Source organism: Lotus japonicus, chromosome 1 (genome assembly GCF_012489685.1).
Source record: "Lotus japonicus ecotype B-129 chromosome 1, LjGifu_v1.2".
NCBI classification, from domain to species: domain Eukaryota; kingdom Viridiplantae; phylum Streptophyta; class Magnoliopsida; order Fabales; family Fabaceae; genus Lotus; species Lotus japonicus.
This window is the reverse complement of record NC_080041.1, coordinates 37666977-37739065: the sequence shown is the minus strand read 5'-3', so window position 1 is coordinate 37739065 and position 72089 is coordinate 37666977. Positions and strand designations below refer to the sequence as shown.

At 39.4% G+C, this 72089-nt stretch overlaps 2 protein-coding genes and 1 non-coding gene across 5 annotated transcripts; 1 reads left to right on the top strand and 2 right to left on the bottom strand.

Moving 5' to 3' along the window:
* Positions 1–17005: 17005 nt before the first annotated feature.
* On the bottom strand, positions 17006–17112 carry LOC130734778 (small nucleolar RNA R71). The gene has a single exon (XR_009018122.1). It is a non-coding gene; the product is annotated as a small nucleolar RNA R71 (small nucleolar RNA).
* A 27064-nt stretch (positions 17113–44176) lies between these two features.
* Positions 44177–61826, top strand: LOC130734619 (uncharacterized). 3 transcript variants are annotated; one of them, XM_057587126.1, is made up of 23 exons: positions 44177–44939; positions 45181–45313; positions 47441–47616; positions 49296–49369; positions 49590–49625; positions 49722–49812; positions 50599–50658; positions 51265–51445; positions 52439–52584; positions 53650–53751; positions 55013–55123; positions 55914–55979; positions 56076–56174; positions 57362–57565; positions 57656–57772; positions 57884–57988; positions 58786–59100; positions 59230–59417; positions 59492–59594; positions 59735–59880; positions 60028–60107; positions 60557–60729; positions 61200–61826. In XM_057587126.1, the coding sequence occupies exons 1-23, from the start codon at positions 44256–44258 to the stop codon at positions 61290–61292; spliced, it is 3483 nt and encodes a 1160-aa protein (XP_057443109.1). In that variant the 5' UTR covers positions 44177–44255; the 3' UTR covers positions 61293–61826. The 3 variants fall into 3 exon arrangements, with proteins under 3 accessions (XP_057443109.1, XP_057443108.1, XP_057443110.1); XM_057587125.1 differs by having other exon boundaries at positions 57656–57781; XM_057587127.1 differs by having other exon boundaries at positions 44799–44939; positions 45181–45332; positions 57656–57781.
* Positions 61827–62192: 366 nt separating this feature from the next.
* On the bottom strand, positions 62193–63437 carry LOC130734903 (uncharacterized). The gene is made up of 3 exons (XM_057587211.1): positions 63338–63437; positions 62777–63144; positions 62193–62696 (listed from the first exon to the last, which is right to left on the bottom strand). The coding sequence occupies exons 2-3, from the start codon at positions 63137–63139 to the stop codon at positions 62193–62195; spliced, it is 867 nt and encodes a 288-aa protein (XP_057443194.1). The 5' UTR covers positions 63140–63144; positions 63338–63437.
* Between the last annotated feature and the right edge of the window lie 8652 nt (positions 63438–72089).

Below are 72089 nucleotides of genomic sequence, written 5' to 3'. Positions count from 1 at the left end.
ACAGTTAGGAGTATGCATGACATGTTTTGGAAATACTTCGAAAAGAAAAAAAATATACTCGTATTTATCCATTCTTTTGGAAAATATTGCATATTTACTTTAATAGGTTACTAAAGTGACACCCGAAATTCAGGGCGTTACAGTCAGAGTCTTTAACCGTTCTCTCAGAACTTCTAGTCTTCAGAGTCTTTAGCACATGGTCTTTTGAACCCCATCAGAGCTTTCTTCTTCAGAACTTCAGAAGCATTTTCTACCGTTCAAACATAACGTAGTGTGTATAGAAGCGGATATTGGATCACTCTTTGTTCTTTGACTTTTGATGAATATGGCTTTTAGTCAGAGTCAGAACCTGTTTGTCAAGCACTTAAAAAGACAAACGTTAGAGTACCAAAATTGTTCATCAAAACCTAGAGTTGTACAACAGAACCAAATCTTGGTCTTACACTCTTTGTTGCAATCTCTGAAATTCTTAGAGAGGAGCTTCTGGCTATTTTCTATGGGTTACGTCTCTGCTGGGAGCATGGTCTTCGTCATGTGGTTGTCTTCTCGGATTCTCAGCATGCCTTGTCCCTCTTGCAGCGTGGTGGTGGACAGTTTCACGTGTATGTTGCGGTGCTTGACATGATTCAGGAGCTGGTGGGGAGGGATTGGCAAGTGAGGTTTGAGCACATTCTCCATGAGGTAACGCTGTGGCTGATCTTCTCACGAAGGATGGTGCTACTGGTTCCAGTCGTATGAGCTTCTTGGCTAGTCCCCCGACGACAACAGTTCCTCTTTTGGCTGAACACTATCTGTTTACGGTGATATTTGATAAACAAACATCCTCCAAATTCGACTGGAATAAGTTTAAAAGTATGGGCTTCTTTTGGGAAAACGTCTTGCCAAAGTACTGTGTGCAAAGGGTGTTTTTCGACAAACACTAGTAGACAGTTAACTTGTAAGTAAAACAAAGAACTTATGGGAACTGGAGACTTGATTTCATTAAACAAAGGACAAAGTACAGAAAACGCGAATTGAAAGCAAAAGGAAATTACATCAAACAAGAAATCGACAGAAAATTGAAAGGAAACTTGAACAAAAGAACGAGCTTGAAAGCGTTAAATGCAAGAATTGTAAATGGCCGGTTCTGCAACATACTCCTTCATCATCATGTTAGGCTCTTGGAGTCTCTTTGATGCGGACATGTGAGCTTTCTAGTGAGTTTTTGGAGTTGAGTTGGGAACCCCCTCTTCTGACTGATCTTCACCTATTTATAGTGCTACATTGCCTCACATGTCCATGGCGGTTTCTTCATCTGCTGAATGGGTTAGTGGGCTTGATCCCCCACGATCTCTTACTTGCTCCAGAAGCTTCTTGCGTAGTGCGTACGTGCATGCACCTTAACCGTTTGCCTGCATCGTGGGTAGCCTACTTCGTGGGTGGAAGCACACGCTCATAACCGTTTCTCTTGCGTCGTGGGTATCTGCACGTGCTCATCACTGCCCGTTTTTCCCGTAACCGCTTCCAGTATAGTGTTTGTCGAATTTTGCGATCAACTTAACTTGTTCACTTTAAGTTGTGTTTTTCTGGCTCTTCCTTAACCAATTCTCGGCATGTGTCGATAATCCCTCTACAGCTTATTCAGTGTCGACAAACCTTAAGCCAAATTTTGGGTTAACAGATGCCCCCAAAAAATGTTGGTTTTTTACTACCATACCTTGGAGAAACCAAGCATTTTTTGAGCCTGAATATTATTTTAAATTTGGAAATTCAATCGTCTGGCGATCTCAGCCACTCATTTCTTGGTCCAATCGACAGCTTTGTCACTCTGACTGCTATACTTCCAGGTTTAGCCTTTTTTACTAGGGCCATGATTACACTTTCTCATAAAACGTGGGTGATGAGAATTTACTATTAAAATAACCGTTGGACCTCAAAATTTATTCACTATTGTACAATGTGGCTTCAAATCCGTCTCTTCCTGGGCCTTTAAATACTCCATTACTGCTCATTTCAAGCTTTACGTGCACCAGAACCTGACTTTTCTTCTTAAAATTCCTTGAGCTTCCTGCATCTTCTCCTTCCTTCAACCTCTTCCTGAGTGTTTTCCATGGCTTCTAACTCTGGTGATTTCGTTCCATTAGCTTCTGAGCTCAAGATGGACGAGGCCAAACGCGTGCCCATTCTAGAGCCACCAAATGAGGAGGAAAAGAGGGCTATCTGGAAATCCCAGGTACTCATCCTTTTTACTGTTAATGGTACTTTTCGCGCCATTTTAGACCCTTTGAAAGAAGCAAAACGGGGTAAACCTGACAGCTTGCCTGATGGGCATGAGTCTTTCCACCCTAGTACTCGAGGTAATGAACTTATCCTAGCTTTTCGACCTTCTTACCACATGCCCTTCTTCCCTGATCCTCGAAGAGCTTTCATTCTGCTCCTCCTAGCCCAACTGCGAATGATGGAGCCTACCTCAAATGGCTTGATCGGGAAGCCCAAAGGGGGCGGCAGTGGAAGAAAGCAGGAATTTTCGATTTGATTCAATTGTCGAGATCGTCTATCTCGTACAACCCAGCTATGTTACTTAGCTCATTCTATTTCTAGGAGAGGTCCACTAATTGCTTTCATGTCCCTTTTGGCATGATCACCCCAACTCTCCTCAATGTGGCTGCCATAACTGGTTTGTGGCCAATGGGTGACGACTATCACTCTTCTCCCGAGCCATCCAATCCAATTTCGATTCCGACTGCCAACATGGCCTTTAGTCGATTTGTCGAAAAGCATGGCGCCTCTAGTGGCGACGTATCTGATGCTGAATACGTCGCTTTCTTGTTGTATTGGCTTTCTGCCTATGTCTTCTGCACCAAGTCCCTGAGAATTCTGCCTCTCGCCAATTTGCTTCACCGGGGTCGAAATATTGCTATGGCTAGACTTTTCCTTGGCAACCTCTACCAACTCTTGAATGAATTTGTAGCAGATCTTCGAGATCCCAAGGTCTCATCTTTGAATGCGGCCGGCCCTTTGTGGCTGCTTCAACTTTGTCTAAATTCTGTATTTGGCTTTTACTTATTACCTCGAAAGGACGCCCCTACTACCTTCAGGACGAGGATTGACGCACACCGGCTTGAGACGCTGACTCCCCTCCATGATATAGACAATTTCGAGTCGGACTTCAGGAAATATTTTGCTATGTTCTGTGAGTTGGAACACTACCATTCTAGCTTTTCTCCTTACAGCAAGCCAGTCTATGGCCCTTCTTGGTTGAAGCACTCTTACCCTAATATCGAAGACCCTGAGCCACCTAAGGATCACCACATTTCTCTTTGGCAGACTCTTCTTTCTCCTCGAGTTCTGACTGTAGGCTTTGCCAGCAGTGATTACTCTTTGTGTGGCTACAACCCTCAGTTGGTTTCTCGACAGTTTGGGTTGAGCCAGGCTTTGCCCAACACTTTGTTTGACAAGAGCTTCATCCTTTATCCTGGTGTCATCACTAAGGCTCATGCCTTTGATAAAACTGTCACGTTTTACAACAAGAAACTACTTAACCTCAGTCCTTTCCCTTATACCGCTTCATATTATACTACTAAAGCTTTCAAGAAGTGGTGGTCTGGGTACTGGACTCAGATTGCATTGCCTCTTGTGGATTGCATCCAACATATGACTACTGCTTTTCTTTTGCAGACACAAACCTCGAAGAAGACCAAAGGTATGCACCTGGCTGAAATCAACGCTTTCAAAAAATTCTTTGGTGTGGTATATCTTCCGGGTCCTCGACTTCGAGAAACTGTTGCCAATGCAGCCCGGGTTCTTAGGCAAAAATGGGAATCTAAGGCCAAAAAATCGCGACTGGTCCTCCCTCTTGACGAGTCCGGTCTTTCTTTTGTTATTCGAAAAACTGGCTTTACGTTTCCATCTTTGCCTACCTGTAGGTTTGCTTTGGCCTTCCCGCCCTTTCTTCCCAATTGGGTTGATCATGTTAGCATTAGAAATATATATAACGAGGCATTGCCTCCTCGAAAATGAGTGACCTGGTCCAGATATTACATGGAGAATTTTCCATATTACGTGCCGGTCGAAATCATCAACCACATATCGCTGAAATACGCATAGTGGTCAAGGTGAGAATTTCGACTTGGTCTGAGTTAAACCATCGGTCACTTGACTTTTGCTTTGCTCTTGCAGTTGTGGCTATTTCTCAGCAGCCTCCTCGAGTTCTCCAAGTCTCACAAGCTTCCCCTACCGAAGTGGATGATGATGATGATGAGGTTGATTTTTCTGAAAAGCTTGTTGTCACCAAGGTTTTTTACTTAGGTTTTGCTTATCTTCCTTTGTCTACTTTGGCTTATATTCTTTCATTTGGCGCAGAGTCAAAAGAGGAAAGCCACTCCCGCCTCTTCGACTGGTTAGAGGAAGTCCAAGGAGATTGGTGGCTCAACCACAAGTAAAGCCTCACCCACTATGTCGATTACTCAAGGCGTTTATGAGGTCGTTGCTGAAGGGGAAGACTGTGTTGAGAAGACTCACCCTTCTGAGAAACTTGTGGTAAGTTTTAACTGACTCCTGACCGTTGATGAGGCGATAACTTTCTTACTTTGGTTTTCTTATTTCTCGCCTACCCTTCTAGATCAAAATTCAGGAATATTCTACCTCTAGTCCTCCACCACGATAAGACTCCCCTGCTCCTAAGTCCAAAAAATCCAAACGCCAGCCTGTCGAGAAACCTTCCCAGGCGGCTCCTCCTCCATCAATCGAGAAGAAGAAGAAGGCTGTGAAAAAGACCAGTCGTAGATCTGGTGACAAGGCTTCCCAACTCTCCAAAGATTCAGCTGATCCTAACCCTGCTAAGAACCCTGCTCGAAAAGTATCTATTTGAACATCATGGCTTTCTCAACACTTTTATTTTGCAATCTTTCTAACTTTAAGAGGGTTTTACTTTCCTTCTTCAGAGGACTGGCATGTTGATGACCCGGATTTAGTAGTGATTTTAGGGTCATTTCTTTGCTAGTTTTGAGTCTTTTCGTGTGTCTCATGTAGTGTTTCATGCATTTTTACTTTTATTTGTGCATTTGCATTAGTTTAGTAATTTCATAGCTTTTAGGGACTTTTATTGCATTTTAGGAAAGATTGGGAGTCTTAGGTAATTTCCACTTGTCTTGGAGCCTTTGTGCTAATAACCTTTTGAGTTTTTTGATATTTTTCCTTGAGCTTTGATGACAGTAAGCAGGTGAAAACTGAAGAAAAGGGAAGGTCAAGAGGCATGGAGTCATGAAGAAGGCATTAAAGTGGAGTTAAAATAAAGTTTAAGGGGTTTTTGGGCGAGCACGGGCGCTCAGGCGCCCCTGTCTGGCACCTGAGCGCCAGCTAAACAATAGGTGTTTTCTGCCAGCATCTGATGCTGGCGCTTGAGCGCCCTAGTCTGGCGCTTGAGCGCCCTGATGGCAGTAAACTCGCCCATTTTGCCTATAAATAGGTTTTTAGTGGTTTTCTTTTGTAATCTTTGATACCCATTCCATTTTTACATAAGTTTAGAAGGAGAGGAACATCTAGGAGAGTGAGAGAAGGCTTCCAAGCTTGTAATTCAGGTTCTTAGGGCAAGTGCCATGCTTGGCTAATCTCTCTTCTTATGCTTTGGTTTTCATGTAAGACTTTTCATATTTGAGTTATAATCTTAAGTTCTTTCCCACGTGATCTTCTTCTTTCCTTGAATCCCATTTTCTGAATATCAATATAAGCTTGTATGCATGCTTTCTTTATGCTTTTCAATAATCAGAACGGAAGTTTGTTATAGATTAGGGAACCGATTTAGGATTACCCCTTCTATCTTGGCTACTAGGAATAGAGGAAGGGTTGGGGTTTGTTGGCCTGAATTTGCATGATCTAAAACCTCATATAAATGACTAAGTACACAAGGAATTAGGCTTAGCTTTTAGTATGGGAGAATTGCTTATGTGAGGAATCAATAAGTGAGTAACTAGGCTATAGCATCAAGGAGAGATTCATGAGAACATGTGCTTAGAATGATGTGCTTAAATTGACTAGTTGAGCAAGAACTCAAAGCATGTTCTTTTCTGAGTTTTTGTTTATTTTATCTTTACTACATCGACATATCTCTATTTCAATAAAACAAACCTTCATACTCAAAACTTAAATTGAATTTAGTCACTCACAATCCCTGTGGTTCGATAATTAAAACCGGGTGGATTCGTACACTTGCGGATTTACCAACAAGTTTTTGGCGCCGTTGCCGGGGATTGTTTGTGATTTTTGGTTTATATTACGAGTTTTAAGTTTAGTCTACCTAGGACTATAACTTGGGGCTGAATGGGAGACAACCCATATTTTTTTTTCAAGTTTACGTTTTGGTTTCTTTTGTTAGTTTTTCAGGAAATAAAAGTGGAGAACACTTTGAGGCACTCAATCACTAGAAAGGAGGTTCTTTTCTTACTCTGAGTTTAGTCCATGCATTTTTGCATATTTTTCTTTTATAGATTTTGTTTATCTTTTTTATCATGCATTGTTATATAGAGTCTTTTATACCTTGGTCTTTATACCCTTTACTCAAATGACATGTTCCCAAGTCTTGCTCACTCACATGATGCTGGTTTTGAAAATGTTTTTAAGTGGATACTTTGTGCTTTCTTTTGGGGAGTGATTGTATGTTTGGGAAAGAGAGGGAGAGACTTCGGTCTTCTAAATGTTGTCTTGAGGATAGAGTTGAAGTGAGTCCACAAGGGTATATTTTTGACCCTTCACTATATAATTTCCCTGGAGAATCCTGACTCACTTGCACTTCTTGGTTCTGTGTTTCATTTCTCTCACCCTTGAGAGTAGCTTTATGAGACTTGCATCTTTGAGACTGGTAGGTTTTCTTGGACTTCAGAATTTGTTTTATAACATCTTTGTCCCTAGTTGACCCTCTTGAGCCTTATGGAGAATTCTTTGTTACCTTTGTCATATGGGCTGGTTGTTTGGTTGGATTAAATGGGGAGTTGTGGTCCTTAAATCTTAATGGAGCTAGTTTATGAAAAGTGCAATTGTCTCTTGTCCCAAAGAAAAAAAATTGTAAAAATTGAAAGGAGAAAATGAACTCCATGGGTTGGATAGAGTTCCAAAAAAAGAGAAAATGAGAAAATGAACTCCATGGTATAGATAGAGTTCCAAAAAAAAAAGAAAAAAAGTTCTAAAATAACAAGGGATTGAGAGACTTGTGTGCTAAGTATCAATTGATTTAAGCTCCGGTTTTCATGAAAGACCACACTCAGATTTTTGTGCAGCCATAGTCTTCCTTAGGGACCACCTACCATGTGCTTTACCTAGCCAACATTACAACACTTTTCAAGTCTCATTGAATAATGCATTGTCAACTTTAGTTGCTCTTGAGTGAATGATTCCCAGAACCTATGAACTTGCTTGTGTGCTTAGTGCACCAAATAATTTTCTCATGCTAGGATGTTAGCTCTAAATGCTTCTCATAGTGGACTCTAATTCTTCTTTGTCTAAGAGTTGCACAAGGTTGATTGTTGAATCTTTCTCTTGGAACTAACTGCATTTACTTGATCCCCCGGTTTTCTGAAAATGTATCCTTCTTTTGGCATGTGTGTTGGGAGTAATTCTTTGTGCTTGAGGGCAAGCTAATCTTAGTGATGCTCGAGGGCGAGCTGTCGTTGAGTATAGTGGTGTGATGACTCGGATTTAGTAGTGATTTTAGGGTCATTTCTTTGCTAGTTTTGAGTCTTTTCGTGTGTCTCATGTAGTGTTTCATGCATTCTCATGCATTTTTACTTTTATTTGTGCATTTGCATTAGTTTAGTAATTTCATAGCTTTTAGGGACTTTTATTGCATTTTAGGAAAGATTGGGAGTCTTAGATAATTTTCACTTGTCTTGGAGCCTTTGTGCTAATAACCCTTTGAGTTTCTTGATATTTTTCCTTGAGCTTTGATGAGAGTAAGCAGGTGAAAACTGAAGAAAAGGGAAGGTCAAGAGGCTTGGAGTCATGAAGAAGGCATTAAAGTGGAGTTAAAATGAAGTTTAAGGGGTTTTTGGGCGAGCACGGGCGCTCAGGCGCCCCTGTCTGGCGCCTGAGCGCCAGCTAAACAGTAGGTGTTTTCTACCAGCATCTGATGCTGGCGCTTGAGCGCCCTGGTCTGGCGCTTGAGCACCCTGATGGCAGTAAACTCGCCCCTTTTGCCTATAAATAGGTTTTTAGTGGTTTTCTTTTGTAATCTTTGATACCCATTCCATTTTTACATAAGTTTAGAAGGAGAGGAACATCTAGGAGAGTGATAGAAGGCTTCCAAGCTTGTAATTCAGGTTCTTAGCCAAGCATGGCAAGTGCCATGCTTGGCTAATCTCTCTTCTTATGCTTTGGTTTTCATGTAAGACTTTTCATATTTGAGTTATAATCATAAGTTCTTTCCCACATGATCTTCTTCTTTCCTTGAATCCCATTTTCTGAATATCAATATAAGCTTGTATGCATGCTTGCTTTATGCTTTTCAATAATCAGAACGGAAGTTTGTTATAGATTAGGGAACCGATTTGGGATTACCCCTTCTATCTTGGCTACTAGGAATAGAGGAAGGGTTGGGGTTTGTTGGCCTGAATTTGCATGATCTAAAACCTCATATAAATGACTAAGTACACAAGGAATTGGTCTTAGCTTTTAGTATGGGAGAATTGCTTATGTGAGGAATCAATAAATGAGTAACTAGGCTATAGCATCAAGGAGAGATTCATGAGAACATGTGCTTAGAATGATGTGCTTAAATTGACTAGTTGAGCAAGAACCCAAAGCATGTTCTTTTCTGAGTTTTTGTTTATTTTATCTTTACTACATCGACATATCTCTATTTCAATAAAACAAACCTTCATACTCAAAACTTAAACTGAATTCAGTCACTCACAATCCCTGTGGTTCGATAATTAAAACCGGGTGGATTCGTACACTTGCGGATTTACCAACACATGTCTAAATTGGTTGTGCCTAGAGCCATCTCAACACACTAAATCACCTATTATTGTGTTAAGCTCTCCCAGCAACCCAGATTCTTCGAGTAGTTTGGATTCCAATGAGATAGACTCTGTGTGGGGCATGTTGATGTCCCATTTGGACTCAAAACCAATTGCTTGGCAACGTCCTGGTTGTGAGCCTTATTTCACTAAAGAGGCTAGAGCTAACTTTACTGATTTTCTTCCACAGGAATCCCCGGATGCGACTTCATCCATCCCTGGAGGAGATGTGCCTCATGTCGACGTTCAGCATGATGGAGAGGAGGTGCCCCACACGATTTGTCCGGATCAGGTGGTCATCCCTATGCCTCCTCCCAAAATGGTTAATGTCCAGACTTCGACCCAAATCAGCCCCCTTCCAAAGGCCAAACAAGACTCCACTGCTGCTGGACCCTCGCCCTAAGCTAAAGGGGGTTCTGCTTCCTCGCCGACTGACTCTTTATCTCATGTGTCTAGTGAGAAACTTCAAACTTGACACCGTTTTCTACACAGACCCCCTTGCTGCTCTTCAAGGCTTCCTTGATGATACTCTGGAGATAGACTCTCCTCCTCACCAAGCTGATGTTACTGTTGAGACTGCTCAGTCTAGTGGAGTGGCCAACATCCAACAAATCGAGGCGAGTCTAGGTCAGCTCAAGGCCACTATTTTCAATGAGGGCTTTCTCAATCGAGTTCAAGCAGATTCTCAAGCTAGTCATGTTGTCAAGGAACTACTTACATTCTTGCTTGGCCAAAAACTTGATCAAGTTCAAGCTACTGCTCTTGCTGAACTGCAAACTTTCATGGTTGATGCCCTGGCTATTTTTTATCAGTACATGAGTGTGGATCAGGCTATAAAAACCAAGGAGGCTCAGATTTCTTCCGGCAAGGGACAAATTGCGATAGTGAAGGATGAGTTTGTCAGCCAGAGTGCTCGGAAGGCAGTTATAGCAGCTGACCTCTCTTACATTTATGTTAAGCTTGATGAGCTTAGGAGGGAGGTGACCAAGCTGGAGGAGAAGAAGGTTGTTTTGGTCGAGGAGGGTCCCCTAGTGAAAGCTCGTCTAGAGGAGCTTAGTCGCAATTCTAAAGCTGTGATTGTCTCGACAAGGGAACTCGCCAAGGAGGTCGAAGTTGATAAGCTGACTAAGAATGGCATTGAGACCAGAATTGCTGCTTTTGGAGACCAGCTCAACTCCTTCAAGTCTAAATTTTAAGGCCTTACTTTTCCTTTCATTAGCCATGTGTTGGCCTATTTTGTTGTGATGACTGTGAATGACCTTTTGTTGCCATCTCTTGTAACTAACACCTTTTCGTGCTGACAATGCTAATCTCGACATTATGGCTTTTGACATTATAATTTCTGCATTTCAATTTCGAATGGCTTACCTACTTATACATGACATATATTGCCAAGTTTTCGACATAATCGATCATCCTTGCACCGTCCAAAGCGCTCTAATGCTCCTTCTTCTGAGTTGTTGCTTGACACCTTGGAAATAGAGCACTTTATTGTTGCTTTTACCACGTTTTTTCAACGCTCATTAACAGTGGAACAACTCCCTATTCTTGCGGTGGTAGCTTACGTGGCTTGCGGCAACGGAATAAGATCTAGTAACTGATTGCCATGCATTAACTCCATTCTTTGTTACAATTGCTATAAATGGTTGTGCTTATTTCATGCTTCAACCATAACTCTTTCAAACCTTTTTTCTCTTCAGCGATCTTTGTTTACTCTCTTCTTCTCAGACTTTGCAACAATGGCCTCCACCTGTTCCATTCTCAACAGGATTCATTCCTTGTCCTTTGATCGAAACCTCTTCTTTTCCATGTCCTCCTCTCGGACCGAGGGAATCATGGGGCTGATCAACCAGTTGCTGCAGAGGCTGATCATAGCCCCTCTAAGAGCTCCGCTCCAACAATTCTTGGAGCTTTTGACTGAGGCGGCTCCTTTGTTCAACCGGCGCACGGAACTCGACCTACAGGCGTATTTCGCTAAACACCAAATCGAAGAGAAGATGGAGGAGCTCGATGTTGGGTCAGGTGGGCCAGCATCCTGCCTGCAGGTAGCATTCGAAACGGGGCGCTGTCTGCTACGCTATAAGAAATAACGTTGCGCCCTCACTAACACCAATTGGTTTTCGCGTAGTGGTAAGCGCGTGATCCTACAAGTGGTATCAGAGCCAGGTCCCGTGTTCGAATCCCACGGAAGGCATGCTGTGCAGCTAGTTTGGCTGGCAGGTGCTGGGGGGGATTGTTGGGTCAGGTGGGCCAGCATCCTGCCTGCAGGTAGCATTCGAAACGGGGCGCTGTCTGCTACGCTATAAGAAATAACGTTGCGCCCTCACTAACACCAATTGGTTTTGGCGTAGTGGTAAGCGCGTGATCCTACACTCGACACTCTGGAAGCCGCCTGGACCAGCTGGGTCCAGACGAGGAGGAAGAACGAAGACGCCTGGCTCAGAAGATCACAGCCACTTCTTTCGAGGAGTCTAACCTTCGACTGGAGAAGTTCTCCCTCGAAGACCAAAGAGAAGGCGTGGACAACCTCATAGCGCCTTTTAGGGTACGCTATAACTCGATCCGGGGAGCACCCCCTTTGTAAATCTTGTATCTTTTGTAATGCCTTATTAATAAAATGAATATTTAATTTGGCCTTCATTTGTCGAGTTTTTTGCTTATTGAACTTTGATTTCGTGCAACATTGGCTTATACTCTTTCAAGTATTTTCCATTTATCGTTACACGTCGACATTGACTCCTAACTCTTTAATCGAATAAGCGGTGTTAGAAAGTGTTTTCTCGACTTCAAAGGGGCCTTCCCAATTTGGGGCCCATTTGCCATAACTTTTGTCTTTTTTATCGACAGGCAATATGATTTTCCAAACGTAATCACCAATGGCAAAAGATCTAATTCTAACATTTTTATTATAAGCCTTTGAAATGCGACTTTCTGTGTGGTCAATATGTCTAAGGCCAATAACCTTTCTTCGTCGAGATTAACTAACTCATCGAGCATCATGTTCCAATAGTCTTCGCTGGGGATTTCTTCTTGCCTTTGAATCCTACAGGATTCCAGATACACTTCTGCTGGCAGCACTGCTTCTTGACCATATGCTAGTTGAAAAGGTGTTGCCCTCGTGGCTTCCCTAGGTGAGTTTCGATAAGCCCAAAGAATTTGGCCTAAGGTTTCATGCCAACTTTTAGGTTTTCGACCCACGTGTTTTTTGATTAAACTGATCAAGGTTTTGTTGGCTTCCTCCACTTGGCTGTTTGCTTGGGCATAGTAAGGGGTTGAAGTTAAGAGTTTTATGCCCCAAGACTCTGCAAAGGATGTCACTTTTCGACCCACAAATACCGTACCCTGATCTGTACGTTGTGAGTGATTCAGGTAAGCCAAAACGGTATACAATGTGATTTTGTATAAAATCGATCACTGTATCTTGAGTAACGTTTTGTAATGGAATGGCCTCCACCCACTTAGTAAAATAGTCTATAGCCACTATTATGTATTTGTGTTGCCTTGATGAAGATGGGTTAATTTCACCAATTAAATCTAAAGCCCACCTCTGAATGGCCATGGCTTGATTATTGAATGCAACTCGCTAGCTGGTACATGCTGGATCCCTGCGTGCCTTTGGCAATCTTGGCACCCTTTTGTGTATTCAATGCAGTCCTTCATGATAGTGGGCCAATACATCCCCTGTCGAAATAAGATCCACTTCATTTTGACTCTCGCTTGATGAGCGCCACATAAACCATCATGCACCGCTGAGATTACCACAAATGCGTCATTCTCGCTCAGGCATTTTAACAAAGTGCCATCTGCATTTTTCTTGAACAATTCATTGCCCATAATGACATAACTCAAAGCCCTATATTTGACTTTCCTTTCAGTTGTACCTATAGGGTTTTGTAAGTACTCGACAATTGACTTCCTCCAATCATTAGGTACCATATTATCAATGGTTAAAATGTCGAGATCTGATGGATTCAACTTTTCTTTGACTTTGATTAATTCTTCCAACCTATCCTTATCTACGATGTACCCAGAAGCGATCTGTGCCAATTCATTGGCTTCTTGATTGTTTATCCTAGGTACGTGGTTGACCCCTGCTTAGTCGAATTTGGCTAATAAGCTTATCGCTTTCACGTAATATTTCGCTAGGTTCTCGCTAACGCACTTAAATTCCTTGGTAAGTTGTTTTATTACCAATTCAGAGTCGCCTTTTATAACGACGTTTCTGGCCCCTAAAGCCAATAAAATCTTTGAGGCAAGAGATCAAAGCCTCATATTCAGTCTCGCTATCTGAGTGATTTTCTCGAATCCTGAACATGAACTTAGTGGGGATGCCTCGCAGGGATATGATAAGCATCCCAATTCCTGATCCTTTTTTATGGCTTGAGCCGTCGAAGAACAACTTCCAAGGTTGAATTCCTACGTAAGTTATAACCTCTTTGGGCAGAGTGTGCTCTACCAAGAAGTCCGCTACTACTTGTCCCTTGATTGCTTTCAAAGGGACATACGTGAGTGAATATTCGATTAAGGCTAAAGCCCATTTACGAATTCGACTATGCAAGATGGGTTTGGACAACATGTGCTTTATTATGTCATAATGAGAAAAAACCATTACATCAATTGGCTTTATATAATACTTCAACTTCGTACAAGAGAAATATAAACATAAACACAGTTTCTTGATGATAGTGTATCGAGGTTCTGCATCATTCAATACGCGACTTAAATAAAATATGGCTCTTTCGATGCCATTTTCATCCTCTTGAGCTAGCATGCTTCCAATGGTCTCATCTGTCACCGAGATGTACAGCTTCATTGGTTTTCCTTTTATGGGTGGAATCATCACTTGAGGGCTTGACAAGTATTCCTTGAGCTCGTCGAAGGCTTTCTGCTGCTCCGTTTCCCACCGGAACGTTTCTTCCTTCTTAAGTCGAAGAAGCGGGGGAAAGGTCTTGGTCTTCTCACTAAGGTTGGCAATGAATCTTCTAAGAAAGTTGATTTTCCCCTGTAATGACTACACCTGCTTCTTACTAGTTGGCGGGCTTGTGTCGAGAATGGCCTTGGCTTTGTTCTTATTTATTTCGATGCCCTTTTTGTGCACCACAAAGCCCAAAAAATCACCTGCAATTACACCAAAAGCGCACTTGAGGGGGTTCATTTTTAAACCATGTTTCCTCATTCTTTCAAACGATTTTCTTAGATGCAACAGGTGGTCATCCCTTGATGGAGATTTTACCACTATGTCATCAATATAAACTTGCATAAAAGTTTCAATGAAGTCATGGAAAATGGTATTCATTACCCTTTGGTAGGTCGCGCCAGCATTTTTCAACCCAAATGGCATGACCACCCACTCATATGTCCCCAAGGCACCAGGACATCGAAAATTCGTCTTCGAAACGTCTTCTTTTGCAATGAAAATCTGTTTGTAGCCAGAATAACCATCTAATAAACTCAAATACTCATGGCCAGCTGCTGAAACGACCATCATCTCAGCAATAGGCATGTGATACCCATCCTTTGGTGTAGCAGCGTTCAGATCACGAAAGTCAATACAAACTCTCATTTTACCATTCTTCTTAATCACTGGGACCACGTTGGCCAACCAATCGACATATCTGGTTGTTCTGATGAACTTGCACCTTAAGAACCTTTCGATTTCTTCTTTGATCTTCACTAGGACATCTGGGTGAAATCTCCTGGGCATCTGCTTTACTGGTTTCTTATCTTCTTTGATTGGTAGTTGCAACTCCACCAATTCTCGACTGAGTCCGGGCATTTCATTGTAATCTCAAGCGAAACAATCTTTGAACTCCTTTAGCAAATCCACCATCTTGTCTTTGAGCTCTGGATCAATGAGAGCACTAATGTAGGTTGGCCTCTTCTTCGACCCATCACCCAAATCTATTTCCTCCAAAGGATCTTGAGCCTCCATCTTTTGGGCGGCATCTACTAGAGGTTTTTCGAAACCTAAAGAACCATCATCGTAGATGCAATCTGATGACCCTGTTTTAGTAGTGTTTTTAGGGTCATTTCTTTGGTTGTTTTGAGTCTTTTTGTTGAGTCTCATGTAGTGTTTCATGCATTCTCATGCACTTTTATTCTTTTCTTTAGTCTTTATTTTGTTTTGGTAATTTAGTAGTTTTATAGGTAGTTTTCTTGCATTTTAAGTAAAGTTTAGGACTTGCATGGTTTTGTTGTGTTTTATGAAGGACCTCTTGTGCTAATGAGCTCTTGGAGCTTCTAGAATCTTCCTTGTCTTGTTGGTTAGGTTTGGAGTGTAGAAACTGAAGGAGAAAGAAGGCCAAGAAGCATGGAATTGATGAAGAACATAAAGAGGATTGAAAAGAGGAGTTTCAAAAGCCAAATAGTCCTTTTCAGGCGAGCTTGAGCGCCTAGGCGCTGGGAATGGGCGCCTAGGCGCCAATAGGGTCAGAGGCATGTTTTTTCAACAAGCAATTGGCGCTCCGGCGCTCTGAATTGGCGTCTGAGCGCCCAGTTTCGTTCATTTTTCCTATAAACAAGGCTTAGGCCAATTTCTTTGATACATTTGGACATTTTACTCATTTTTTATCAAGTTTGAGAGCTGAGGAGAACTTTGGGGCCAAGGGAGGCTTCCAACTTGTATTTCTTCTCAGGTTTTCTTTACATTTCCTTTATGAATTCCCTAGCCATGAGTGGCTAGTTTACTTTTTGCTTTGGGTTAAGAGATTCTATGAAATTTTAGTTTGTTAAATCCTATCTCTATGCATGAGTCTTGATTCAATCTTGTATTTCAATTCCTTATTGCATGTTTAGCTTTGGTGCACCTTTGTTATAGGCTAGATTATAATCAAATGGAAATTTGTTATGATTTAGGGACATGAATTGGAATAGGTCCTTCTATACTTGCTTCTAGGAATAGAGTGAGGGTAGGGTTTTGTTGGCCTGATTATACATGATATTATACCTTTTATGAATGTTTAAGTACACAAGGAATTGGGCTTAACTTTCAATTTGAGAGAATTACTTTTGTGAGGAATCAACTAGTAAGTACATAGGCTATAACAACAAGAGTTAAATCAAGGTTTCACATGCATAGGATAGGTGGACTAAAATGGATTAGATGATCAACAACCCAAGGCAATTTTCCATCATTTGTTTTTCACAACTTATTCATCATTGCTCTTTTGCAAAACTTTTGTCACAAACAACCAAAACCAATCTTTGAAATTTACTGTTTTAAGAACTTGCAAACTTTAGGCTTAAATCAACAATTCTCACTCACAATCCCTGTGGTTCGATATTTTAAAACCCGGAGGTATTCGTACACTTGCGAATTGACCAACAAGTTTTTGGCGCCGTTGCCGGGGATTGTTTGTGGTTTTCGGTTAAAGTTAAAGAGTTTGTTTGTTTGTTTTACTAAGCATTGCATTGAATAGGTGTTACTAACCTTTTCTCTGTTTTTGTGATTTCAGTTTATGCACAGTAGGCTTGGCACGGATCCATTGTTGTTTGATCCGGAGCCTGGACGTACTCTTCGCCGTCGTCGAGCTCAACAAAGGCTTGAAGCCATGGCTGCTCAAATGACGGAAGAGGAGATGCAAGCCCACATTGAAGAAAGAGTGAATGAGGCTCTTGCTCAAAGACTTCAAGAGCAAGAATTGGAGAATGCCAATCGTTCTCTCAGAGACCTCACCTCGGCTACCATGAGCTACGATTATCCGGGCAGCATAGTTTCCCCCGATGGCACGGGAAACTTTGAGCTGAGGCCGGCATTCATCAACTTGGTGAGCCAAAATCAGTATGGTGGAGGTGCTCTTGAAGATCCTCATGCACACATGGAGCGGTTTATCCGCAATTGCAACACCTACAGAGTTCAGAATGTTTCAGCGGACACCATCCGCTTGAGTTTATTCCCTTTTTCATTGAGGGATACTGCTGAAGAGTGGTTGAATTCACAGCCCCAAGGTAGCATTACATCTTGGGAAGACTTGGCTGAGAAGTTCACCACAAGGTTTGTTCCAAGAGCCCTCTTGAGGAAGCTCAAGAATGACATCATGACTTTTGCTCAATCCACTGACGAGAATCTCTATGAAGCTTGGGAGAGGTTCAAGAAGCTCTTGAGGAGGTGTCCTCAACATAACCTTACTCAAGCTGAGCAAGTAGCAAAGTTCTATGATGGTCTCCAATATTCTTCGAGGTTTGGCTTGGATGCGGCTTCAAGTGGAGAGTTCGATGCCTTACTTCCACAAGTGGGGTATGAGTTGATTGAAAAGATGGCTATAAGAGCCATGAACTCTAGTAATGATCGCCAAGCCCGAAGAGGAGTCCTTGAGGTTGAAGCTTATGATCAACTTATGGCCTCCAACAAGCAACTCTCCAAGCAAATGAATGAGATTCAAAATCAAATGAAGACCACTAAGATTGGTGGTCGAGTTGCCAAGGTGGAGTGTGTGACTTGTGGAGGGCCACATGACAGCGAAGAATGCGCAGAGACTAGACCGGAGGAGGAAGTGAAGGCTATGGGTCAAGCTCGGAATGACCCATTTTCAAATACTTACAATCCAGGATGGAGGAATCACCCTAATTTTTCTTGGAGGCAAGGTAATAATGGGCAAGGAAGTGGTTTTCAAAGACAATTTCCTAGCCAAGGATTTCAAGGCCAAAGCTCAAGACAACCTCAAGAGCGAGGAGAAGGTGAAGGTGGTGGTTCCAAGAAGAGCTTAGAAGACTTGGTGGAAACTTTCATCATCCGGACGGAGAATAATTACAAGAATCAAGAGGCGGCTATCAAGAATCTTGAGAATCAATTTGGCCAGCTTGCCAAGCAAACAGCCGAGAGACCTCAAGGTAAATTTCCTTCCGACACTATCCCCAATCCTAAGCAAGAAAATGCCTCTGTTGTAGCCACTAGAAGTAGGAGAGTGATGAATGAATTGAAGAAAAAAACAGAGGGAGAAAAGAGAGAGGAGATAGTGGGATGAGAAGTAGTTGTACCTATTAAGGTGAGAGAGGAAGTTGATCTTACTCCTGAAACTAGCAAGGTTTCGTTCCCTAAAGCATTGGCTAAGAAGAGCTTAGATAAAAAGTTTTCAAAATTTGTTGATGTTTTCAAAAAGCTCCACATTAGTATTCCTTTTGCCGATGCTTTGGAACAAATGCCTATATATGCTAAGTTTATGAAGGATATTCTGCATAAGAGAAGAAGATTGAAGGGAGTAGATGAGATGGTGTTGATGACGGAGGAATGTAGTGCCATTTTGCAGCGGAAGATGCCAAAGAAAATAAGGGACCCCGGAAGTTTCACTATTCCGGTGGAAATTGAAGGCATGGCGGATGTGGAGGCCTTGTGTGATCTTGGAGCGAGCATCAATTTGATGCCGCTCACCATGTTTGAGAGGCTTAACCTAGGAGAGGTTACTCCAACCATGCTCTCCTTGCAAATGGCGGATCGATCCCTTAAGACTCCATATGGGATTGTGGAGGATGTAATGGTGCGGGTGGACAAGTATGTGTTCCCCGTAGACTTTGTTGTGCTTGATATGGAGGAGGATGAGAAGATTCCTCTCATTCTTGGTCGACCTTTCTTAGCTACTGGTAGAGCTAAGATTGACGTTGACAAGGGTCACCTCATTCTCCGTGTTGGTAAGGAAAAGGTACGGTTTTCTGTTTTTAATCCTATGATTGAGACTAACCATGACAATGACTTTGTCTGTGATGTGATTAGAAGCAGGTCGAAGGTTCCGGAAGAGATCCCCGAAGTTAATGCCCAAAGTGATGAGTTCCATCCGGCTCTCATCAAGCTTGTTAATGGTAACAAGTATGGGGGGTCCAAGTATGAGAACTTGCATGCTCATTGGGTGAAGTTTACCCAAGCTAGCACCCTTGCTAAGATTGAGGGTGTTTCAACTGATGAAGTGAAGATTAAACTCTTCCCTCATTCTTTGACGAGGGAGGCGAGAGCTTGGTTTGATGAGCAAGAGGACATAGCCTCATGGGAGGATTTACTCCAGAGGTTTTGTGCAAGGTTTCTTCCTTGCACTTGTGGTAAGTTAATCAATGGAAAGGAATTTCCTTCCTAACGCCATCGGAAGGAGAGTCCACCTAGGACTATAACCTAGGGCTAAATGGGAGACAACCCATTCTTTTTATTTTATTATTTTCTATCTTTTAATTTTGTAGTATTTTAGGTGTTTAATTGCAAAAAAAAAAAGTAAAAAGTAAAAATTTTTGTGGAAAAACTGGGTTGAGCGCCTAGGCGCCAATTCATGGGCGCCTAGGCGCCAATTAGTGGCAGAGGCACTGCCTCTGTATCTGGCATGAGCGCCTGAGCGTTCCCCATGAGCGCTCGAGCGCTCCTATACGTTTTTTCTGCCAGATTTTGGGTTTTAAAACCCCAACCTTTCATTTTCCCACTCTTAACTCTCATTTTTCTCATATAACCGCACCCCACTCTCTCCAAACCCCATTTCCACTACTCATTTCTCACTTGCACACACATTGGCTCTTCCTTTTACTTCAAAGTTCTGCATTGCATCAAGTCTATTCCACTTGCACCCACTCACTCTCAAGTCAAGGTAAGTTCCATTTTCCACTTTCCTTCATCATAGTTCATGAGTTTTGCAATGCATGCTTCTTGTGGGTAAGGGTGAGTGAATTTGTGTTAGTGCAAGTTGGGTTTGGGTTGTATTTGTTCATTATGAGTTGATTTTGTGCTTAATTAGAAAGGGGTTGTGAATTTGTGAGGAATGGGTAGTTAGGATTTTGTGGATTAGTTTAGTTTAGCTTTTGCTTATAAGGTGTTTGATAGAATGCCTCAATGGGTTCTCTTAGTCGATTTTTGGCAGGTGCTTGTGGTTGTTTTTCTCTCTTTGCCAAAATCACTAAGAAACTTGTTGGGTGCTCTTAGGTTGTTCTATTTTTGTTTTTGTACAGAGTTTCTCCTCTCATTTCTTTTTATTTTTTTTGAACTAACATTTCTAACGTTTGTGGCTTGTGTATGTGCTAACAACTTTGCAGATGCCTGTAAAAAGAGCAAGAACCAACACAAGAGCTGCAGCTTCTTCCTCCACCTCCAGGAGTTTTGATCGCTCCCGCTTCCTATCAGCAATTAAGGAGGAGTTTAACCGAGCTCACCTAGCACACAAGGAGTGTGTGAAGGAGCGGGGAGTTTTGTCTCGGGAGGGAAGGAGAGACCTCTTGGGCATGCAAGAAGCCATGGAGATTAGGAGGTGGAAGAATTGGGTCAACCCCATTCCGTTCGCTTGTGAGGTCATGGTTAGGGAGTTCTACGCGAACACCTACTGTGACAATCAAGAGGACAGGTCCAGGCCACCGGTGAACTCATCCTGGTTCAGGGGAGATGTGATTGATTACAATCCAGCAGTCATTCGCAGGCATCTTGGTCTCCTCACGGAGGACCAAGAGAAGGAGTTTTTCCCCGAGAAGGCCACTTATCATGAGCTCTTAGAGGAGAAGTCACCGGAGATCTTGGACGACATGAAGGCAGTGATTGTTAGGCCTGGGCGGGACTGGGAAGCAGTTGAAGATGAAATCATTTTTGTGAGAAGGAAGGATATGACGCCGCTGGCTAGAGTTTGGGCTGAATTTTTGCAGGATTCCCTCATTCCTAGCTCTAACAAGTCTGAAGTTAGAGAGGTTACATTGGTTGTTATCTTTTGCATCGTGAGAGGTCATCCTATGGATGTGGCCACCATCATTGCTGGTCGGATTTATTCCCTTTACAACAGGAGTAAAGACAAACATCGGCCCATCTTTCCTCACTTGATTTGCTCTTTGATTCATGCGGTGAGGGACAGAGCTAGGAGGCCAGTCCATGTTATTGAGAAGAGGTTGTCTGTGGCACCTCTGCTCAGTAAGGAGAGGATCGCTCAACTTTATAAGGAATGGACGGTGAGGATGCCTCAAGAGGAGGAAGAGGAAGAGGATCCTGAGGAGCCAGCGGAAGAAGATGAAGAAGAAGAAGAAGAAGAAGAAGAAGAAGAAGAAGAGGAGGAAGAAGAAAATGTTGAGGTGGTGAATGAGGTGGTTACTCCACCACGTGCTGACCCTTCTCCTGCTTGGATGGAGGCCGCTTTCGGGCGGATGTTTTTGAGGCAAGATCGCCTACACAGGGATCTTGACCTCCATTGGAGGGGGAGGTAGCACATCAGACCCCATGGATTTTAATACCTTGGAGCAGGGGATGATAGACTTGAGCTTGATGCATGATGCCGGTGTTCATCCGGATTATGGCGATGGAAGGGGTGACCATGACCCCATGGAGTGACTATGTTGAGGTATCTCTACTCTTAGTTTAGGTCATGCATTTTTAGCATATTTTCAAGTTGTAGATTTTGTTTTCTTTTGATCATGCATTGTTTTAGCTGGTTTTGTTTTTGTTTTTTGGGTCTTTACTTCCCTATACTCACATGCTTTTAGCTATAGATTTGCTTCCCTACTAGTGCTGTTTTTGAAAATGCTTTTGTGAATACTTGTTGTTGTTTCGGGGATGAGTGATTGCATGTTGGGGAAGAGAGGAGGAGACTTCGGTCTTCCGAGTGTGTCTTGAGAAGGGAGTCGAGGTGAGTCCATTAAGGGTCTAACTTTGACCCTTTACCATAAAAATTCCCTGGAGGATCCTGACTCATTTGCAATTCTTGGTTCTGCGTTAATTTCACTCATAGCATGCTTAGTGATTTCTGTTTTATTCTTGAGACTTATAGGATTTCTTGAGATTCTGAGTTTGTGGTTGAACATTACCTTTAGTTGCCCCATTTGAGCTTAATTGGAGAATCTATTTGTAGCCAAAAGTTTGGGACGGATGTTTGGTTGGAATATTGGGGGAGTGATGGTCCTTGTTGTGTTGTATGGAGCTGGAAAAATGAGAAATAGTCTCTTGCCCCAAGGAAAAAAAACAGTAAAAAAAAAAGAAAGAAAAAGAACTCCTAAACAAAAGTTGGAGTTGGAAAAAAAGAAAAGAAGAGTTTGAAAAGGGGGTGCAAGAGACTTGTGCTAAAGTGTTTGTTGTGAAAAGCTCCGGGGTTAACAAAAGAGGACCACACTCAATGTGCTTGAAAGCCTAGTTTTCCCTTAGGGACCAACCACCATCATGCTTTACCTAGCCAATGTTTCAACCCTTTTGGGAAGTCTCTTTGAATATTTGCATGTTTGATCTTTGTTGCTATTGAGTGAATGACATTCAAGACCTATGAACTTGTTTGTGTGCTCAGTGCACTAAATGAACATCTTGTCCTAGGATTTTTAGTTCTATATGCTTCTCATGAATGGACTCTGCACTCTTCTCTTTTCAAAAGATGCATGAAGTAGGTTGTCGGGTCTTTCTCTTGGAACTAGCTGTGATTACTTTGCCCCCCTGTTTTTGTGAAGTATTCCTTGTTGAGAGCATTTGTGTGGGAGCATTTCTTGCGCTTGAGGGCAAGCGAGTGTTATTCACGCTCGAGGACGAGCTGTCGTTGAGTATAGTGGTGTGATGACCCTGTTTTAGTAGTGTTTTTAGGGTCATTTCTTTGGTTGTTTTGAGTCTTTTTGTTGAGTCTCATGTAGTGTTTCATGCATTCTCATGCATTTTTATTCTTTTCTTTAGTCTTTATTTTGTTTTGGTAATTTAGTAGTTTTATAGGTAGTTTTCTTGCATTTTAAGTAAAGTTTAGGACTTGCATTTTAAGTAAAGTTTAGGACTTGCATGGTTTTGTTGTGTTTTATGAAGGACCTCTTGTGCTAATGAGCTCTTGGAGCTTCTAGAATCTTCCTTGTCTTGTTGGTTAGGTTTGGAGTGCAGAAACTGAAGGAGAAAGAAGGCCAAGAAGCATGGAATTGATGAAGAACATAAAGAGGATTGAAAAGAGGAGTTTCAGAAGCCAAAAAGTCCTTTTCAGGCGAGCTTGAGCGCCTAGGCGCTGGGAATGGGCGCCTAGGCGCCAATAGGGTCAGAGGCATGTTTTTTCAACATGCAATTGGCGCTCAGGCGCTCTGAATTGGCGTCTGAGCGCCCAGTTTCGTTCATTTTGCCTATAAACAAGGCTTAGGCCAATTTCTTTGATACATTTGGACATTTTACTCATTTTTTATCAAGTTTGAGAGCTGAGGAGAACTTTGGGGCCAAGGGAGGCTTCCAACTTGTATTTCTTCTCAGGTTTTCTTTACATTTCCTTTATGAATTCCCTAGCCATGAGTGGCTAGTTTACTTTTTGCTTTGGGTTAAGAGATTCTATGAAATTTTAGTTTGTTAAATCCTATCTCTATGCATGAGTCTTGATTCAATCTTGTATTTCAATTCCTTATTGCATGTTTAGCTTTGGTGCACCTTTGTTATAGGCTAGATTATAATCAAATAGAAATTTGTTATGATTTAGGGACATGAATTGGAATAGGTCCTTCTATACTTGCTTCTAGGAATAGAGTGAGGGTAGGGTTTTGTTGGCCTGATTATACATGATATTATACCTCTTATGAATGTTTAAGTACACAAGGAATTGGGCTTAACTTTCAATTTGAGAGAATTACTTTTGTGAGGAATCAACTAGTAAGTACATAGGCTATAACAACAAGAGTTAAATCAAGGTTTCACATGCATAGGATAGGTGGACTAAAATGGATTAGATGATCAACAACCCAAGGCAATTTTCCATCATTTGTTTTTCACAACTTATTCATCATTGCTCTTTTGCAAAACTTTTGTCACAAACAACCAAAACCAATCTTTGAAATTTACTGTTTTAAGAACTTGCAAACTTTAGGCTTAAATCAACAATTCTCACTCACAATCCCTGTGGTTCGATATTTTAAAACCCGGAGGTATTCGCACACTTGCGAATTGACCAACACAATCTAGCCTTAGATTGCGCAAATCAGTTATGTCTTCATCACCTGGCTTATCTTCCAAGCACAAGTTATCTTTTATCGTTGTTGCCTCATCTTGAACCAACATCTCGACAGGAAAACTTGCATCAATTTTTGCTTTTATGGCTACATTCTCAGCCATTCTGTCGGCCTCCAGGGACGTTTTCACCTTGTTTTCGGTTGCGTAAGCCGAAATTCGAGCTAGGCTCGAATTAATCATCATTATGTGATTTTGCCACTTCCTTAGTGGCATCTTCATCTTCCTCACTCTGTCATCCATTCATCGTATCTTCCTTGCAGGCCTCATTGAGGTACAAACCTCGAATAGGGTCTAAGGTCACAGAGTACTCTGAGTAAGGGTTAAAGTATTTGTTGGCCACTGTGTCCAAAGGAGCAATTGTAGCCAAATTCTTCTTGAAGTTCTTCTTGTCAACGTAACCTGCCTCTGCCAGGTAGTAGCTTTGGAGACTTGGAGGCAATTGCTTGGTGGAGAGGAAGGCTAGGCCCTTGAGGGCCGATGTTAGGGCCATGGAGGAGGTGACAGCTTCTCCGGACGTCTATGGCTCCGTTCTCTTTTGGGTTTTGCTTTTCTCTTTACCTATTTTTGTGTTGACTCTCTTTTGGTATTTTAGAGATTAACTAGAAGATAGAATAAGATAACGAATTCAAATAACTCGATTAAATCATAATGAAATCTATAAAAATAACATAAAAAATATAGAAAAATACTAAAACTAAATGAAAACATTAAAATGCATGAACTAAGCCCAAAGTGTCCTAAAATGACCGAAATATCCTGAAAACTATATTAAACTACATGAAAATAAACCAGGAAAATAGCCTTAAATCCCGGGTCATCACACTCCTATACTCAACGGCAGCTTGTCCTCAAGCGGAAACGTAGGAAAGCTTGTCCTCAAGCACAGAATAAATCAATTCCAAATCAATTGCCAGCACTTTTAAAACACAAGATACACCTCCAACAAATAAAGATCAATTCATGAGCATACTAGTTAAAAGAAAGAAGGAATCAAGTCTAGAGAAAATGAAATCAATAGGACAATGAGACTCAAAGTTCACATCAAAACTCACAATTGTAATCATCAATTATTTAGTGCATCTGACAGTACAAACACTATGCTTCGGTTCTGATAATCAATCAAATCAAGGTTGGACAGTGTCATGCTATGCAACGAGAAAGAGATTCACATAGGTTGTAACTTGGCCAAGGTGTAACTTCTGGTAGGACAAGAAAAAGATAATACAAGGCTACACACATAGACAGTTAAATGATCCATTTCTTCTTTCAATCCAGAGCATTCATTTAAAGCACTCAAGGTTCTTTCTCTCTTCTCTCCTCTTTACATTTGCAAACTTTGCTCTTTTTTTTTCATTCTCATTATTTTTTTCAAGCACTTTGCTTCCTTTTCATGCACATTAGGAGAGAGAGAGAACCTATACACAATTTTTTTATTTTCTTAATTCACAATTCATATCACTTAACAGGTCACGAATATTTTCAAAGTTAGGGACCAAGAAAATTCGCATTTAGGCTCAACTTGAGCAACTAAGGAATAACTGAAACAAAGTCTGAAGGTCATCAAGAATGCCTTATAATCTCTTAACAAATCACAAGCATAACAATATCAAACCGACTTGCATCTCAAAGCAGAACCAAATAAGTGCAAGCAAATCAAGAATCATTAGAGATCACTCATCACTCAGCAACAAACAAGGGGTAAAGAGATGAACCCCAATGAACTCCTATCAAGACTATCCATTGAAAACACCCCTCAGTCCCCAAATTCACTCACTTCGCTCAATAGCATGCCATGTCCCAATACATTAATAGCACATGTGTATCACAATTTCATAAAAAAAAAAACAAGGCATATATTAAGAATTGAAACCACTTGAGTAGTCAAATACGAAGGCAGATAACTCGGGGTAAAAGCATGTGCAAAACTAAATAACTAAATGTCAAATGTATAATCATGCAATTAAATGAGAAACGAGTGGTTCAGTAAAACTCCCTGTACTCAATATGGGTGCAAAAAGTGACTCTGTAAGCTGGGCCCTCCAGCTCATATTAATTCCTGTAAATCACTTAGTCCTTATAAAAATGAGCACACAAATTAAAATACCACAATATAACTCAAATAATTCAATGAGACAATATGACTCAAAATAAAAAGGAAAATCTTTTCTATTAGTTTTTAATTATTTTCCTTTATTACTTGTACATTCTCGACCACCCCATTGATTTCCAAATGGGGATCCTCTGATGCAGGGTAGAAGGCACTGCCCCTACTCCATGGATCCATTCTCTTCCCAGCAACAAGTTGTAGTTGGCCTTTGAGGGCACAACAATGAAAAGGGTAGATCTGCCTACTATTCCCACAGTTATGTTCAGCATAATCGCACCCATGGAAGTGCTTGTTTTTCCTTCATAGTCTGACAAGACCATGTCGTGAGGAATCAAGTCCGCCTCAGTCTTGCCCAGTTTCTTTAGCATGAATTTGGGCATCAGGTTAATCGCAGCTCCTCTGTCGACTAGGACCTTGTTGACTTCTTTGTCCTCGACCTTGGCCCATACAAACAAGGGCTTCAAGTGACTCTTCATGTGCTTTGAGGGCCTTTGGAAGATGGCCCTCTCGTCCTCGACTGCTCCCCTCTGCATTACATAGTAGCATAGGGGATTGTCATCAGTTTCTTCCTCAACATAGTAATCCTCATCGCTTTCAGTGACTTCTGATATTCTGTCGAAGTCAGCGGGCAAGATGGACACCACGCAAATGATGTTGAGGTCTTCTCCATCACTGTCGTTAAAGTCTTCTAGCATATCTTCATCTTCATCCTCAGCTACCACCTTTGCTTTTTCCTTGACAGGGTTTGGCAAGGTCGTTCCCTGCTTGATGGCATGGTCAAGTTGATTGATGATCGACGCCACACTTGGCTTGTCATCTGGAGTGTCTTCCGGCTTTATATCCCACAGCGAACGAAATTTGCCACCCCTTTCTCTTTCGGCCTTTCTTTTCCTCAAGAAACGTCGAAACTGGGTCCTAGTCATCTGCTCCGGTGCATAATAGTTCCTAGAGACATAGGAATAGTTCCGCGAAACCTGTGAATTGTTAACATAGGATGTAAGGTCCTATTTCATTTTGTATTGTCTTTGAGGAAAATCAAATAAAAATGAGGTTTTTGTTCAAGTTTGGAAATTGGCAGATTTCAACTGTCAACTTGTGTGACTTTTTAGAGGGTCTTAACGACCTCATTTGGGAAAACTTCCTTCATGAGAGTTGTAGCCCTTTAAGTGTAGAAAATTCTCGAAGTGGAATCAGGTCATTCCTACCCCTGTAGCTCAAGCTATTCGAATTTTACCGAGTGTGGTTCTGGCAGTAAAGTGCCAGCGAATTAATTTGTGCATTTTTATTTTAATTCCGAATTTGGTTAGGTTATTTAATTAAAAAGAGTAGGTTTTTAAGTAAATAAGACCTGGTTAGGGTTTTTTTTAATTAATTGGGTCAAAGGTGATGAGATTTGGGCTTGAAAAGGGAAAACCAAACCCTAGCCCACTTGTGGTTTGCATGGGATTTAAGCCAAGGGGGGAAACCCTATTCTTTCACAATCAGAAAACAGAGATACACTACAGCACCTTCACGTGAAAAACAAAGAGAGAGCAGAAGAGAGAAAAGAGAGAACGTGTGAGAGAAGAGAAAGGAGCCGCCGCCCAAGCCGCCACCATCGTCGCCGGTTACGCGCGCGAGCAAGGGAGAGAGCGCGAAGAGAGAGGGATTCGCGAGGGAGAGGAAAGAGAGAACAGGGACAGCAACTTTTGAACCTTCTTTTCATCTCCAAACTTCTGTTTTTCCATCACCAAACAAGGTAAGGGCTGGTCCTAGGTTTGGATAGTATATTAGGGTCTTGCTATGGAAATTTCATGAAAAAAAGATGTGATCATGAATGTTTTTGCATGAGTTCTATGAACATGTTTATTGCTGGACTTCCATGCTTGAAATACCATGTCTAGTAATCCTTATTTGATGATGTTGATTTGGATCTATGATTTTATGTGAAAATCTTATAAATACATGCTATGTTTGGCTTGTACTTCACATGTTACAATGTGAATGGTGTGGGATGTTAAATCTGAAATTTTTGAGTGATTGTATGGTTGTTTGAGGGCTAGACTAAGGCCTATGAGGTTGAAAAGGAGGGAATGAAATTGTTTTCAAAACCCTAGAGCCCCATTGAGGTTCGGCCGAACCCTATTTCCAAGGGTTCGGGGGACTTTTTCCTTTCTTTTCATGCATGGGTCATTAGTCAAGTTTTTAAAGAATTTTCCATGCTATGTCATGCATGATTTGCCATCTTTGCTAATGCAAACTTACTTGTAATGACTTGAAATCCTTATGTGATGAGTTCTGAAATTTTGGGATGATCAATGTGTTGTTTGGGGCTGTACTAGGGCTTGGGTGATCAAAGAGAAAGAAAAGAAAAATTTTTGGAAACCCTAAGGGCCTTTTGAGGCTCGGTCGAACCCTACTTTTGGGGGTTCGGTGAATTCTTTTCTTTCATTTTAATATGCAAGCCTTAGGATACCTTACTCGATAATTTTATCATGATATATTATGCATGAGAGTATGTTTATGCCATACCTCAAGGGAATTGTATTGTTATTGGAGAATTGTTCAAGGGTCGCTCATCCAGCTGTAATTTCCTTGGGCGCTTGGATTGTTGTTTTATTTCTGCGACATGAAATTAAGACTCTAGGTTTGACTTTAGAGCCTTAAGAACAAAGAGAAAGAGAATTAATAATGTTGTGACTCGCTTTTAAGTGAAATTAATTAGCGGGCATAGGTCAGGTAGACTATGGTCCATGAGAACGATGGGCTTGCACGCGAGGGTGTTTTTGTGGATGAGCCGGTTAGGTCTCCACGTGATAACCATGATTTAGTCATGGGATAGGGATTGACTGTGTGGGTCTTCCTGAGTGATTTGTGGATGAGCCGGTTAGGTCTCCACGTGATTGAGGGTTGTACTGTGGTCCCCTCCGAGAATTGTTCATCTGCGGATGATCGAGATTGGCCAAAGAGTTTTGGTGGGTTATGCGATGTGAGGATCCGTTAGTACTGACTAACTGACTATATATCCATAAACGACATATAACGTTTATATTGTGATACTGTTGCTCTTGTGATTGTTATTTTTCTGTTGGACCTGACCCTGTTTTGTGTTTACTTGTTTATTTGGGGGGGGTAGATGCCGCTCTCGATGGATATGGAGGATATCACGAGGGTGGAGATTGTTCTGGATAGTCCAAATGAAGACCGACTCTGGGAGGCCGACAATTTCGGAGTGCAGAGGATTTCTCGATGGATATGTCTCTAAGGATAACAACTTTGGTACCAAAGACAGGTTTGGGTCGCTCATTGCAAGTCAGGTTCTCAGAGACGGATCAGTCATGTTTCTGCATCCTCCACCTAGGTTTCAGGAGGCTGTGGAAGAAGATACTTCGGAGGATACAGAAGAAGACCCTTCGGAGGACGCGACAGTAGAGTCACGCTTACAAGAGGAGGAGGCAGTGGAGTCTCCGCCACCTGAAGTCAAGCCGGAAGTCCGGGCGCAGCGCGTTCCTGGTCGTCCCAAGTGCTTCAGAGTGGGACCTCGAAAAAGTGTGATCATGCTGGAACGGGCCAAGAAGAGGGTGCGTGAAGCAGAAGCTTGTATTCCGAAGCAGGATCAGGACTAAGAGTTCTTTGCAGTGGGACTGAGAGTTTTGCACCGGACTATTATTTATTTTATTTTACTGTCGAGATTTTTTTTTTTTTGATGTAGGGCTCTAGCCCAAGGATTTATTATTGCACTCTTGGAGTTATGGTTTACTTTCATTAAGAAGTTATTTCTATTTCAGAAGTATATGTTTTAATTATTCCGCATTGAATTTTTCGTAAGGGTTAAGTTTTGCAATAATTGAATCTTTTATCATTAATTAAAGGTTAATTAATTAATCGGCGAAAATTCTTTGTGAAAATGCACGTGATTAGTTACTGTGTGACACTCGAGAAATCGGGGCGTAACATAGGAAGATCCTTGGCCTATGTCGATCTTTTGCCACTTTTGTCGTGGCTTTGGTTTGGGAGGTGCTAGCCTGAACCATTGGTTCTTGGGCACCCCAACATTAGGGACACAAGACTTGTCCTTTCCCTTCGAATCCTAGCCCTTCTGGCCATGATGCTCCTGGGAAGTTTCCACCAGCTCTTCATGAGGGTACTTGAGCCTCCTAGCAACAGGTACCTTCTTCTGGTAGTGCTTCTTCATCTCGGAATCCTGATAAGCCTTAGTTGCTGACTTATCGAACACAACGCTGCATCTGGGACACAACATAACCTCTTTCTCCCCATCTTTGCTTCGAGATAGGAATTCGACGAGGGTCTCTCCGGCTTGAGGGTAAACATCATCTAAGCTTACATCTTCTTCGATTGGTTCCTCGATTGCCACATCCTTGGCTTCCGGTTCCCCAAGCGTTAAACCCAAGTCAAGCTTTTCAGCAATATCCGCCATGCATATGTGGAGTGGCTCCACATAATTGGCTTCAACTTTCTGCAACAGGTCAGAATCGATCTTCATCTGGCCTTTAGCTTTTTCGCCGTACTTGAGCCTTCCAGAATCCAGCGCTCCCTGAACAAGGTCCCTGAAACGAACACATTGTGAGGTCCAATGACAAAAAAAGTTGTGATATTTACAATAGTTTTTTCCCTTTCTCTGTTCGAGAGAAGGAAGTTTTTGGTCTTTAGGGACCACAATTAAACCATCAGACACAAGTATATCGTAAATTGCATCACATTTGGTCACATCAAAAGTATAAGTTTTCACAGCAGGAGTATTCTCCTTAGGAGATTCCTCTCCAACCTTATTTTCATAAGGTTTTAATGCTTTGCAAACATAGGGATCTCCTGGCTGAAGTTCAGCCAAGTTGATATCATTAATATCGACATCAGGAGAGATTTCCTGATAAACACATGGACTTCGACAAACTGATTCAGTATCTATGTAAGCTATTTTCTCCTTCTTGGGCCATTTGTGGGTAGTTTTGGCCTTTTCGTCCGTCTTCTCAGCTTTCAGTAACTCGACGTGTCTCACCCTATCTACGAGCTGTGACATATCTCGAACGTAATGCGTATCGAGTTTTTTCCTGATCGAATATTCTAAACCACATGCGGCCAAGATGACCAACTCATGTTCTGGAACATGAGTGAAACATCGAGATTTCAACATCCTGAACCTGTTCAAATAATCATCTATGGATTCAGCTGTTTTCCTCTTGACGCTTCAAGCTCACCTTACACTGTCCCCTAAAGAATTGCTCATGGAAAATTCTTTCCAATTGGGTCCAAGTATGAACGGACCTTGGGGCAAGGGTTGCGAACCATGTAAATGCGTTCTTAGTCAGAGAACTAGGGAAATATTTCATCTTAAAGTTTTCATTGATGGCTAAGTCTCCTGCTTCGATTTGATACCTAGCTACATGCTCAACAGTGGACTCTCCAGAGTCTCCTGAGAACTTAGTGAATTTTGGGACTTTCCATCCTCGAGGAAGCTCTGTTTCAAGAACTTCTTCAGTAAAGGCTGAGACAAAATGGGGTCTATTCGCAAAACCCACATTGAAACCATGTTGGTTCAATAAATGTTCGACAACAGCAGCAACGTTTTGCTGCCCCCAGCGTTCTGGTGTCGAATTCTCTCCAAAACTCCATCAGCGTGCTCATTCCTGTTCACCATGTACAGGTTCTGAGGTTGTTGTTGCACTCCGTCATTTTCTCCAAACAAAGGGTGCACCATGTTTGGTGTAACACCCCATTTTCCTATTAGTAGAATATTTATTAATTTATTTTAATTATTATTAGATTATATAATGTTTGAATAAATAGGTGATTTTACTATATAATAAAGTGATTAAGTGATTTTATTAGTGTAACACCCCGATTTCCGGGTGTCACTTTAGTAACCAAAGATAAACTTTACGCGGAAAACAGGTAATTTTTTTTCGTTTGAAACCTTTTGATTAAAGCGATAAAGAAATAAAGACATAACCCAATAACTAAACTAACCGATATACACCCAAATATAAACATGTACAGCCTCAGCTGCACTCCCACGTCACGCGCATTCGCAGTGACTCCAAAGTAGTGTGCCTGTAGGCAAATATATACAAATCCAGAAGTGTGAGTGAGAAAATTATAAGTACAATCCACTAAGAGAAAGTCGGCCTCAAAATGGCCTAAGCAAAGACCCCTACAGTCCGACTGACTCACTGTGATCCCTCAATAAGAGAACCACACGAAAAGCCATGCATCGGGAACCTACCCTGTCCCAAAAGTAAGACGAATCAGAGCTCTACACAAAATATGACGCCTGCCTAAACCTACCCTCCCATTACTGCTCACATAACCGAGTCCACAGCGAACTGAAAACGGCAAGTTGAAGCCCAGCTCCATGCGTCGTAGAACTCCCTCCGTCAGACGTCCACACTCGTTAGTACGGTCCTCCAACTCAAACCTGATCCCCCCCGAGGGAGAGACCGTCGAATCCCAATCCACCGTCGACATCTGGCAGCAGGCCGACCGCCCAAACACAAACATGAAACCAAAGCCAAGGCGCTAGGGTCAACTCACAGAAATAAGTAGATATACACTCAACATGTGATATGGGGTATAGATATATATGTTGATATATATATATATATAAGCAATCCTAGCATGTTATTGGCTCTAACAATGCTTCAATAAATCAAACAACACACAATTCCAGTCAGAGTGAATGTATGCGTGAAATGCAATCAATGTGATCCGGATATTAGTGACGCGTTCCCGTTCGCCACTAGTGAAGCATTCCCGTTCTTCACTCTTGGTGAACCATTCCCGTTATTCACCGCATGATGAAGCATTCCCGTTCCTCATCGAATAATGCATCGGTGAACCATTCCCGTTATTCACCAAATGATGCATTGGTGAACCATTCCCGTTATTCACCAAATGATGCAATGGTGAGCCATTCCCGTTATTCACCATATGATGCATGATGCAATATGGTTAGTCAAACATCGAATCGTCCTCACAACACAAGTGTTTAGCTCAAAACCCAATCTCAAAGGCCCAAGAGTTAGTGTCGGTCAATACAACACAACTCGGAGTTAGTGTCGGTCAATACAACACAACTCCAACAACAAGAATACTAGAGTAAGAGTTTAGTGTCGGTCAATACAACACAACTCCAACAACAAGAGTACTGGAATAAGAGTTTAGTGTCGGTCAATACAACACAACTCCAAAGAAAGAGTACTAGAGTACTCGGTGACTTTCAATCATCATCGTAGCTCACCTCAGTGACTTTCCCCAATTCCCCAAAACCCATGACAAAGTCGACTTTTCCCCGTCTTTCGCAATCATTTTCCCATTGAGACTCCCTATGGTTTATTCGTTAATGAAAACGTTTCGAATTGAATTAGTCAGGTTATGAGCTTATTTCTCGAAGTCTAAGTTTCCCAAATCTCTAGTTTTCAAAATCTATTTCATTCGAAGTTTTTCCAAAAACCCACCAAAAGCAATTTCCCGGGGAAAGTCTAAGTATACAAGCAAATGGCTAAGTCTCAAACCCTTGATTTTGGACTTGCCTAGGGTTGTTCATCCAACCCGAAATATCAAATAACACCAAATCAATGAATCCCCACTCCGAAGTCGCGTCAAAACGCAAAATTCAATAACATCTCAACATCATCAATTATAGAAAACATCATAACATCAGTTCATCAACATAATCAACGTCAAAGTAAAGCATAAGTCGAATTTATCGACACCTATCATGCAGTCATAGCTAATAGTAAGTTGCCCTAACCTCGAGCTGCTCCAGTCTCGTGGTTAAAATATCCTTCACACAATTGCTCTGAAATATCCAAAGTCCCTTCAACTGAACCTCGGAGAAAACAAAGCGGAATCCAAACAAAATCGATTAGTTCGATCGCAATACAACTCATAAACGATAGACAAAGCATTAAAGCTTCAGAATACAACAATCGGATACGAAAAGACAAGTTTTCGAAAACGAAAAACTCCCCCCCCTTACTACATAACTCTCGGCCAAAAAGGAAAAAGAGCTCCGGCTCTTTTTCTTCGATCTAATCTGTTTACAAGGTAGTTTTAGGGTAAAACTAAGGCAAAGAAACTGTCGGAAAAATTTTCGGACGATCGGATCGAAATACGGCTGTTCAGGGGCGTTTTGGTCCAAAATAAAAGCTCAAAACCTCAAAGTTATCACTTCGGAAAACAAATTTGACAGCAATGATCCTAACGACATTCGTAACAACAAATCCTAAAGGCACGAAGTCAGATTACGACTTTTCGACAGTAAAGTTTCGAAATGTATGCAAAAAAGGGTTTTGAAACAGTTTTTCAGATCTTGGACAACTCGATCCAAATCGGCGAATACCGACGAAGGTTCTAGGCTCTTGGGCACGTAGAGAACATACCCCAACAGAGAAATCAGGAAAAACGGTCAGTTTTACAAAAAGCTCGAAACTTTGAGCACATAAACGACTACAGAAAAGCAGTAGAAACGATGATCAGAGGTAAGAATCAAGCTAGTTACCTCGATACCTTGAAGTAGGAACGAACTGCGCGAAGATCGGTCGAGTTTCGGCGAAAATCTTCCTCTCCCTTGCTCTCCACAATCCGCGGCCCCAAATGGAAGGAAAATGAAGATATATTGATTTTTCAGCTATTTATAGGAAGGTGAAATCGCGGGAAAATGAAAATTTCGCGATTCCGATTTTTGCAGCACGTTCACCGATGAATTCTAAGAGAGATTCTGGCGTCAGAATTCCAGAACTCAAAACAAATCTCTGACATTTGGGAAAAACGATATCTAAAATCCCAAAAGCGGTGTAAGTTAATCTGTCCCGAAAAACTACTTTTTGCTGTGATGGTCAGACGATAAAACTTTTTTCTGAAGAAAGATTAGAAATGTCGAAACAAATCTGGCAACACGGACGGAAACTTCGTTAGAAGTCCCGAATAGAAAAAGTCTTCATCTAGCGCTTGAATTTAGGGTTTCGAAGCAAAGAAATTAGCGTCGTCGGACTTCCGAAAAGTGAATACTATTGTGCGTACAGTCCAGGGTTCCGAAATGAAACACTGGTCGAAGGAAAAATAAAGAGAACCTTTAAATTTTCCAAGGATTTGAAATCTCACTTAATCCGTTGCTCTAAAAGCGAAATTAGCCTATTCTGGACACGCTCGCCATAAGGCAGGTGTGCAGACGACTCGCACTAATTCCTAAAACGACTACGCAACATTCCTCAAGCAATTCCTGAACTTTCTTCTTCATTAATCTTTCTCAAACATCAAACTCCTGTCACGCTTACACTGATTCTACGCGTGAGTCGGAAATGAACTTGTCTGTAAATCTAGGTCTTACAATTAGATAATTAAGTGAGTAGTTGAGAGTGGGGCCCATTATAAGACTATTTTAAAGTTAGGAGTGAAATAGAAAGAGAGAAATCAGAATTTGAGAATTGGAGGAGTTAGCAGAGCAGAAGAAAAGAAGCGTGAAAGAGAGAAGGGGAGAAAAGAGAAGAAAACCTAGAATTTGATCTTCAAGACGTAAGGGTTTGAATTCATGTTCTCTGAATTGGTATGATAGTGGATAATGATAGAAAGTCTGAATTAGGAACCCTAGAATGCAATTTTTTCTAAACTGAAGGTGGATATTTGAATTTAGGGTTATGAATTGTGGGTGGAAGAGAGGGGGTAGCGCGTCGTGCATGAATCTGTAGAAATTTACGAGCTCTTGAACCCTATTTCGAGCTGTGCTAATGATCGAATTAAAAGAAGTAGTCTTCATAAAAGTTGTAGCCCTTTTTGTTATAAAACCTTTGCCGCTGATTTCATGTCATTCCTACGTCTATAGCTCGATTTATATGCGTTTTAGTGAGGATAGGTTAAGCTGTCTCGTTTCTCACGAACTACTGTTAGTGCTAGATTTTTCCTGAATTTTGTACTTTGAATTTCGACTTGAAACTTTTCAAGGATTTACAAAACGTGTATAGGGAACCATGATAAAAATATTGGATTTTTCTGAGTGTATTTGAGGCAATTAAAAATTCGGCTAGGTTGTTGTACAGTTTATAACCGTTTTGAATAAAATGAGTCATTTTAGGTGCAAATGTTGTTTTCAAAAATGATGTGGTGCGCGTGCGTGGTGATGCGCAAGGCGCGGTGGCTTGCGGCTGGGGCGAGGGAGGTGGCGCATGTAGGTAGTGGTGCGCGCGGTAGTGCGCGCATGAGGGAGATGGCGAGTTTTGGGGAAAAATTAGGAAGAATCCAGTTTTTGTATAATAGTTGCAGAACCTGTTATATATGAATTATATTTAATTTATATATGTTTAATAGATCATTATAGGCTAAAAAGCACTTTTGGCCCCTGATGTTTTAAGTTTGTGCAAATTCTGCCCCTACTCTATTTTTGTCAATATTTCAAGTTTGTGAATTATATTTGATGTTATGTGTTATGTTGTTAAGTTACTGTGATTGCAAGTTGTGTGATTGATAACATGTAAGTGTGTGTTTTGTGAAATTGGAGATGATTTGAATTGTTGAGCTGGTGATGAATATACTAAAATAATTAAGACTTGGAGATTGTCTGAATATGCATATGTTAGTTGAGTTTTGCACAATACACTACATAGTTGTCAAGAGACAATGTTTGCTAGTTCTCGTGGAGGCTGGTGACTTGTCCCAAAACTGGAGTGGTTTTGAAAGCCTAGAGCGAGGGTTTTATTGGTGGTTATATGTCTGGAGTGGACGCGGTGATACCGCTAAGGATAATAACTTTGGTACCAAAGACATTTGCACGGGTCTCACTTGAGTCATATGTGTTAGAGAGTTGTTGATACTAATTAATGATAATTGTGATATTTTTTTTGAGATTTTGATGTTGTGGTAATTAGAGACAATAAAATCTGCTTACTTGATGCTATGAATTATGGAGTATTGTCATAACTGTGAGATTGATTGATTACATTAAATTACATAATTTATTATTTGTTAGTGGAGTGTGAAGAATTTATGTGGAACATAGATAAGCTTTTACATTATTTATTATTATGCTTATCCATATGATATGAGTTCTCACCCTTCTGTTGTAATGATGTTCTATGCGACATCGCTCAGGGGCCGAGGATAGTGGAGCTTCTCGCAAGGGTTAGTAGGAGGAGCTAGTCTTTTATAGGTGGTTTAGTTATGGGAGTCATGCTCTGTTATGTAACACGGGGAAACGTTTAGTATTTTACATGGATGTTAAGAGTTATTTCATGTACTCTCTTTATTTATTCTTGAATTATGTTTTATTTTGGATTTGAAAAATAAATCCGCTGTGCTATGCATAAGATGTTATGACACTAAAGTTGGAAATTTATATATTTATTTTGAGCATGACAAGTGTTTTGATTTATGGTTTTGGAGAATAAGTGTGACACCCTATGTGTTATGCATTTTACTCTGATTTAAGCTATAATATTTATGCGGGGTTTAGAGGGTGTTACATTTGGAGGCGGTGGCGCTGGACCACGCGCGAGAATTGCGACAGGCGGGATTAGGTTAATCCCTGGCAAAGGCGCAATTTCGACTTAGGCCCCTAGCACCGTAGCCAAACGCCCCATTTGCTGGGCTAACTGTTGGTTATTGGCATTAGTATTTTGGATCAGAGGATTGATAATTTCCCCCATTTGTCGAGATAGCATATTAACCATCTCGTGGTTGCTATCGTCAACTTGTTGTCTGATGGCTTGAAGTGACCTTGAGTTCAAGCCTGTAGGCAAGTAAGTCTGTGAACTAGGCCCCGTAGTAAAGCCAGGAGGGCTCACGCGACTTCCTAAGTTCAGCATTGTCTCATTTGCCCCAAAAGGGGGTACCCTAAAGGGAAGGACATTTTTAGAGAACGTTGAATAATTGCCTTGCAGGCCCTGCATCAAGGATGTGGGCATGCCAAAAGGCATGTCTCTCGCGGGTAGGGAGACATTTGGCATGAACGAGGTTTGAGGCACGTTGGCCACTCCTCTTGTCACCGTTGGGGGTGCCACTGCCTGAACTGACGTTGAAATGGGCATTTCTGCCACAGCCGATACTGCTATGCTCTGAGTCGGCATGGTGGTGCCAGAACTCATTCCAGAGGGCATTTCGTCATTGTTGTTACGACTGCTTCCACCAGGACTACCTTGATTGACCACTTTAGATCCCTGGGGGGAGGTTCTGCCTCGATTGCTCACCATACTTACAATCTTACCACTTCTCAAGTGCATATAAGAAACAACTTACGCAAGCCAATAGTAGGTAACAAGTAGCATGCAATTAATCAAAACACACACAAAACACTTCTGTAAAACTTAGTTTTCAGAAAAATGGTCCCACTGGGCGTGCCAATTTGTTCACGATGATATTTGGTAAACAAACATCCTCCAAATTCGATTGGAAGAAGTTTAAAAGTATGAGGTTCTTTTGAGAAAACGTCTTGCCAAAGTGTTGTGTGCAAAGAGTGTTTTTCGACAAACACTAGTAGACAGTTAACTTGTAAGTAAAACAAAGAACTTATGGGAACTAGAGACTTGATTTCATTAAACAAAGTACAAAGTACAGAAAACGCGAATTGAAAGCAAAAGGAAATTACATCAAACAAGAAATCGACAGGAAATTGAAAGGAAACTTGAACAAAACAACGAGCTTGAGAGCGTTAAATGCAAGAATTGTAAATGACCGGTTCTGCAACATACTCATTCATCATCACGTTAGGCTCTTGGAGTCTCTTTGATGCGGACATGTGAGCTTTCTAGTGAGTTTTTGGAGTTGAGTTGGGAACCCCCTCTTCTGATTGATCTTCACCTATTTATAGTGCTCCATTTCCTCACATGTCCATGGTGGTTTCTTTATCTGCTGAATGGGTTAGTGGGCTTGATCCCCCATGATCTCTTACTTGCTCCAAAAGCTTCTTGCGTAGTGGGTACGGGCATGCACCTTAACCGTTTGCCTGCATCGTGGGTAGCCTACTTCGTGGGTGGAAGCACCACTCATAACCGTTTCTCTTGTGTCCCGGGTACCTGCATGTGCTCATCACTGCCCGCTTTTCCCGTAACCGCTTCCAGTATAGTGTTTGTCGAATTTTGCGATCAACTTAACTTGTTCACTTTAACTTGTGTTTTTCTGGCTCTTGTAAGGCCCGAGTTTTTAAGTTTATGATAAGTGAATAAACTTCTTATTCACGATTAGGGTTGATGTAATGTGAAGGGAAACCTGAACGAAAGTTTATTAAATTAAATATATTTATGAAGGAGAAAGTTCAGGAAAAGTCAAAGGATTGTATCGAAGTCGATTTAAGTTATAGCACGACTAATATTCGCATTTAAAACCTAGGACAAGAACCTTAGGAAACAAAACTATGTTCCAGCTTTGGAACACTATAGGAATATAATTTCCAACAAACTTCCAGCTTTGGAACACTGTAGGAATTTAGTCCCAAAATCTTTAGAGAAATATTAGAACTTCTCTTTTTCCATATATCACAATCATTTCGAGGCGAAACTCTAGGATCTACGAACGTCCGATTCCAATCATCGGAAGTTTGCCGAAACCGAATCCCTGGTTTTTCAAAACCCTAGAATCAACCGTCAATGAAGACTTTTTCTATTCAGAGCTTCAAATGAAGATTCTACACGCGTACACCCATTTCTCTTGATGATTTCAATCTTTCTTCAGAAGGAAGTTTTCCATTCCGACATTCGATGCAAAAAGTAACTTATCGGGTAAAATAGTTTTACACCGACTTTGCATTAGTCACCTAAAATATAAGGAGACCTCATTTTAGTTTTGGAATTCTTTCGCCAAAACCTATCTTAGAATTCATGGAGAATGAAGCCGGAAAAATCAGATTCGCGAAACTTTCATTTTACCGCGTTTTGCCAACCTCTATATATAGCCAAGAAATAAGAAAATATCACAAATTTCCACCATTTCTCTCCAAAACCTGCGAATTTGCTAAGAGGAAGAAGGAAGAAGAGCTTTTGTTCATTTCTTGCTTGATCGTCGATCAATCAGTTGCTACTTCAAGGCTTCGAGGTATAGTCGCTAATCCTCACCTCTGATCGCTTTTTCCATAGCTTTTCTGTAGAGTTTTCTGAGCGGATAGTTTATGGGTTTTTGCAAAACTATCCTGAATCTTTCATTTCTGATTCTAAACCTCTTCCTTATGCGCCCAAGATCACTTCTGCCGGGTTAGATTTTCCGTTATGTCGCCGGAATTCCGCCGGAATCAATTTGAACCTAAAATACCCATTTTTGGAGTTTTTGGTGTAAAGCTTCAACCTTTAGGCTGAAAACTATCGCCTTAGCTTAGTGCTAGTAGGATTAGTTGTCATAAACGTCGTTGGTGACGTCCCTGCAAAATTTTATTTTTGGGATTTCAATTTTGAAAATCCTAAGTTAAAAATCATGACCAAAATACCCCTGCGACAGTTTTTGATCCGATAATTTTTCCGAGTTCAGAATACCCTTAGTTACGGCTTATGAAAGCATAGGAACCAAGTTTGATCGAAGAAAAATCGAGCCCCATAATTGCACAAAGTGGCCGAGCCCTATTAGGGGGGAGGAGGAAAATTTCCTTTTCCGAAAACTTGTCTTTCGCGCTAGATTATCGTACCTCGGAGTATGTATTGCTTCGTGTAACCTTAGTAAGTATTGATAGTTTAGTTTCCGATAGATTCTGATAGTATTTCTGTGGTTTTGCTCTAAAGGTGATTTTGAGGAATTCCCTGAGGAACAAGGCTTTGTTGGTGAGGAAGCGTTAGACGATCATTCTGGAGAACCTTCAGGTGAGGGCTTCTCACTGAATCTCTAGTTAATGCTTAGGGTCGATGTATCGACATTGTTTACTGTTTATGCACTGGAATTGTGTGTGATTGGAAAATGTTTTCTGAGGCTTCAGCTGACAATGTAGATGATTCATCTACTGAATGTTTTTGAGATTGTCTTACATGCTATGTGCTATGTGGGTAATCTAGGATGTGTGGTGCATGCTTTATATGCTAAGTGCTAAGTGTTTATGATGCGATTTATTGATATATGACATGTTGTTGATTGTGATGATTTAAATATGCTCTGTACTGGAATCTGAGATTCTGAATGGTGAGAATAGCGGGCAGGTCATGCCGATTTTATTTTGAGAGTTTTGAGAAAGTTTGATAGGACGAACGAGGTTCGGGCCTTAATTTTGTTTAGTGGATCGAGACATCCTCTGGAAGCGACTTGGGATTGGGAGATCCTGAAAATGTATAAGACTTGCGATAAGACAAAATGGAATCTATTTTATAAAGAAAATTCATAAGACCTTAAATAACCTCAAAATCTTTAAGTAATGATAACAACCTCGAAGGAAGGCATTGGAAGTCAAATCATAGTTTTGGAAAAACGAGGAGTGTCGTCGGATCCAAGTGTAGCGTTTGTTGTTGTGCTGTTGGAGCAGCGTTTGTTTGTTGTGCTGTTGGAGCAGCGTTTGTTGTCGTGCTGTTGGAGCAGCGTTTGTTGTTGTGCTGTTGGAGCAGCGTTTGTTGTTGTGCTGTTGGAGCAGCTATGTGTTGTTGTGAAGTGTGTCTTTTGGTCGCAGAATCGACTTTACCTTAGGGTAAGCTTTTAGAGACTTTAACTTCCCTAGAACACGTGGCGACGTGTCGAGTGAGGACGGAGACGTTGTTTGACTAATCATTTTGCATACATGCAACATTAATGAGGTATTAACACAGGACGTACTCTGGACCTCGTCGGTTTCCAAAATGGTCATAAGACCCGGAATGCCGTGTAAGAGCGTTTATAGACGTCTCTTGTAGCAGACCGAAATGGCAGACCTACGGGTTTACTGTTGATCTGGCTACCTTTGTGTGGTGTAAGAGGCACGCGGGCCGAAATGGTTCCACCGTGGCTGGTGTTAGGGCTGATCCGTTTGATGTCCATCCCTTTCCGGAATGCATGTGGTTAACTGGGTTAACCTGCATATCATTTCATGCAACATGCATACTGACTTAGTGATGAGTGTGTTTGATACTTGTTAATTCTATTTGAGGCATGTTAACTGTGATTTATCGTCGTTTATATTCTTCATGAGATATGAAACCCTAGGATGTTATCCCTAGCTAAAAGCCTAAGTGGCTATCCTATTATCTATATCTATACTTGCTATTATTTACATAATTCTTTGGAGTTGACCCTCGCGTCTTCTGTGTGTGCTTTGGCGAACAAACGCCCTTTGTCAGATGTCTTTGGCGGACTAGTTCACGACGGTTCACCCTTCGGGGGAAACTAGAGTTGGGATGCTGGAACAGGAGCGCATCGCGATAGCGAGCGGAGGACGGAGGATGTACCTAGACTTAGTCGTTCTGGATTCAGATTCGGACGACGATCACGCTAGCATGTAGGATTGAGTGTTAGTGTGAGCTCCTCGAGATGGGATTAGTGTAGGAGTAGAGTCTTAGCTCTGAACATCATTTGTTTCATTCGGGACAGGGTAGTTTCCCACCTATAGCTTTTTGTGTGGTTTCGTTACGGGAATCACAGAGAGTTGGTTGGACTTAGGAAGTCTTGTTTCAGGCCGATGGGCCAGCTTATTCTCATTTTGAGGGATAGTGTTGCGGACACTTAACCTTTTCTTTTGGTTTGTACTTTTGCCTACGGGCGCTACTCTTCTATTACCCGTCACTGGAGGTTCACTCGTGACGAGGTTGCTACTTACAGCGGGGGCTGTTTATATATTGTATATTAGTTTTATTACTTTTCGCACTTGGGTTTTATTTATTTCAGTCTTGTCTTAGTTATTATCGAAAAAAAAATATATTCACGTTTTTCCGCATTAAGTTTATTTTGGTTACTAAAGTGACGCCACCGAAATCGGGGTGTTACAGCTCTTCCTTAACCAATTCTCGACACGTGTCGATAATCCCTCTACAGCTTATTCTGTGTCGACAAACCTTAAGCCAAATTTTGGGTTAACACTATTGTAGCAAATCACTTCTTGAGACGCTAGTTTTCTTTTTTCTTTCTTTTAGTGACTATGTACCAAAATAGGCTTAAAAGCACATTTAGTCCCCCACGAATGACTTTAGTGCAAAATAAGTCCCTAAACTATTTTTTTAGCATTTTTGGTCCCCCACGTTATCTCCCGTTACTAGTTTTGGTCCTCATCGTTTTACGGTTGAAAATCTAACGATTTCTGGAAAATCCCAGAAATCCTTATCTTCTTCATACATCCTTTCATCATATGCTTCAAATTTTTTCCCAAAAAATCCACAAAAAACCAGAATTTCTCTCTTCCTCAATCTTTATCAAATTTCTTCCACCATGTTCATATTCTTCCCCATATTTTATCATCATCATCATCTTTCCCAAATTTCTTCAAATTAAACCCACCCCAACCCAAAAAAAAAATAGATCTGAAGAGTTACAAAGACGATGCAAACAATTAGTTTATTTAAACTCGACATAGCATTATACCATATATGAAAATTAGCTTAATTGATGAACTAAACAGGACGCTCCTAAATGGAAAATTTAAAAACAATGAAAAAGCCATGATGGAGAGAAACCCACAAACTCTAACCCAAAACCTCAATTTGGAAAACCTAGATTTCAATCCTCTTTTTTCCCCTCAAACCACGTCTGCTAATCGAGAAACATACTCAGGTTCCGACCCCAATGTAGAAACAAATTGAGGGAAACTGGGATAGAGCAGCGAGAGATTGGGAGAAGGGGCGAGATCGAGAGAGGGTGGATCTAAGCGAGAAACAAACCCAGGTCTCGTCCCTCAATGTGGCGATCTAAGCCGCTCTGCGCCCTTGCTTTCCCCCTTGATGTGGTCCCTCAGCCTCTCCCAACTCAGATCCAGATCCAACCACAACCCATATTTTCGGCTCGAGTGTGGAGAGAGGAAGGGATGGTGGCGTCGAGATTGAAGAAAGTGAGAAGATAATGGTGGTGTGGAGAATGAAGATGGGGAATTTGAGTTGAGTTTTTATTATTGATGGTGGAAGATAATAGTGGTATGGAGAAAGAAGATAAAAGATGTTTCAGATTGGTGGGTTTATTATTTTATTATTTTTTTTAATTTTAATCCAGAAACTGTTAAAAAATTGATGGAATTGAACATAAGTTCAAAATTGTTAACGGATGTAAATGTGTGGGACGAAAAATGCAATTTTTTAATTTTCAACATGTGCTAGGCTCGGCACGTGCATTTGAAAAAGTTGAAACTCCTCCTCCCACCCAGTTTCAGTTTTGGGATCATCAGAATCAAATCACTCTCTCTCTCTCTCTCTCACTCCACTATCAGCGAGTGGCAACAATGGTGGAACTCACAGAAGAACAGCGAAAACGAGCGGAAGCCAACCGCGCCGCCGCCATCGCAAAACGCAAAGCCTTCTTAGAATCCTCCAACAACCACCACGCCCCACCACAACGAGACCCATGGCACCTTTTCAAATGCCAGAAATTCTCCCACCCCCAACCACAACCACCACCACCACCACAACTTCCTCCTCCCAAATTCCTCGCCTCCCTCGAAATTTGCGCCCCCGATTCCTTCTCCGTCACCCCTCACCCTCTCCCCGATTTCCCCTTCCCTCCGCCGCACACTTGCTTCCAGATTCTCAACTCCATTCTCTCTCAGGTCGTGCCGTCGCACTTTACGCAGACCAGCGCTGGTGGCCAGGCCTGCGTCTTCAAGCTGGTGGACTACGCCGCGGTATTGAAGCGGCTCAAGGCCGCGCCGGAGGTCCAGGTTGAGGAAATTCCGTGGGGGACGTTAAATGTGGTTGAGAGGCTGTCACATTCGTTCGCGGCGGGGCGGTGGATGCCGGTGAGGCCTGAGCACCTGAGTGATGAGGAGGTTGATTGTCTTATCGAGAAGCTGCCGGGGACTATTCGCCGTGCCTTGCTCCCTTTCCAGATGGATGGTTTGAGGTTTGCCCTCAGAAGAGGTGGCCGATGCCTCATCGCGGACGACATGGGCCTAGGGAAAACCCTTCAGGTAGCCAAAATGGTCTTCATTTTTACAAGAAATATGATATGATCATTCATGTGTCCTTTACCGAACAGCTTAAGCTTTTAGGATAATTGGTTCATGACAATTTTAATGGTGTGTTAGTTATAATATGCTGTGTGATTCATGTAACTGACTTCAAGTAATGAAAAAAAGAAGACATTTTGTTGTTATATTAGTTGAATTGTTCTTGATAAGGTTAAACAGAATGATGACTTTTGTTTTTTAGGCTATTGCTATTGCAGGATGTTTCAGGGATGAAGGGCCTATACTTGTTGTTTGCCCTGCAGTTTTGCGGTATTCGTGGGCGGAAGAGTTGGAGCGTTGGCTTCCTTTATTCTTGCCTGCTGATATTCATCTCGGTATTGTTTTGCATTTCAAGTTAAGTTATGTTGTGTATGGGGCTATAGTTTGTACCCCTGCTACTTGTTGATATTAATTATTGACTGGGTAGAACTGAGAAGTGAGTGTGTTGTTTCTTTGAGAAGAATGTGATATAGGGTGTTTGCAATATCAATTACAGCACACGTTTTCAGAGACTAGGTTAAGGGAAGTATAGTGATTTAATTTTGTCTTGTAATATACCAATATAGTTAGTCCTTAGAGATGCTTCATACTAGAGTTGGTTTGGGGCTCAGAGTACTTTTGAATGTAGTGCTTTTACTGCATTGAAATATTGTTAGGTGAACCAGCCACATTTTAAACATGGTATGAGAGCTCTACAATGAAATGCAATTTATGGGGTGGAAACTTTATTTATTGAATTGATGGTTACTTAAGTGCGGGTTGCACCGTTGCAGTTACGCACAATAGAAGATGATTGCTGACAAATTGGGACTGTCTGGGTACTGGTAATAATTGCAGTAGTTGGTTTGAAGCTCAGATGATTTCTTCAGCAGATTCAGAAAAAATGAATTAGAGATTAGAAGGATGTTTAGTATTATGGTCAAGAAAATAGATCCAATTTGTCCAGTGTTTTACTACCTGATGTGATTGTATTGTGCAACCAAGATCAGAGTTCTGCTGAAACATGAACATGAAGCATGGTTGTGATAGAAAACCATTAATTAAACAGTACTATTCTGTAGAAAGTAAGGGAGAGGGAACAGGATATTGGGGCTTCATGTGAGCAATGCATGCAGTGCTAGTGTGAGCACTGAAAGCAATGAGAACGAGGATTACTACCTGTATACATGGGGGGATTCAGTTTGTTGGAAGAGAGGATAAAAAGCATGGGGAGGGGAAAAGATAGAACTAGAAGAGTCATAAAAGATCTGAGTTACAGGAAGAGACCAAGGCCTTTATTAATCTGTCTTTCTTTTCCTATTTTTTGTTCTCATTTTCTCTGTCATTATGTGTTGCTATTCTAATACGGTCATTGCATTGATATCAGCAGCAGAAGTGAGTTTATGCATTATGCATACCATTTTCTCTTGGGATGTGGTCCAATTTCCTATCAGTTTGCCAAACTAGTTCTCTTAGGACTAGAAGCACAGCCTTCTATTAATGCTATTACTAGGCCTATAAATAAGATTTGTTCTTTTTGTTGTTGTGCTTTGGCTGTGTCGCTGTGATATCAAGACTCATTTTCCGCCTTTGTAACTCGTAGTTTCTCTTCTAAACAAGACAAAAGGAAAAGGAAATGGAAGCTACAGGAATACTGATGAGATTGAGGACCCAGATGTTCCTCGAGTAGCTATGCTCAGATCCAAGACCCTGAAGTTAGTTATATAGGGGTGTAATGTAAGGAAGTGAGCTAGAGGAGAGAGAAGGTGGATTTGATGCCTGAAAATACAGCTGGCCGTGGTTACCTTGGTTTACATTGATGGATATGTGAATTTCTGTTTTCTAAGCTTAGAGCTTGGCCTTAGGGTTTTCTCTCCACAGCGGGGAGCATTCTGCTCTTCTCTCATATATCTCTTTTCTAGACATGAATGGCATCCTATCAGATACTTGCCAACAACATTCCAATAGTTTGAGTGTATGTTATCCAACTACTCTTGAAACTGAATATACAGTATATGCTAAACCAAATTATCCAACAGCTTCCTCATGCTGATATCTCACTATTGTGGTCTAATTGTCACCAAGGATATGAATGGAAAGGCTGTTGTGACTTGTGAGACCCTGCAAGAAAATTTAATTCTTTAGATCATATTCTCAACTTTGTCTGCTATTTAATTGAAGGATATCTTTCTACTAATGTTGCAGATCCTGTTTGCTCTAAGATCTATGCTATGATGGATTGCTGCTATGTACCATGCAAGAAGTCTAGGCATGCCTGTAATGAAAAAATGAATATATGAAGTGTTTTTTTCAATTTTTATTTTTCATCTAAAGCAATTTTGTAGGCTCAGTTTACTTTAATTTTTATAATTGAATGTTGCGTAACCTGTTTGTTGGGTGGCTTTTTTTCAATCATATGTTTGTTCTAAAAGCTTCACTTTCTTTCCTCAGCTCTTTAGCATTTACTTTTTTTTCTAATCCAGTTTTTGGCCATCAAGACAATCCTGTACATTTAAAAAGATGTCCTAGAGTAGTGGTTATTTCTTATACCATGCTCCATCGTCTAAGGAAGAGCATGCTTGAGCGTGAGTGGGCTCTTTTAATTGTTGATGAATCCCATCATGTGCGATGTACACAGAAAGCCTCAGAACCAGAAGAGGTATGTTCTTTTTCCATCTCATTTTCTACTGTGTAAATATACTAAAATTTAAACACAATGGAAGTTTGCATCATGAATAGACACATATTTCCTTTATGTTCGAAAAAATCGATTCATATCTCATATGTGGCATTTATTGAGAGAGATGCTGAAGTTATAGGGTTTATTGGTTTAGTCATTAAGGTATAGAAAGAGGAAAAGAAAAACTCAGAATCATAAAGTTGTTCAGATATGATGTGAATAATATTTTGAGCGTTTTTACAAAAGTCAAATTTCCAACCCTTATTTATATGAGTTTAATTTTTATATGAGTTTTACATTGTCGGCTAATCATACTTCAAATGCATGCCACATCATCAGTTAAAATTATAAAATGTTTAATTAAAAATAAATTAAATAACCGTTTTTCACATGTATCTCGAATATGATTGGCTGACTCAGTGCATCAACCTTTTTCTCTAATTGTATTACTACTAGAATCCTAAGTTTAATTCAACAAGGAAACAAATCATTATATATAAAGAATTGTGGAAACCAGTCCCAAGATACCCTAAATTATTCCAAGATACGATCAAGATATTATAAATATTTTTTAGATGTTCTATCAAGGACCTCAGAGTGAGAACCTTTATTTTTGTGTATCTATGAGTTGCATGAATTGTATTGATTTTTGTAAAGCATTGGTTTTCCATTGCCTTTTTGGGCACATGGGTGGGTGGAAACTGCTGCTGTCGTGAAATAAACAAACTAACAATTATATTAACTTTGACATCAATTCTGCTGTGGTACTCAAGCTTTCCGCAAATGGCGATTCTTAGAATTTGCGTTAGGCCTAACCACCCCAAAAACTAGTTTAGGGGTGAAAATTGCTCTACCCTTAATAAGGACTATTTTGCCATATCTCTAGTCAGTGTGAGACTTTAGAACACACCCCTTTACGCCCAAGGCTGGACATCTGGTGCTTGGAATTTGCAAGAATGAACATACGCGGTGACCCATATAGGTTTCCAATAAACGGATTTAGGATATGCTCTAATACCGTCTTAGAATTCGTGTTAGGCCTAACTCTAACTCAAAAGCTAGCTTAGGGGTGAGGAATTGAGGATTACTTTACCCTTTATAAGGACTACTTTTGCCATATCTCTAGTCAATGTGAGACATCTCAACAACGATGCCAGGCGTGTTTGGATACAGGTTGGAGAGGAGGATGTTTTGCGGCATTCCAATGCCAAAAAGCTAAAGGAAGTAAAGGGAAGGATTGGATAAATGTGCTTTTTCGTTAACTGAACTGTAAACCAAACACAAACGATATCTAAATTGTTGCTAGTTGCTACAATTACTACCATTGTTATCACTTTTGTCCCTGATTGTCAATGGGCATTTACAAAATTACAGTTTATTATAGTGAGTCACAAAATCAGGGCTAATTCATAATTATTTGCTAGGAATGAGCCATTCAGGATTAAAGAACTATTTGGAGATTTTCATAAGTTGTGAAGTTTATTAATAATTTTGGGGGCTGAAGTGAATTTGGATGGAGGAATGTGATATAAGTTGGTGGGATCAAAAGATCTGTTTGGGGTATGGGAGTCAAATAACTCTATTTTATGCTCAGAAATCAAATCCTTCAGCTTAAAGAGGTATTTATATTTAGTCATCATAACTTTTTGTTTTTACAGATAAAGGCTGTTCTTGATGTGGCTTCGAAAGTCAGGCGTATAATTCTGCTATCAGGGACACCTTCTTTGTCAAGGTTCTAGCATAGGTCACAGCAAGCCAGCTGCATGTACTTTGATGTTTAAAAAAATTCCTTGGAATGAAAATGAAAAATCTTATTTTAATATTTGGTTGTGGGTCCATATTTCTTATCTCTATGTTCTTTGTTGTATTTTGGGTCCTCTATTCGTTTTGAATATTTAACTGCTTAATATTTTCTTATATTTTATGGTGCATTTCTTCCTAGGTGCTCATAGGCCATATGACATATATCATCAGATAAATATGTTATGGTATGTATTTTCATGCTGTAACATTTTCCTTATTTAAAATTTCTTTCTACTTAGCCTTCTAATTTAATTTTCTGGGAAATGCTTCTATTTTTACAGGCCAGGTTTGCTGGGGAAGAATAAATATGAGTTTGCAAAAACTTATTGTGATTTGAAATATATGAAGGGCGTGCAAGGAAAATATTTTGCGGTAATCCTTTTAAAAGAGCTCTTCATATCCCTCCGTTCTCTGTTTGTGTCTGTGTATGTATATATTTGGTTAATTTTATTATGAGTATCTTTGGGGTGCGAAGTTTTTATTTCTTACAAAAGAAGAATATTAGCATTTTCATTCTTTATATACGAAGATGACAAATGTTTTGCCCATACCAATTCGTTTAAGCATAACGCATCAGATATGGTTGTGGTTAGCAAATAAAATGTTGTGTTAGATGTGTATGTTAGAAAGCCTGTTAGTTTTCTTTTAAGCTTCAGTTAGGATGTTATAGTACTGCTAACTTGTAGTTATTTGCTGAGTCACATGCGGTTATTCTGCTGGCATTGCTAAGTTGGCAGCAGTTACTTGAGTCAGTAGTTTCTAGCTGAAGCTAATCAAAGCTATAAATATAGCTATTCTAGTAATTCAGATTGAGATTGAATAATAGATTTACAATTCAAATTTTCTTCTACTTTGGTTTTCCAATAGATTGTGTAATATTTCCTGTTCTAGAATTTGAAATGATCATAAAAAAACTATTTCAAAGTTATTAGATATTCCAGATTTTGTGGTTGCAGAAGTCAATTAGTTATTTTCTCTTTTGGCTTGTGGGAGGTGCAGTTTGGTACCCATTTTTATTTTCAAGATTATCCTTTTTTGGTCTTTAATTACTTGTGAGAGGAAAGTGATAAAATTTATAACTTTGATTGATATTTCTTTTTGGGTAGTAGTTTGCTGTTAACAGATGAAGTTGACACAAATGATGGGGTTGTGTTGCAGAACTATTCAAAAGGAGTTCGCTTGGAGGAGTTGAATGTATTACTAAAGCAAACTGTTATGGTTGGTCCTCATTCCCTATATTAATCATTTCTTGATTATTTCAACTTTTTTCAAATTGTTTCTGGAATATTGTCATTAGATACTTTTACCACACAACTATGAGACTGGATTCTGGACATTAAAGTGCCAACAAGAAAAAGAAAATATGCGCAATGATGTAGAGATGAGAATGTTATGATGAATGAGTGAGCACACATGACAATAGGAGCTGTATTTGATCTTATGTTATCAATTTTCAAAGTTTAATATTGTGATTTAGAGGTTATTTTCCTTGTTTGTGATATTTTCTATGCATGTGTATGTTTAAGTATAAATTTGCATTTTAGGAAGTATCTTATGATCCTGTCATTTATGATCTTTCACCTCTGTCCCGATCCTAGGTAAAATTTTAAATTTGATTGAATTACTGAATATCTCACTGTTTTATGTGATATATCCAAGATTTGTAAACCATGCCACTTGTGGTATAGTATGGTCTCTAATAATTACGTCTAAGCTAGAATTAGTGCACGTCCTATTAAGCAATGTTTATTGTTCTGCCTCCTGGATTAGATAGAATTGTACTTTACCTTGACTGCATGAGTGTTGTCTTCTCATGTATTTTAGATAAGGCGTCTGAAGGAGCATGTGATGCTACAGTTACCTCCAAAACGACGGCAAATTATAAGACTGTTGTTGAAGAGATCTGATCTAGTTGCTGCAAAAACTGCAGTTGGGCCATTGAAAATTGATGCATCTGAAAATGCAAATGAAGACATGCCTTTGGAAAATTTCGATGAACCTGATGGTAATGTTGAAGAATCTTTGCATCTTCCATAATCAATTGCTCAATTTGTGTTTAAACTAATGACTCAGATAATAGCTTTCAGTTCATTGTTATTTTAAGCATTGCAGATTAGGATGAAACTGCTATTTTGATGAGAAGATTTTAAAACTCTCTATAAAAGTGTTTAAAGAGAGTTGAAGAATCTTTGCATCTTCCATAATCAATTGCTCAATTTGTGTTTAAACTAATGACTCAGATAATAGCTTTCAGTTCATTGTTATTTTAAGCATTGCAGATTAGGATGAAACTGCTATTTTGATGAGAAGATTTTAAAACTCTCTATAAAAGTGTCATACCAGTTACTACTTAATGGAGCATTAATTTAATTGCTTATCATTTGAACAATTCAATTTTAGTCCTTACCCTGGATGGTTTATGATTTCCTTATGATACCAGTAGGACAAATAATACCCAAGATCACAAGACAATTCGATAGGGCCCTGAAGAGTCAGAAAACAAGTCGAATTCTAGTTCTTTTGATCTTTTAACATTACTCACCAACTTCTAAACTGAGAAGAGTAGCATATTAATCCTTATTTACTCTACCTTCCCTAATAAGACCACTTTAGCAGACAAATTTTCAGTCCTGTAGGATGGAGTGTTCAGTCCTCCTTCCATTCAAATCATGCCACCTACCTATGTATTGTTAGTTATCCACACTTTAATTTTTTTCAAAATAGGCAGTTAGCACTGTTTTTGTACTAGGGGAGTACCCAAAATTTTCTCCACTTTAACCCCTATTCAGGAAAAAAAAAATCATATGCCCATTTGATGTTTTACTTATACAGTTATACTTTCATAAAAATGTCTTATTGGTTTCTTATGTTATTCAAAGGGAATAACACGCTACTTTTTCTTTTATCTTTTGCTACCTAACAGCTGTTTAGTGAATTGAATTATCCTGTGCAATCATATTATAGAAGCTTCTTCATTTGTCATCCTACCTTATGTCAGGAAAGCTCTCTTATCAAGAACTTGGAATTGCAAAGCTTTCTGGGTTTTGTGAATGGCTTTCCCTCCATCCACTTATTGAAGGATCAGAGAATGCTTCAAAGATGTTAATTTTTGCTCATCACCACAAAGTTCTTGATGGAGTTCAGGTGCGCATTTATACTCAGTAGGAAGCTATAGGACTTAAATTCCCTCTGGAGCATGTACCACATTTTAGTAACTGCATTAATTCGCTGTTCTGCTTTTGATTTTTCTTTTTCATTGGGCCGGCTACTACCATTCATGAAATTTAATAGATCTTGTTACTAGCCTACCATCATGAAGTAACTCAGAAGTTATAGTTTACGTTTTGTTGAGATCCCACATTGACTATAGATATGGCCAAAGTAAAGCTTATAAAGGCTTGAACAGTCCTCACCCCATGAGCTAGCTTTTGAGGTTGAGATAAACCCATCCCAAATTCAAAATGGTGTCAGAGTCAATTCTAGATCCGTTTATTGGGCCACCTGCACATGTTATGTTTTGCAAACTTCACGCTTTAGATGTTCAACCTTAGGCGTGAAATGTTGTGTTAAGGTTGGGCAAAATAGTCCTTATAAAGGGTAGAACAATCCTTACCCTGAGCTAGCCTCTGGGTAGAGTTAGTCCTAGCCAAAATCTAAGATGATATCAGAGCGTATCCTGGACCTGATATTGGACCTTCCACCTTCATTGCAGACCCTAGCAGCCTTGATTGCGGTTAGGGAGTTAGGCCTAGACCGAATTCTAATAGCTGTCATCTCCTGAATTTCTGCCTTCATTGCAGCCAACCTAGGTTGCCTTCACTGCAGCTTTAAGTTGTACGAACTCCACTCTCTAGATTTTAGTCTTGATCGTGCGGGGGTTTGAGATAATGAGATCTCACATCGACTTGAGATATATGAGTAAAGTAAAGCTTATTAAAGCTTGGGCATTCCTCATCTCATGAGCTAGTTTTGGGGTTTAAGTTAGGCCAAACCCAAATTCAAGATTTTCAAAATAATTTTTACAGCATATGAACTAGTTTAGTGACTGGAGTAACTCGTGTTGTTCTCTTGATTTCTTGCCCTTTCATTTGATTTCGTGATCTTCATACTTCACATTTACTTTGGCTTCTGGTGCTTTGATGTTTTTGGTGCCTCACAAACATTTAGGTCTCTTTTCTGATGTAAAGTATGTCTTTTTGAACGGTTCAGGAGTTTATATGTGAGAAAGGAATAAGTTTTGTGCGAATTGATGGAAATACTCTTGCTAGAGACCGACAATCAGCAGTTGTCTCATTTCGTTCATCACCAGAGGTATCATAACCTTCCATTCTCCTAAATTTATTTTGATAATTTTCTTTTTGGTTTCTTCTGTCCGCTTTTATTTATATTTTTTTGAATTATTTTTTGTCTAAGTTGATTGTGTATTTGTGTTTCTAATTCTTGAATGTGAGCTAGGCGAGCTTAAGTCTATCCCAAAAGCTAGTCTGAATATCCTCATGAGCTAGCTTAGGTTAGAGCTAGGTCCAATCCAAATTGAAGGCGATATCAGAGCATATAATAGCTTATTTTAGAACCCATCTTGAGCCAAGGCGATATCAGAGCATATAATAGCTTATTTTAGAACCCATCTTGAGCCACCCTATTAGGGAACACTGTATGAGTGTGTATAGAGTTACATGTTAGCATTGCTGACTGTACTATCAGTCAGCACTAGGTTTGTTATGCTGAGTTGGCATTTCAGTTAGGCTAGGCGGTTATGCTTAGCTGGCTAACTGAATCTGTTAGAGTTCTTGTTAAGCTTGTTGAGCAAGTTATAGAGTTCTATATAAGCTGTAATCAAACTCTTGTATCCTCAGCTTTTCATAATCAATGATAAACACTTTTCACTATTCTGAGTTTCTCTAACACACCCACAATTGTTCTAAAATCAACATGGCCTCGCTACTTTCCATATATGGTTAACCTGGCTCTTCAGATTTTAACCTGGCCTTGTGACTTTCCCAGTGTAGTCAACAACAAAACAACACTCCTATTATTTGCAAACTCCAGATGCCCAGTCTTGGGCCTGAATAGGGTGTGCTGACTTGAGATCTCACACTGACTAAAAATATAGTCAAAGTAGAGCTTATAAAGGCTTCGTCAAACCTGACCTCAGAAGCTAGCTTTTGGAGTAGAATTAAGATGAGTCTAACTCTACCTCAAAAGCTGGATTAAATTCATAAGGAAATAATACTTTGAGGAAGCAGCATTTCTGATTCTCAGTCTCATTTCTGTTATTCTTTTTGCTTAATTGATTTAGTCTTTTTTTTCATCTAGTAGTGGACATGCTTGGAAGATCAAGTCAAGCGCTCCACTTAATAAAAGATCAATTATACTGTATTCACTAAACCATGAATTCCTATAAAACAACCTCATCGAACATTTTACTATTAAAGGTAGACCTTTGAATATTCTACTTTCAATGGTCATGCATGTGTCATGTGTTTCGTGTCATCTGTATCATCCATACAAGTTTGACTTTGGAGTATTTTCCCTTTTCATTTAGCTTATTTGTGTTACATTTCCATGTTAGGTTAAAATTGCGATAATAGGTATTCTAGCAGCAGGTTTTGGACTTGATTTCTCAATAGCACAAGATGTTGTGTTCTTGGAGCTGCCTCAGTGCCCAACTGTGATGCTTCAGGTTCTGCTTAATGGAATATCACTTCATATATAAATTTGTTTATAATTATAGTTTGGTTTTAGAATAGGTATCATTTACCAGTGACTTGTGTTTTCTCTTGTAATGACAATTTACTATAAAAACTTTCTTTGGTTTGGAACAGTTTGGGGAAAATGAAAAATCTACGTAACTGCAAATGGTTCTGCAGACGATTGCAAGACTCAAACTGCAAAAGACTGATTAGTGTAGCAAAAGACATAAAGTAGTCCAATTGTTGTGTGATTTACAATAATGATGCTGTCTTTATTATGTCAGTGTCTTGCATTGAATGTTCTTTTCTGCTGTATGTTTCAATGATAATGATACGATGGATACATGTGAGGATGACCACCTTTAAAGGAACAAAAGAAATGGAAACTTTGATGCATTTGTTTAAGATAGTTGGTAATATCGTATTGCAAAATTGAAATGGATGGATTCATTCAGATTTCAGAATAACAAATGGGGGACACTAAGCCAACAGACCTTTAATGGAACTTATTTTCATCTTTCTCCTCACAATCATCGTGCTCAGTGTTGCACTTGATGCAGTCCTTTTTTACCCAGAAATGGTTGCAGTGTTTATAATTACTACCTATAAGGTTGCACTCATGAAAATTTTCTAATATATGGCTGTTGCATACAATGCTTAATGTAGTGTTCTTGTTGTAGTTGATGGTTTCATCATAAATATACAAGTGTAAAACGTGGGTCATTTTGATATCTAAATTTTATATCTTTTGTATTTAATTAATGTTAATACTTTTTTAAGGCTGAGGATAGAGCTCATCGACGAGGACAAACAAATGCAGTTAATGTATACATATTTTGTGCTAAGGTAATTAATTAGGTTCTCAATTTCAAAGGTTTGGTTTGGGATTAGGGTTTGTTATGATATGCCTTATTTAAGTAGCATTTGCTTGTATCATTGTAGGATACTTTGGATGAATCACATTGGAAAAATTTGAACAAAAGTTTACATCGTGTTTCATGTACAACAGATGGCAAATATGATGCAATGAAAGAGATAGAGGTATAACCTTTTCAAATTTATGATACTGTTATTTGGTAGTCATGGTTGGTTTTTGTTGCTTATGAGGAAATGATTACAGACTTTCTTTATACTAGTTGGTTACTTCTTTTATGCTTTGGGGTTATTACTTATTTTAAATATTAAATTTGCACATCTTGATTTATCACTATCAATATACTGTCTACCATTTAATTTAAATAACTAACATTTAAGTGAATTGATATATATTTGGAAAACAAATTTTTAAGCATTTAGTTTGTCTGAAGTTTTAATACTCCATCCTCATTGAAAATTCGTATACGTTTTGTTGTGGACCAACTATCTCATAAGTTTATTGGTGAAAACACATGAATGGTACTATACCTCAAGGCTCAAGTTTTTTGATTTATCAATTATCACTATCAGTATACTGTCTACTATATAATTCAAATAACTAAACATTTGAGTGAATTGATATGTTGTAAAACAATTTTTTAAGCATTTAGTTTGTCTGAAGTTTGAGAACTCTTCATCCTCATCGAAAATTTGTATACTTTTTGTTATGGACCAACTATCCCACATTGACTAGAGCCACAGCCAAAATAGTATTTAGAAAGGCTTTCGCAATCCTCACCTTACCTAGCCTAAATTATGGGACTTTTTATGATCCATGAACTACAAATGATGCCCGGTGAAACTTATGTGATAAACAAATGTATTGGTGACCTTTCACAATATGTATACCTTTTATACGGTGTGATAAACAAAACAGATCCATGGTCTTTCCAAGTGATAGCATGGTCATAAGTTTAGCATTTAATTCAGTTGAAACAAATGTATTGGTGACCTTTCACAATATGTATACTTTTTATACTCGGCGTGATAAACAAAACAGATCCATGGTCTTTCCAAGTGATAGCATGGTCATAAGTTTAGCATTTAGTTCAATTGAATGGTTTATTTCTCATCAGTTGTCGATATAGTTCTTGGACCTGTTGGGCTCTCATTTGGGTTTCAAATCAATACTGCATTGATCTTTACTGTGAAAGGTTGCCTTAGAGTTTTAACTTTTGATAACCTGATGGGATATACTTCTCGTGCCAATAATATGAAATCATGATGTTTGATATTTTGCAATGTTTCATGATTTATTTAGTTTTTCTTCTCTTGTATAACATCAACTTCCTTTCGCGGGTGTTGAGTGGCAGGTTGAAGGTATTTCTTATTTAGACCCATCTTTGAAAACTGAAAGTCTTGAAAAGAAATCGACTTTCAAAGATGCATCAAGTGAAATACAAGTGGATAAGCACCCTTCCGCAGTAAATTCAAATGAATCAGAAGCAAGTCAAGATGATAAATCTGATGAGCCGGCGTCTTTTGAAAATAACACAATTCAGGGTGCTAATATTATGGTAAGACCTTTAGTTTAGACTCCTCAGTTAGCATGATATTTCATTGTCTTATGTTTATTCACTCTATATTCTATTTTGTGGGTACAATAGGATGAAAATGTTCCCTGCCTAGATTTAGGCAAGGATTCAGTTTTGGATGGCAATCTTGATGTAGATGTTTCTTACACTGTGGAGAGATGTTCTAAAAAGTGTTTGAAAGACGATAAAGTAATTGAGGTGCATTTACATTCCTGTTGTTTTTCAAATCATGGGAATAACTACTCTTAGTTCATGTAGGTGTTTGTGAGTGCCTAAGCTTTTCTTATTTTGCTGTTGCAGGATAAAAAATCAATTTCAACAACAGATGCAGATGACAACCAGCCTGTTCTTTCAGTTGGAGCTGATGGACATTTCTCTAGTCAAGCTGATTCTCTGAGATTTGAGGTAATTTTTGTTTGTAATTTATTGTGTGGTTGTTAGTGTTGGGATATATATTATATGTTCTAGTTTAGATAATTTTCATAGGATATGGTTTTTTAAGATAATTTAGTTAGGATTAGATTTTATTCCGTTATTATTCTTTGTTATCTTATTGTTATCGGTTGTTAGTTTGTTTCCCTATTTAGTTTGGTATACTAATATCAGTCTCTCACCAATAAGCAATTTAGTCGATCCTTAGTTTCTCGATTTTTCAAGGGTTGCACCCACGTCGACTATAGATAAGGCAACATATTGCTAATAAATGATTTGACAAGGACTAAGAAACCTAAGAGTTATAGCTTGTTAGTTTCTTTCTCTATTTAGTATGACAAGGACTAAGAAATCTTATATATAAATAATGTACTTCTGAATCATGTTATTAATCAATCAATTATTCATAATACATCTAGTTCCAAGAGTTTGAATGAGTTGGTTCATTGTACAAGAAGTTTACATCCAGTCTGTCATTGACTCATTACTATTCTACATGATAGAAATTCACGAAGCATGTTTGTTTTTATTTTATTTCTGACGCTGCTGCCAACCCTGTAGTATGACTTTCGTGATATTTTTGAAGCCTGTAGAAAGAATAAGAGATCTCGAATGCATACATCTTCGAGTGCATATGTGGTTTACTCTTACCTATGTTACGATATTTGGGATAGGGTTGTGTTTATGTACTCCTTTGGTGCTATGCAGAGATTGGATATTGCAGTTGTTCATTCTTACGAGTTCTGGAATAACATTTGCATGATCATCAGGTGAGCCCATACACTGGAAGGGTCCACTTGTATGCTTGTGTTTTGGGTACAGACACAAGACCACAGCCACTTTATGAAAATTTCCGACCAGAGGAACTTGAGTTGCTAAGTTCTGCTGCTGTTGATGAGAAACAGAGTGTAGAGTCTCTGTCTGTCAAGGATAACCCTGCTTATAGGCATGCACTTCTGGATTTTGCTAATGAATGGAAGAACTTGAGGTCAATTGAGCGCAAGAAGTTACATGGAAAACCATTACAACTTCCTTTAGCTGTTGAATTGTGCTATTTGAGTGAAAGCAATAACCACAACAAGAAGGTGTGCACACTGAATTTGAACTCTGTTCTAACGGATATGTTATTTTTCGTTCATAAATTAGTACATCCCCTCTAATATTCTTAGCCTCTTTGGATGTATATATATCTAACGAAATTCCACGAGTGACAGGGATTATTAAATGGTGGAAGTAGACGTCGCAAGACACCTTTAATGGAGGTTAGCTATCCTTTACCATCAGGTGCTATTTGGAAAAAAATTAATCTCCGATGGGGCCTCGGTAAGAAGGAAAAAGAATACTCTCAAGCCTGGAGTCTGGAAGATGAGCCACTCTGTAAGCTTTGTCAGAAGCAGTGCATGTAAGTCCTATACCAGTCATATATTTGCTTTTATTTATGGTATATCAGTAAAGAATTTATGACTACACTTTCAGGGGTGACAATGCCAAGACACCTGAATTTTTTGAAGATCTTTTTTGTAACCTTGCCTGTTATGAAGAGTATCGCATGAGAACTAGCAACAGATTCCTTCGTCAGGTTAGAATATTTATAATATTTAAATTAGAATGTATTTGACTAGTTTTGAATTGTTGTTTGATGTTATTCATTTGAATCAGTATCGCGTAGTTTTTCATGTCTATAAGCTTGCTTTAAAAAACACTTGGGATAATCTTCAGGAACTGTTCCAAATTGAACAAGGCGTATGTACAAATTGCCTATTGGATTGTCATAAGCTAGTTGTGCATATAAGACCTTTGTCAATGAAAAGACGGCGGGAGTATATCGAGAAAGTGGCTCCAAAAATTGCGAAGCGGGAGAAGATGTGAGTTTATGAAAGTGAAATACTGAAATTAATATTCGTATCATATTAAGAAACAAAGATTACAGGCTTCTTAAGAGTGTACAAAAGAGTGTTGATAAACTTGCTTATTAACCTGACTCCTTTAAAACACAATTTGACCTTCTGCAGGCTTGAGAAGCTTGTCAATGATCCAACTGAAGGCAATGCATGGCATGCTGATCATATTATTCCAGTATATCAAGGCGGAGGTATAATTTCGTTGAAAACTTAATCCAATTTGCTTTAGTAAGAGTTATATTGTGAATTCAAAAATGCATAACTTCAAGTCTAGTTCATCAAGAGACAACTCTGCAAATTCAAGGAAGCCCACAACCATCAAGAGACCATCTACAACTTCTAAAATCCTTTATCTTTTCTTGACAGAAGTAAAAAGTTGCACTGATTATCAACTAAATCCTCTACTCTTTTTGGATCTATTTTGTTTCATTTCAAAGAATAAATAAAAATCCATACTCCATTTCTTCTCACATGATGAAGAACAAGTGCAAAATTCAACCACTCAGCTAGAGTCTAGCTTTTCTGAATATTAGAGGGAATAGGCATGGGGGAGGAGAGACATAGATGCTCATCTCAGTTTAAAATAATATTGAAAAGCAAAAGACAAGAAATACAGTTACTAATTCCATTTTTCAATTAGGTGAATGCAAACTGGAAAATATGAGAACTCTGTGTGTGGCCTGCCATTATGATGTTACTGCTGCACAGTGTGCTGAACGACGTTCAATAAGAGCAAATGCCAGGAAACAACTAAAAATGTTATTGAATAGCATGGAAAATGGTATGCAGGGTGCTGGTGGCACTAATATTAAGGTATGTTGCAACTTGCAAGCACGATCCCCTATTTTTCTGTTGCATAGAGATACAGTCCCTGGTGTTGTGTAGCGTCTCAGTTTTCTAGATGTATTGGATGGCAGTATATGTACGACACCCTCTATGTGTCAAGCATTGATTCCGCTTGGTAAGGATAAGATGGTTGAGTGTTGTGCCAGATGAAATTTAAAATTTGAACATTTTCTTCTACAATTTCAATTTGTTGAAAACATGTACTAAATGTAAAAACTAAAAAATGATTAAAATTTGGTTGCTTTGATTACTCTTCATGCTTAGCAAAGAAGTTTTAGCTGATTCAATGTCAACCTTGCTTGTCAAAACTGGGCATGCCAAAATTTTCTTGGCACACTCAAGTAAAACCATTAGCAAGATAGCCCTTAAGATGTTAGATGTGAAAATTGATGGCTCTTATGAGCTTTTATTCACATCACTTTATGAATAAAATTCAGGACCACACGCCTCTCGAGGTACACGGGAGCACGCCTGAGGATGAGCTTTTAGTCATTGTTCCTGGAAGTGCCTACTCTCTAGCTGACAGCTAAGTGTGCGTTGTTACTTACCCGTCGCCGCTGCCAACATAAATGCAAGTTAATGCCAACGAGCATCCTGAGGTAGGCAATGGAGAGTCAAATGGAGATCCAAACATAGCCTTATATGAAATTGGAGGTGCAATGTGGTTGCGATCCTGAACAACTGCAGATGGGAAAAAAAAAATGCAATATAAATTTTGTAGCCACAAGAAGGAAGCTCCATGTGGTGCAGTTGGATATAACTCCAGAAGGTTACAGTCTTCCTGGAAGATTCCATCCATGGTTATTTGAGGAAATTCTTTGAACTGATTTTTGTGGCGTCTTGTTTAGTTGGAAAGCATGCAGCCGTCAACATGTGAATTTAGAAAAAGCCCTTAGAGTGTGTTTGGATGGAGGATTGTAAAAATCCAAGGGATTTTAAATGCTAGGGAATTCAATTGCATCAATTGAATTCCCTTGATTTTCAAATTCCCTTGTTTGGATAAGGTGATGCAATTCCCTCAATTGAAAATTCCTTGTTTGGGTAATGTAATTAAATTTCCTTTATCTTATTTTTTTAATCTAATTAATATTATTTGAATAATTATAATAAAAAAACTTAACTTAAAATCAGCCCATAATTTTATAATATGCCCAAACCCCCTGAATTGACTCAAAAATCTGAAATTAGTTGGATCACAACAGTGACATGATGAAAAGTTGGAAACACTATGTTTTTAACAAGTGCGAACATCAATCCAAACAAACATTCATCGAGATATCACATTTTCTATTATTTAAATTTCAAATTGTGTTTATAACAAGTGCTAACATCAATCCAAATGAAAAATAAATAAAACAAAGTCTCAACAGTGGCATAATGAAAAGTTGGAAACACTACAAATGAGTCCATAAACTATAGCAAATCACGAATCAGTGCATAAAAGCTATGATGTAATCTTTCTTTCTCTCCATGGGAAGAGCTTTCAAAATCTCCAACTTATTTGGATTTTCTGAAAGCCAATCCACTGCCTTTATCCATTGAGTGGCATTAAGGTCCGGAATGTTCTTTAGCTCATCCATCACATCATGAACCACTTCTTGGACATTTTTCACCCCTTTTCTAGTTGCTTGCACAAATTCACTCAATGACTCAGCCACTTTATTCATTGAAGTAATTATCCCATTCTTCTCTCCACTTTTTCCCTTTTTGAATTCCATTGGTTGTTTGCTTTTCCTTGTTGTAGAGCTTTGTTCATCAGCATCAATATCCACAATATAAGCTCCATCCTCATTTGCTTCTTTGCTCATGATGTCATCTGCATCCAAGGATGTCTCCGCTCCAATTCCTGTTGCTCTATCTTTAGCACACAAGTCTACAATGTCATCCCAATTAGCAATCACCTTAAATCTAAACCTCTTAGCATCATTATGTGACTACAAAGAAAATAGGCAGCATATTAATACTAACACAAACACTAATTTAATTAAATAGTAATAACATTAAAAAGGATTACCTTGACATACTCATTCCATGCATCTTCATTTGTAACAGAAATCATATATTTGGTTCCATCCCAATCAAAACCACTTTGACTAAGGATGTCACTAACAATGCCATACCATGATCTCCACAGCTTGATGCGGTTTTTAACATTCTCTCCAATAAGTTGCAAATTGAAGCGTGAAGACAACATTTGAGCCGCAGTGTTATATGCCACTGCTTTCCATGCACCACCACTCTTGTTTCCCATGCTTCTTTGATCTCTAAGTATATCAGCAAGTGCACGGTCCATCTCCAAGTTCCAAGTAAAGTAAGCTCTGCTATCATCTTTCTTATCCTCATTACTAGCTTCCGCCATTTTCCTTTTTCCCCTCATCTCTCCTTCAAACATAAACAAACATTAGATAATTACTAATAACCAGAAGAATTTTGAAATACATCCACAGAACTGAACAAAGATAATAGCAGCAAAATGAGCTTCTATGATTGAATACATCATGTGCAGAAATCATAGGTGATTATGATCCTGATTGCTGTTACAGTTTATGGTAGATTAAAATTGGATTGAACTCACATATCAGAACTCATTTTAAAAGCCTGTGATGATCTAAGTGTTTTTACTTCTTGCTTTTACCCCTATGATCTTTATACTCTGGTGAAAACGTGAGACAAGATTGAACTTCAAGTGATTCAACTACCCTTCTCAGTCCAATTATTAGATCCAGTTATTGTCTATTTGGAAATCAATACTGCATGTCATGTGCCCACACCAGAAAATAATCACTTTAGTGTGTCATATTTTTCAGTGTGTTTAGAACCTCACATAATCACTTTAGATGGAAAAAGTGATTATAAAAGGTTAAGCACGAATCTCTAAGTAAAGTGGATCCATTTTATGATATACTATCATAGACAGGATATGTCCCTTTCTCTATAAAATCTAACAAAGTTCCTTCCAAATCCAATTGCAGTCCACATTTACTTGGCCCCACATCAACCCACTAGTTTTCTCAGCTTAATTCTCAAGCAACGGATATAAATTAAGAAAAAACAAAGAAACTAAAACACACTGAATTAATCTAGTATATATAATTTTCTCAGAATCAGTTTGAAATACTTAAGAAAATACAGTAGTAAAATAGAAACACTTGAACCTAATTGAAGTGTCCACAGCAAACAGATCAAATAACAAAAAGATGATGAATATCCTCAAGTTATAAAATATTACCCGGCAACCAACAAGTCGATATAGAAAATGTTCCAATAGCTCCTCACTGTCCAATTCCCTAGTCTGGCTGTAACCCTGTAAACAGAATATACATATACAAGACAACATACTAAGCTTTTAATATTAATAGGATAAAAAGCCACAGTTAGTTCTGATCAATCATTCAATTAATATTAATAGGATACAAAGCTTGGAAACAAGGCTCTTCCAAGTGAGCCAACACACAACAAAACAAAGCAACTACAGAAATAAACAATAAATAACATAAGAAATGGAAAAACAGATAACAGAAACAATGAACAAGGTAGAAAGCAAAGACAACTGATAACATGTTGTCCCTAAACTAAGTTTCTTCTATGTTGATATTCAACAAACATATCCATTGCTAAAGTGTCCCGAAATGTTGTCCATGCCTCAGATACTTGAATAGTTGTGGCCTCATTTGCAACATTACTTGTAATTGTTTCCCCATGTTGATTGGTTAACTCTTCATCAACAACCGATAAAAGCTCCAAGTCTTGGACCTCTAAAATTGGGTCATATTGTTGTTCATATCTTATAAAATTGTGCAGTACGAAACAAGCGTTAATCATTCTTATTTGTGTTTTTATATCAAAAAAAGATGGAGTTCTTAATATACTCCATCGTTTTTTCAATATCCCAAATGATCTTTCAATTACATTTCTTGCACTTGCATGACGGAGATTGAACAACTCCTTGTAGTTTTGAGGGGTGTTTCCAATCCACTCATTGAGATGATATCTAGTCCCTCGATAAGGTGCTAAAAATCCTGGGCCATTTGTATATCCTGCGTCGACCAAAAAGTATTTACCTGCGATGGTTTTTTTCCAAGAAAAAAAAATCATATAATTGTATTTAATATAGTAAAAAAAGTATCAAGGTTGAGAATATTACCATTCGGAATTTGAAGGTGATTTTGACGACGTAAAGCATCTCGCAATACTCGTGAATCTCCTGCCGAGCCTTCCCACCCAGGTAACACGTAAATAAACTTTAAATCTGGACCACAAACCCCTAACACATTCGTAGAGATGTCACCCTTTCTATTACGGTATCTAGGGTGTAGCAAAATAGTGTAATCACAATAATTTAGGGTGTAGCAAGAAATAGAGGCATCTTGAAATTTAGATGGTGGTTTAGTACTGGCACATTTTTCGTACGTTTGCTTAATTTTATTTTGCCATGTAAATGCGAAACCAATATTAATGAATTTTTTTTGGTTCAAAATATTGGTAATGATTTTGATAAGAAACAAATTGAAGCCTAGTTTTTTTTATAGGCAAATAAATGTTAGTTGTTAGAAATGTTAGTAAATTAATCTTTATTCGGGTTCGAACCGGGATCCTTCACCCTTCATTCCATCCAACCCCCTAGCTCTTACCACTTGAGCTATCATTCGAGGACACAAATTGAAGCCAGTGTTTTTAGGTGGAGTATCTACTGTATCAAATTTTGTTTTTAGATTGGCTTTTTTTCCTTTTCATTTTTTGGTACAATAATTTAGGTTGGCCTTAATTAGAGTTTATTCATTGCTTGAGTGTGAGAGGCGAGATGAACCTAGTAGAGGTAGCACCACGGGAAGCGCTAGATTGGAGCGGTGATGTGATATAGTTGTTTCTTAATAAGTAAGACATGACGATTCCAAAGCTACAATCTTGGTCAATGACAATCTAAAATCGTGGAAATCCATTGAGGATAATTCAAACTTTTCCCCGGTCGAACTTGATTTGTTTATCTTTTATGATTATGGATAGTGCATTGATTGTTTACTTTTAGTTACATTATATAAATTTAATACAGTTTATGTTTCAAGCAATCAACTCGCTTAAATAATTAAGGGTTAAACCTGAAAACCGTCCCTGAACTTTAAGCGAGATTTAATTTATGTCCCTCGCCGGAAAATCTTCCTAAAGACTCCCTCAAATTACTTTTTTTGTATGGAAACCGTCATTGCCGCCAATTTACTTCCGGCCGTCGTGCCCAGTTGACAATTTTATGCCTATGTAGACATGCCACATAATTTCATTAAATGACGTGTTATTTTTTAAAAAATAAAATTAAAACTAAAATTTTTAAGAGTTTAATGGATATGCACTGACAGTGTAAAATAGTTTTACACAGACATCCAATTGAATTCCGCCAAATCAGAAAATATCTTATTCTTTTAATTAAAATTAAAGTCAAATGTAATTATCTCTCCTATGTGGCATGTTTTGATTGGATGACTGTGTAAAACTATTTTACACTGTTAGTGCATATCTATTAAACTCAATTTTTAATTTGTAATTAGGGTTAATCGTCTACTTGGTCCCTGTCTTTGTCTCGCCGTCTGAAGTAAGTCCCTCCCCGGAAAATTTGCAAATCTGGGTCCTCTCGTTTGCAATTTGGCTAGCTGACTGGGATTACTTAGCTGACATGGATTTTTAAAAAATTTAAAAATTTAAAAAAATTACTTATCAGATTTATTATTCAAATTAACAAAATTAAACCCTAATTAACTAACTAATTAACAAAATAAATTTCCCCCAAATAAAATAAAAAAACACTCCAGGTCCATAATCAAATTGGCACTGTCCCTATCAATCCCAAACCTAAATCAACCCTCCACGTCTGAATTAACAATTTGGCTTTCTCTCTAGATCTGGAGGTGAGCTAAGTTTCTAGATCAAGGATCCAAATCTCTGTCTTCTCCTTTGAACACCCAAATCTCTATCTCTAGATCTGGAGGTGTGCATTAAATTAAGGGTTAATCATCGGTTGAGGTTGCAGCATGGGGGTGGGTTGCAGGTGAGGGTGGGGTTGCGAGTGAGGGTGGGGATGGGGGTGGGTTGCGGGTGAGGTGGGGTGGGTTGTGATGGGTTCTGGGTAGGGATGGGTTTCAGGGGTGGGTTGCGGGTGCGGGTGAGGGTGGGGTGGGGATGGGAGTGGGTTGCAGGTGAAGGTGGGGGTGGGTTACGAGTGGGGTTGGGTTGCAGGTGAAGGTGGGGATGGGTTACGAGTGTTTCTGGAATGGGTTTCTGGGGTGTTTCTTCCTCTGTGTGTGATGTTGCAGTGAGGTGATGAGGTGATGAGGAAGAAGAAACTGGAACAAGAAGGTCTCGATGGTTCATCTGTTTCGTGTTTCTTCATCTGTGTTTGTTTCTCTGTTGTGTTCTGTTTTCTGCTCTTCTTTTCTTCCCCTTTCAATTTTTGTATGCTCGGTTATGGTGGAGATTGGTGTTTTGTTTTCTGGATTTTGACTTGTGTTTCTGGATTTACAACTCTTGTTGAAGAAACAGTTCTGGAACAATTCTGGGTTCAATTCGCAAGGATTTACAAGTTTTGTTTTCTGGGTTCTGTTCACATATTTGGAACCTTCCTTGGAAGAAATTATTCTTAATTTTATGAAGAAGATGAATAAGAAAATGAAGATGAGATCAATCTAAAAATTTTAGATCAAGAACACTCATGTTGAAGATCCATGTTAATGAAAGATGAATTAGGGATTTAAAACTTATTTGTAAATTTTTATTTTTTTTATTTTTTTCCTTGACACGTCAGACTCATTTATCCAGTCACCTAGCCAAATCATCACTCGCCGGAGCTCCGGACTCCGGCGAGGACCTGCTCCACACAAATTGCAAACGAGAGGACCCAGATTTGCAAATTTTCCGGGGAGGGACTTACTTCAGACGGCGAGACAAAGACAGGGACCAAGTAGACAATTAACCCTTGTAATTAAGCCCCAAAATTTAAACTAATTAACCTAAACTAATAATCATCTAATTAACCCTAAAATCTAAGCTTCCCTCATTCCATGAGATAAAATCCCCAATTAATTAACCCTAAAAAATGATTCAGTAAGGTTAATTAGTTGATTACTACTTAAAAACTGAATATTAGAGAGCAAGCTTGAAGAAGATGAATTGGGATTTGGTTCTGAAGAAGAAAACCCTCTATCTTTCAACGATTCCCAAACCCAGAAAAACTAAAACAACCCCAACTCCATCTCTCTCTCTAATGCTTCCTGCTCTCTCTGCACGCACTCTTCCTCTGCTTTTTGGATGGTGGGTGCGAGTTTGCTTCCCAATTTTATGCCTGTGATGTGAGCCTAATATTCAGATCTGAAGCCAGCTCTTATAAACCCTTGTCCCTGTATCTGTATCAAGAAAATTACTGGAACAGGAAGATACATGCAACAAGACGGAGAAGAAGTAGTAATCACAATGTTCTTACTGTTTATTCTTGGTTCCAAATCCTTCTTTTTATCCTTGTTCTTCCCTTTTCTTTTCTTTTTCGTTTCCGTTGTTTGTTTTCCTAGCCTTTCTAATATATATATCCAAGCATTGCAGTTTGAATAATAGTTGACAACAATTCAAATTGACTTAATTATTTTATTTTATTGTTTATTCTAGATCTTGAACATTTAGGGGTTGGTGAGTATTGAAGATGATGATGATGTTGAAAGATGAACATTTCTGGGCAAATCTATATATATATATGTGTCAATTGTAATTTCTTAATTAATTCCATTAGTTATTATTAGTTGGGGTTTTATCTGAGGAGGAAAGCTTAGATTTTAGGGTTAATTAGTTTAAATTTTGGGGGCTTAATTACAAATTAAAATATTTAGTTTTAATTTTTTTAAAAATAACACGTCATTTAATGAAATTACGTGATATGTCCACATAGGCATAAAACTGCCAACTGGGTACGGTGACCGGAGGTAAATCGGCGGCAAGGACGGTTTCCATTCAAAAAAGGTAGTCTGAGGGCGTTTCTAGGAAGATTTTTCGGCGAGGGACAAAAATTAAATCTTGCTTAAAGTTCAGGGACGATTTTCAGGTTTAACTCAATAATTAATAGCGTGAAAGCACTACTAGTTAGCCGGTCCTTGTGGCATTAATATTTTATTGGCTTAATTGTACTTTTGGTCCCCAACTTTGACTTTCTTGTGAAAATCGTCCTCAAACTTTAAAATTAGCAAAAAAACGTCTCTAACGTTTACACCCGATTGCAAAATTGGTCTTCCGTCCAATTCCATTCAATATTTAACGAATTCTGGGATAAAAATTAATAAAAAAAATAAGAAAATAAAACAAAAACCTAGAAATTGATGAATGTTCATCTTCTTCAGAGAACCTTCATCATCATCTTCATATTCTTCTCTAGAAAACCTAGAAGCAAACCAAAAATATCATCAACCCCACCCCAAACATCAATTTCAGATCTCAAATCAACCATCAATTGAAGATGATCACAAACACTAGAACCAAGTCATTCAATTTGTAAATAATATCGTGGGGAAGCTAACCACCGAACACAATGCTTATCAAATAACCACCCAACACCTCTAACATCATTAATTGCAGCAACTCTCACATAGTTGCTGTGTGTAACGCCCCAATTTCTCAACTGAAGAATCACATTAAGTAACCTAACAAAGTCTAAGGACTATTCTGCAATCCCTAAAATCCAAGGGTATTTTTTTTTTGAAAATTACTAAATACCATAGGGTTGGAAACACATCATAACTTTATTTAAATAACATGTTTCCCGATATACAGTAATAATAGTTTACAATACCATAAGTAAAGTTCAGAATAAACATGCGCACTTTAACAGTGGCGGAAGCAAGGCTTTAATAACAGAGTTCTCATATAGAAAAGGAGACTCAAACATAGTCCACAATAAGAGAAGCAAAGCTGCTTCTTACACCTCTACTCCACCGCCTACAACCCGATCTCCAACTCGAGCAGCTAAGCTTCGGCGGAATGATCTCCATCGCCTAATAGCGTTAAGCGCCCAAACAACAAGTAGCAAATAGAAAGGGTTAACTCCATGCCATTACCACATATGAAAGAGAAAACATGTTATTCGAACTTAATCATATAACGTGATGAATAAACTAACAGCATATATCAAGTTAAATGACGATTCATTGAACAATATAGCATCAAATCAAACATCAGTACCATCGAATGTTAGTGTCCTATAATGCGACTATATGCTTCTACCAAAATGGATCGATCAATATCGTCTCACAAGACGGGACAATCACGCGGGACCACACCCACCTCATCGCCACTTAGCGCCACTATGGACGGGACAATCGCGTGGGACCACACCCACCTCATCGTCACTTTAGAACATCTCGAAAGATGGGACAATCTCGCGAGACCACACCCACCTCATTGCCACTTTATAACGTCTCGAAAGACGGGACAATCACGCGGGACCACACTCACCTCATTGTCACTTAAGGACCAAAGCCTATATGCCAAGTCAGTCAACAACAATGCCCATCAAATGATCAATTCAGAGTAACCACATGTTATTCCCATTATCAACGAACATAAATCAACTCAATTGCATACCAACTCAGTTCAATGACAGAAACCAGTAAACGGCCGAAGCCTCTCAGAAAACGGAGACACACGCCTCAATAAGTTCACTCGGCCGAAGCCTCCAGAAAACATTTGCCCAGTTCAGCATAATAATCATAATTCAATGACAATCAATATAAACATCTTCATCTCAAACGCAGGCAGTGCCATAAAAGCAGGCAAGACTCAAAGACGCTCTAAAACTGAGTTACTCTTACCTTCGTGAGTAGAAGTTGTGCATGGAAGTTGCGAACCTAGAACAAGGAAACACAATCATCAACACAAGACCTACTAGAAGTAATCAATCTAATAACACTAATCGAAACCAGAAAGAAAGCTTTTAAAGCTTCAGAGTTTCTATTTAGGCACGAATTGACAACAGAAGTTTGTTTGCTAAAACGCGCATAACTTGAGCTACAAAACTCGGAATGACACGAAACCAAAGCCAAAATTTCGACAACGGAGAAGGCTACGCTATGGCTCAGGCCACACTAACCAAAAAATTATTTTTGGACACGGCACAGCTCCAAAAAGTTTTGGTCACTTTAGAAAATAGGGTTTCCGAACTTTTTCTTCGATCTAAATCAATTCCTAGGTATTCTTAGGCGATATCTAGGTCAGGGAAACTCTCAGAAAAATTATCGGATCGAAAACTAGAATAGGGGTATTTTGGTCAAGATTTTTAGCTTGGAAACTCAAAATCGGAATTTCGAAAAATAAATTGGATGAGGTTGATACCAACGACGTTTATGACGACTAATCCTACAGACGCTAAGCTCAGTCGAGAGTTTTTGATTCAAAAAGCGGAACCTCAGCATAAAATGGGTATTTTGAGCAAAATTGAAGCTCAGCGGCGATTCGGCGAGATTCGGCGAAATGTAATCCGCTAAACATGCTCTTGGGCATGCAGGGAATAAGTTTAGACAGAGAAATCAAGTCATTTGGACAGTTTTACAAAAAGTTCAAAACATTGAGCACAGAAAGACATAGAGAAAAGCTACAGAATTTACGATCAGAGGTAAGGAAAAGCATCAATACCTCGAGGCCTACGCGTAGAAACGAACAGACCGACGATCAGACAAGAATCGGCGAAAATCAATTCTCCCCTCCTTCCTCCTCAAGCTCTCGGCCGTGTGTGTGTGTTGGTGGTGATGTTTTTTTTTGATTTTTCAAGTTATTTATAGAAAATGGAAAACGCGGGAAAATGAATATTTCGCGATTCCGATTTTTCCTGCACATTCCTCTGTGAATTATAAGATAGAATCCGGCGACAGAATTTCAGAACTCGAAACAGGTTTCTTGGAATTTAAGCAAACGACTCACTAACGGTGTTAATCGATTTAACCCGAAAAGTTACTTTTTGCAGTTGATGTTGGATGACAAAACTTCCTTCTGAAGAAAGATTGGAAACATCGAAAGAAATGGGTGTACGCGTGTGGAATCTTTGTTTGAAGCTCCGAATAGAAAAAGTCTTCATCGACAGTTTACTTTAAGGTTCTTGAGTTATCAGGGATTCAGTTTCGGCAAACCTCTGAGAATCGAAATCGATCATTCGTACATTCCAGGGTTTCGTGTCGAAACACTTGTCGTGGAAAGGAATAAGAGAAATTCTTATATTCCTCTGAATATTTTTGAATGTCGTTTCTACAGTGCTTTAAGAGTAGATTAGCCCTTTACTAACGTTTTTGCCCTAAGGCGGAAGTGAATGAAAC

What these genes read in the sequence shown, in the direction of transcription:
- LOC130734619 (XM_057587125.1), top strand. Translation starts at nt 44,256, where the DNA reads ATGGTGGAACTCACAGAAGAACAGCGAAAACGAGCGGAAGCCAACCGC. An exon ending in GGGACACCTTCTTTGTCAAG is followed by an intron (nt 49,370 to 49,589) that starts GTTCTAGCATAG and finishes AGGTGCTCATAG; the next exon opens with GCCATATGACATATATCATC. An exon ending in CTTTGTCAGAAGCAGTGCAT is followed by an intron (nt 59,418 to 59,491) that starts GTAAGTCCTATA and finishes CTACACTTTCAG; the next exon opens with GGGTGACAATGCCAAGACAC.
- LOC130734903 (XM_057587211.1), bottom strand. Translation starts at nt 63,139, where the DNA reads ATGAGGGGAAAAAGGAAAATGGCGGAAGCTAGTAATGAGGATAAGAAA. An exon ending in CATGGAATGAGTATGTCAAG is followed by an intron (nt 62,697 to 62,776) that starts GTAATCCTTTTT and finishes TTTTCTTTGTAG; the next exon opens with TCACATAATGATGCTAAGAG.